At 42.4% G+C, this 72,089-nt stretch overlaps 1 protein-coding gene and 1 pseudogene across 4 annotated transcripts in view; one reads left to right on the top strand and one right to left on the bottom strand.

Annotated features, from left to right (window-relative positions):
* LOC147026096 (double C2-like domain-containing protein beta) overlaps nt 1–1,588 on the bottom strand; it is an 88,226-nt gene extending 86,638 nt beyond the window's left edge. For 2 of the 3 annotated variants that reach the window (XM_085881150.1, XM_085881151.1), the window contains exon 1: nt 204–1,588. In XM_085881150.1, coding sequence (XP_085737276.1) covers nt 204–675 — 472 coding nt within the window. In that variant the 5' untranslated portion in view covers nt 676–1,588. The remainder of the gene's footprint in view (nt 1–203) is intronic. The other variant, XM_085881149.1, reaches the window with a different exon arrangement.
* Nucleotides 1,589–25,670: 24,082 nt separating this feature from the next.
* LOC147026095 (uncharacterized) lies at nt 25,671–60,601 on the top strand (annotated as a pseudogene). The gene is made up of 5 exons (XR_015058784.1): nt 25,671–25,772; nt 58,037–58,567; nt 58,691–58,863; nt 58,972–59,125; nt 59,225–60,601. The product of XR_015058784.1 is annotated as an uncharacterized LOC147026095 (transcript).
* The last annotated feature ends 11,488 nt before the right edge of the window (nt 60,602–72,089 follow it).

The raw sequence follows: 72,089 nt of genomic DNA, 5'->3' as shown, positions 1-72,089 counted from the left end.
TTCCTTTTAGCTCAACCTGTCATTCAAACACAACATTGTAATCACAACAAAACTGTCAAACAACAATAAAATACACAAAATAAGATACTTCACAAAGTACACATCATTAGACCAATTAACATTTTGAGTTCATCAACGTGGAAGATAATTTAATTTTTGTCAGATACCTGGAAAGTTTGAGATGTGATTAGGTGTGCACTTACATGTGTCATCTGAATCATCTGGGTCTCCAGGGTCCATGAGTAGAGAATGATGGGAGGCCTGTGTGGCACGGGGTGAAAGCAAAGGATTGTTCCAAGATGTTGACCCGACAGAGGTCTTCTTTTCCATTCTTGGAGTCATGGCCTTTGTTGCTTCTGCATATGCTCCAAAAACCTCGTCCACATCCTCATGCTCTTCTTCGTCCTCATCGTCGTCCTCTTCACCGCTATCCTCAATATGGTCTCGAATGTCGTCTCCATTCTCTTCGTCTTTGGTGGACGTTCGTCGTTCCAGGCCTTGTGATCCGCCACCCGGTGCCTGGGGACCGAGCCCACCAGAGCATTGGGTCCAGATGTCTGGTCGCCTTGGGAAATAGTCGGAGATGCGGCGGATTGGGCGAATGGGCCCTGGGCACACGTCAATGGCCATGTGCTCCTGTATGCTCACGGGTGGGCGAGCACGCGCACCTCTCATTCATGCCCCTCACGCCTCAGCTCACCAGCTCACTCCTGGTCTCACCGGCTTACTTACTGTGGATTCAGAAATTAAAAATCGGTTCTTTTTCTCTCTTAATGCTCAGTTGACCAATAACTTTCAAGCTGAACAACTCTGAGATACCTGGTTCTTCAGGTGGATCCTGTTAGTCCAACCTGCAGCCTCTGTTGTATTTTCACAATGTTCGTTTTACACCCACAGTTGCTTGGCTCCACCGATTCCCTCACCTTACACCTGCAACCTCCCTAGCTCCCAGTCTCCAAGATCTATCGAAAACTTTTTTCCCCTTCACTCATCACTGATTAATCCATCAGGTCCTGCCTACCGAACCATCAGCCTGTCCCTATCTCACAATCTGTAAATCTTCTCTATCTACCACTAGCTAAGACAATGAGACAAAATTAATCAAATGGAAACGGATATTACAACCACAAAGGATGTTCAACAATAGCAGGTTAAAACACAAGCCAGGGGAAGGCAAACAGAAAGACAACGAGATAAAGGTTTGGACAAATTTGGAAGAAAAACAAAAAGGAAGAAAAAGGTACGACGTCAGAGATGTGAATGGAAATCAACAGGTTGCAATATTGCAAGTAGAAAAGAAACGCATAGCAACAGAGAAAGCGAATAGACGAGTCGTTATCATTCAGACAACTTGTACAAATGGAACCGATTAAAGGATGAGAGACAAATGGCAACAGATGGATGGATGGAAGGACAGACAGAAAGAAAGAACGACGCAGACACGACTTGAAATACAGAGAGTGAAAGACAAAGCCGCAGTGGAATAAACGGCAGGACAAAAAGATCAATGTAAGGAACAGAGACCCTCAGTAGATTATGGTGGAGAGACGGTGAGGCAGAGAAGAGCGAGGAAAGCAGAATTTATTTAGCCACCGGGTGGGCCGGTCACAGGCTGGGTGGGGATAACTGTGGATGGAGGGAGGGAGAGAGGGAGAGAGGGAGAGAGGGAGAGGGGAGGAAGCGAAAGTGAGAGAGACGGAGAGGTAGGGTGAATGGGTGGGGTGGCCTGAGGAAGGCAGGCAGAGAAGAAACACGGAGAAGACAAATTTGAAGAGAGAGCGGAGGTTAAGGAAATAAATAAATAAATGAGGAACAGGGAAGGTCATCCTGCTTGCCATCAACAAGGTATATCCAGCCTGTTCACATCCCTACAGGTTGAAATTCAAGGTAATCTGTTGCCCCCCAATTCATCACGCCTTACCTACTGCTCGTGCACCTCTCGAATCCCATTCCTGTCCTTCATGTTACGTCTTTGAAACGCACGTCTTGTTCTTTGTGCTGTAATATATGCAACCGAGAGGCCCACAAGGTTACAGAGCAAATAAAACGGTGAACAGGGAGTGTGAACAAACTCACGTCGCACGTTTCGAATACGAAACGGTGACATCGGGGATTTTTGGCCAACAGGTATACCCATGTCTTTACAGCATACACTTGCAGTAGAGCGAGACACAAGTTTATTTATCCTTCAATATTCAGCTAATTCCAATGTGCATTTGTTTAAAAACACTGTGGCTTTGTTCGGAGGGCTGCAAATCATTGATGTGTGGGAGAGGTGAGGGTAGGATCGGGGAGGGCGGGAAGCAAGACGAGGAATAGGACAAGGAGAAAGTAGTCATACTGTGATCCTGGCAAAAGGGAGAGGTTAAAAAAATCGTTTAGGATTCAAAACAATTTCATCATTCATGTCCTCACTTTCACAGCTCCTCCGGGGTCCTATTATTTATGACTTCCAATACATGATGGCTTTCTATTTCACAAATGACACAAGGAATGAACAACGAATTGATATCTGGAATTCCTTTGTAACTCACCATCTGGACACGAAGCGAGAATCGTGAGAAGAATGGGACCACGACCGGCAATGCCAAGCCAGTGGGTGATATGGTGGTTTACATGAGAATACGAGGTGATCACAAGCTCTGCTGATGCCACCTTTCATTCTCATCAACCATGTACCTTATTGCTAAATAAAATGTGACTGTCAAGCATATATACACATACACACACACACACGCACACGCACACGCACACGCACACGCACACGCACACGCACACACACACACGCACCCATATATGTATATACATACATATATAGTTGCAGTTCTGCAAAACTGCATGCCTCTAAGGCAATGGCACCCAACATACAGTGATCCCCAGGCAGTTATTTCGTTAGTCTTCGTGCAGTCAGATCTTCCCCTCATGTCTAGTGGGTTAACGGGATGAAGTGCGTTGCGTGGGTATTATAGTTCAGTCTAATTATATCTCTATCTTCCATTCAATCTTGATTTCCATTCCAACCCTTTCCTTTTATCCATCGTATAATTCAAATCAAGCAAGCAAGCAAGCAAGCAAGCAAACACACACGGTATAAATAACAGCACCCGCGCAGCCACCCGTGAAAGAATCACAACAAGAACAAAGACGCTGCCAAGAGCGCGCATGGCGCACCCTTTCATTCAAATCTCCGTGCCAATTTACAATGGCGTCCCACCTTGCTCACCCCCCACTCACCAAAAACTCATCATCTCGACCACCAACATCTCCTGCACACGGGAAAAATTATACCACGCCTCCTAGTACCTTTTTGTAGATGCAATTCGTCACTAAACAGAGGCATGCTGCACGGCTCAGGTTACTCGGACCACGTGATACAGGGACAAGCGATGGACGTTAACAGCACCAACTGCATCTCACTGGGGATGCCCCGAATGGGCACGCGGGATTGATACGACCCTCATCCAGTCGCCAGAACACGACAGGATGAGCGGTGAGGAGGGGGGGGGGTCACTTGAAGAGCAGTCCGGGAGTTTGGTGTGAAGCTCCGGGCCGTGTTGCGCCGGATGTGCAAATGAGACCACTTCCAGCCCCAGGAACCTGACAGGGCGTGTCTAGGACCACCTTGGCCCAATAGGGAAGTGCGACTCGGGTCATGGTGCATCGCTTCAGGTCGTCACCCCACCCTTTGCCTGAGGCTTATAAAGGTCTTATAAACCCTTCGCCCTCTTATTCACTGGCCTGCCTTGCCCTCTTCTTCGCCTGTTTGCCTCGCCCTCTCCTTCGCCTCTCTGCTCCGCCCTCTTCTTCACTGCTCCTCGTTGTCTATCTGTCGCTGGATCTACACGTGGTTGGTGTGCGACAGACATTCTTCTGGCACCAGTGCAGAGCCCAGGTTTGCAGGAGTCCCAGCAAAGTGACCAAGCAGGAGATAACGTACCGACTCTTGAGGTGGGAATGCTCAAGCGGAGTGTCCCACGGAGGTACACGATACACTCACAGACCTATGCACGACTAGGCAAGGAATTACCAGGCAAGGAATGTTTATGGAACCAGGGTTAAAGCCCCTGACTATCTAGGACCCATAGGACAACCCAGGGCTGGTTTTCCAGTGAGTATAATGCCTTCCACCCAAACTGCTTCTTGGGGAGATGGTAGGTTGAGATGCGGTGCACCCTCGGCTCCACGAATTCCTGATGTTTGGCAAACTAGACGTATCGCTAAATGGAATGTATTATCATTAGCCCAATTGTGACATCCGGAAGCTATGGTGTGTGAAATGACAAGGCTCCGAATATCAGTAGCAGGCCTGTTTGAAGCAAGAATACCTGGCAGTGGATAGCGGCAAGTCAGTAACAGCACCCTGATCCATTCACGAGAGTCACAGCACAACTATGGGGGAGCCCTACTATTGGCAAATGATATGAGCTGCTCACTGATGTCATGGCTCCCTGTCACAGGCCGTCTACTTATGGCTCGCCTAAAGCATCGACATGACGCCCTTTCTCTGATTGTGGCATACGTCCCTACCAAGGTCTGCAAGTTCAGAGAAAGACATATTCGAAGAGCAATTGGAGTCTCTTGTCACATCGGTCTCCCCTCATGACCAACTTTTGATTCTTGGCGACCTGAATGCATCCTCTGGCACTGATCGTACAGGGTTCGAAAGTGTTATCGGGAACTACGGATCAGGCTATATGAATGAAATCTCTCTTCACATAATCTCCCTCTGCTCCTCTCATAACCTATCCATTATTGATTATTGGTTCAGAAGGAGAGACACACGCACACAGATTGATCTGGATCTCTCATGATGCTTACACCCGTAAATAACTGGATCACATTTTATCTCAAGATCATTCAATTTTCAAATCGTATGGAGTTTTCAGAGGTGCCAAAGCTTCGGCAAACACTCTCTCTCTCTCTATTGAGTGCAGCCTGTGGCTGCTGGTTGCATCATTGGTTGGGATGCGGCTCTGCCGCTGATGCTGTGTCCCCCTTACCAGTACACTGGTGCTCATTTTGCCGACCTCGGAAGGATGACAGGCTGAGTCAACCTCCTGGTGTATTTTAATTCAGCGACCAACGGGGCTTGAACTCAGGACCCTAGGATCCCAAGCCGCCACCCTAACCACAAAGCCAACACCAGGCTCCTCGGAAAACACGGACCACAGACTAGTTGTGGCTGATTTACGTATGGCATATATCGACATCAAGGCCGCATTTGACTCTGTTGACTGAACATCCCTATGGAGGTGCGAAGAGGCAAGGGAGGTCCATCATCACTTCTCAACCTGATCCGGAACCTCCATGAACATACAACAGCTCACATCAGAGTGGACACCGACTTAGCATCACCTTTCCCCACAATTTCTGGAGTTTGTCAGGGTTGCGTTCTTGCTCCCTCCCTCTTCTGCTGCGCCATGGAATGGATAATGTCAAGGTGTACAGATCAGCTTGGAATCAATATTGCTGGAGAAACCATCACTGATCTACTCTATGCAGATGATGCTGCAATATTTGTGAGAGGCCCTGTTTACTGGCTGGCTGTGTTCAACCGCTTTGAATTTGTTGCTAAAAGCCTAGGCCTTAAGCTCTCATGGCAAAAAATCTAAGTACAGAATGTTGCCATTGGTCCTTCTCCCCTGCCAGTACCTATCTCTGGTGAAGTTGTGGACCATTTCACCTACCTAGGCTCCAATATTCATTCATCTGGATACTGTAGCCTTGATGTGCGTAGAAGAATAGGCATGGCCAGCTCTGTCATGGGGCAATTGGACACTCTCTGGAAACAGCACCGGCTTAGTTTACCATCAAAGCTCTGCATTAACAGAACTTGCATCCTACCTGTTCTCCTCTATAGTTGTGAGACATGGACTCTATTGAAAAAGGACCAAGACACTTTACAAGCTTTTCACATGTGATGTCAATGTCACATCCTTGGGGTACGATGGTATGACCGAGTTTCAAACGGGACAATTTGTGAGATCACTAGACTAGGCCCCATCACACTCAATATTGCAAGGAGAAGCTATTCTCTGTTTGGACGCATCCACCATTTAAATGAACACTGTACTGGCTCATATTTCCCTGGAATTTGCCGCGAATCTTTACCATGTTCACCGACTCGATCAAACCTGGCGCTGTCCACGAGGACGCCAAATACTTTATTGGTTGCACCAGTGTGCCAACGAGTTTGCCCTTAGCCCATGTGAATGTGGACGGAACCCCGACAGTCATGGGGTCGCGACAGCCCCAAGTTTGGCATGCGCATTAGTAGTAGTAGTAGTAGTAGTAGTAGTAGTAGTAGTAGTAGTAGTAGTAGTAATGGTAGTTCTCGGTCTCATCCATCCTTGATCCCATCCTTTTCTTGACAGCATAGAGCCGGCAAAACCTAATAAGCTGGAAGGCAAGGCCAGGGTGCCAAGTCATGTCTCAAGGTCAGGGTGCCAAGTCATGTCTCAAATGCATGTCGATTGGCACAACTCCAGGTGCCCTCCACGCAGCCCTCCACCCCATCAAAGCTGAAGTCCTCAGCTCGATCCTCGCTCCCATCAAAGTCGTATTCGGTGCAGCACACCGAAAACAATGATCAAATACAACGAATACAACGTTGTATTCGTTGTATTTGATCGGACACCTGACCCTAACCCAAGACGTTTATTATTATTCAAATGAATTTACAATGGAATTAAAATAAATTAAATTCAAATCAAATGGAAGATCAGACAGGAACAGTTCTGCATTGGAGTAATCCGAGAACCCAGAAAAAAGAACCCAGATCATAAAATTAAATAATCTTGGCTGCGCGACCATGTGTCCGATCAGGTTGAAATTTATAACATATATTCCTCATCATTAGTAGGTCATATTTTGAAGTTTCACGTTGACTGATCAAGCGGTTCAAGGGAAATAATTTTTTTAAGATTTTCGCTCGACCCAATATGGCTGTCAGACCATGTGTCATATCAATTATTCATGAATACCCTGGTATCCCCAAGGCTTGGGGATATATGTGTGAAGTTTCCTCTCGATCTGTCCAACGGTTCTGGAGAAGAGGATTTTTATAGGTTTTATGGTAAATACAATATGGCTGCCAAACCAGGTGACCTATGATGTCATGTGTGTGAACCTTTTGTTCCTCATGGATAGGCGGTCATACTTGTAAAGGTTTTCCTCGATCTGTTCAGCCACTTCAGAGGAGGAGGTTTTTGAAGGTTTAAAGAAAAAAACAAAGAAACAATATGGCTGTTGAATCACATGACTGATGACGTCATCAATTTTTTTTCAGTTGACCATTTTATCCATAGATGACCCTCAAAATTGTTCATACTGATCAGATGTAGCGTTATACATATGCAATTATCACGTCATAACAAAGGCGCCTATGACGTCTTCAAAAATCACACTTATTCCCCATGAGGAGTACTTGCCGTGTGCCAAGTTTCAATTTTTCCTTGGTGCGGTTTCAGAGATAGAGGTCCAAAGTTTTTTCCATTTTTCCTACATGGCTGCCACACCACGTGACCTATGGTATCATAATTATCATTAAAACATTCTACATGTGCAGTCGCTTTGATGGTGAAAATTTTGGTTCAATCCGACAAGCGGTTGTGGAGAAAAAAAACTATAGTTCTGTGTGGACAAACAGACAGACAGACAGAGAGATAGACAGACAGACAAACAAACAAATGAAAAAAATCACTCAACACGAGGCAAAACAGCATAAAGTAGAATGGCACTCAGTAGGGTGCATACCTCTGCCAGGTTGAACAGTTCACGTTTTGTATCCCACTGACAGATGATGGATCTGAACCAAAATCTAATCTCCTTGTTCTTGTCACCTGTCCAACTCATCCACCTCATTCTATCATAACTCATCCACAACTTTTTGAGATATAATGATATACAGGTACATATTGTTATGGTTCTCGGAACCGTATACATACAACATACAGGTGTCCTAGGTCAGTGATTCCATTAGTTTTCGTGTAGATAGATCCCTTCCTTGTGTGAAGTGGGAAAACATGGGGTGCGTTGCGATGGGCTTTCAGTTCGGTTAAGAAATCATTTTCTCCCCTTTTATTTTATTTCCCCTTTTATTTGAACCACGGTACCTTCATCTCGCTTGCCTCGCACCCTCGCCTCGCTTACCACAGCGTGACGAGCGCTGACCCACAGACTCGTTTTCCGAGTCGGAATCCTGACATTCGCTGTGGCAGTTCCTTCTTGGCTTCCACCTTCCCAAACCCAGACAGGTGGTGTCTGGTGTGGGCGGGCCTTGCAGACCTCTGGCGAGACCCTGCCCAAGAAGATGGACTGCATGAAGGCCCGGTCCAATCAGGATGAACGATGACGTGGGCTTCACCATGGCTCCACCCCCGAGCAATCCTCAGAGCAATGATATATAAAATACGAAGCAATCCTCAGAGTAGGGTGGTGTGGGATGAAAAGGGGTTCGTTGGAGTGGGAGAAGGATTGCAAGGTTGCAGTTGTTATTGACGGAGTCGTTGTGAAGGTGTTCCGCTGCTTGGCCCGACTGGTGGTCCACGCACACCCGACCTCGACCGGGTCTCTTGCCTGGTCCTGTCGACTGCTCCATTTCTCGCCTCGGACTCCGTTCTCTCCACTCAAGCTCCTTGACGGACGCGATCTTCACACGTGCGGCTGTGGACCAACTACACAACCTTTGTTGGGTGCCGCACCATGGAGCACCCCTTTCCCCAGAATGCTCAGGTACCCTACACTGTGACCTCAACTCCCTTCCTCCCTGGCTGCAGAAGACCTTTTTCTTTTCATTGGGTTTATTTTGTCTGAGTGTGTGGCTCCTGCCCGTGAGATAAGCCTGTTTAAGATCTTTATTGTTGTGATTGTTGCTTGTATTAATCTTGCGTCAAGTCTGCACTGTCTGCTTTTATAAGTTGCTTGCATAATTGTCGCACCACACCTCTCTCATCTTCCCCTGTGTAAGGCCTAAGTCACTTTTGCTCTACGGCGAGGATACGGCGGCCGTACGCCCTCTAAATTGACAGAAACGTGCGGCGGCCACAGAGTTTCTGTGGTGGCCTCAGGGTGGCCCTACGCCGTTTGGCTATCTTTTACAGGCCGTAAGGTTGCCATGGAATTATAACGTGGAGTTATAACTTTTTTCATTTCTACGTTCACCGTAGCATTTCGACAAGCCGAAACAAAAGAAATGGTAAAAAAAAATAAAAAAATTAACCCATTCGTTACCGTCTGTCTGGCCGCACGTTCGCCTTTGGGCCTCCTGCGGTCGCCTTGCGGGCACCTTGAGGCTACCTTGTGTCTACCTTGAAAATTATATGGCCGCCGCAGGGCCCCCTTAAGGTCACCGTGCGACATCAAATCAAAGACCGTACGGCAACCCCACGTTTTCGGTCTCCACAATTTCTAAGACCTAAGGCCTGTCACATTTGCTATACGGCGGCCGTGCGCCCTCTGAATTGACAGAAACCTGCCGCGGCCGCAGAGTTTCTGAGGTGGCCTCAGGGTGGCCCCACGCCGTATGGCTATATTTCACAGGCCGTAAGGTCGTCGTGGAATTATAACACGGAGTTATAACTTTTTTCATTTCTACGTTCGCTGTAGCAATTCGACAAGCCGAAACAAAAGAACTGGTCAAAAAAATAAAAAAAATTAACCCATTCATAACCGTCCGTCTGGCCACACGTTCGCCTTAGGGCCCCCTGCGGTCCCCCTGCGGTCGTCTTGCGGGCACCTTGCGTCTGCCTTGAAAATTCTATGGCCACCGCAGGAACGGCTTCAGGTCACCGTGTGACATCAAATCAAAGACCGTACGGCAACCCCACGTTTTCGGTCTCCACAATTTATAAATACACCGTGCAGCTCCCCGAAAAATAAAAACATATGTGACTGCTACATTGTGTGACCGTGGAAATACTGCGGCCGCCGTATAATTGCTAGTGGCTGTACATTTTGGAGACCCCATGCCCGCCGTGGCAAATGTGACCTAGGCCTAACACACCCAATAAACCTTTTCCCTGTGCCACATGCTTTTCCTCGCTTTATTGTAAATAAATAATTGTAGAAATGTTCCCAGCTCGTCTTTGTCTTTTCCTCCATTGGTCCAGCATGGTTCGGATCTGAGTTTAGCCGGGTCTTTATTCCCGATAATCCGTTCCTTTTAGCCGGTACGTCCTTCGCAGTTCCGCTCAGCTGGATCTAATTCGGAAAGGTAGTTGGTACTCTACTGTAGTCTGTAGAGTGATCCGATTCGGGCAAGGCGTACCAAGGACGTGGTTCCCCAGTAGTTGAAACCGCATGGTTAATTAGGTAACTTGATTCTAGTAAGGAGGACCCTACGCCATGCGGTTGGGGTATTGGCGTCCACGGTCGGTTAAGTGACCCGCCGCATCACGGAATTATCCGTGAGCAACGACCTACAATCCGGGGAGTCTGGTGGGAATCGACGTAAATTCCCCCACCCAGTGGTCGTTCTCTGCCAGACCCCGGCCCACAACAATTTGGTGTCAGGAGTGGGATACGGACCCCCACCCCCCCCATAGAGAAATTTATGGGATTCGGACCAGGGGTGTGCCCCTGAGCCTCGTCCTGGTGGAGGTGTTGCTCTCTTCATCAAAGACTCTATTCCTCACTCTCCATGCACTGCTCTCATTCCGCCACACCCCCAGGAATACCTCTGGCTTCGGCTTCCCCTCCACTCCCACCTCATGTTTATATGTGTACTGTACCGTCCACCGAACAGTGATGACTCCATCTACACCTCACTATCCGAAAACATGGACCATCTTCTATCTTCTCATCCAAACTCTTTCTTCCTCTTATGTGGTGACTTCAATTGTCATCACGCCAGTTGGCTAGGTGTGGGTACCTCTCTCACCTGCCATGGCACCTCAGCAAAAGCTTTCTGCGACTCATTGGGACTGACTCAATCGGTCAACTTTCCGACCCGGATCTCAACCAATGGTACTCCATCTCTTCTGGATCTGGTTTTGACAAATTTCCCTGACAATATCTGCTGCTCTTCCTTCGCTCCAATTGGTTCTTCTGACCACGTCCTTGTCAAAGTGGACATCTCTCTGGCTGTTATCAGAGAACCACCTCATCGCTGTCGAGTCTGGCATTTCACTCAAGCCGACTGGCAGGGTCTCCGAGCAGCCATCAAACTTACAGACTGGTCTCCTATCACTACTTTCTCAAACATCAACTCATCCTGGGAATTCTTTCAAATAAACTTGCTCTCCCTCATGCACAGATTTATCCCCTCTCGTGTTCAGTTGTCTTACCCTTCCTCCCGCCATTGGTTTACTGAAGCTTGTGGCGAGGCAGTTGTCCTGAAACAACTTGCCTTTGCCTCATGGAAAGCAAACCCAACTGAGGGCAATCTCAGTTCTTTCCACAAAGCTCGGAACAAGTGTGTAGCTACCCTCAGGAGAGCCAGAAAACAACATCTTTCTCATCTCAAGTGTGAACTCTCAAACCTCTCTCCCTCCTCAAAATCCTGGTGGCGTTTAATCAAATCTGTTTCTGGTGTATGTTCCCCCTCCATCCCCTCCCTTACCTCAAATGGCCGCACTGCTGATTCCACACGTGATAAAGCTGAATGTCTAAACTCGGTGTTTGCAGCTAAATCTTGTGTCCCAAACCCATCACTATCTCTACCCACTTTACCCAGTCGCACCCAACTGTCCCTGGACTCTGTATCCTTTTCTCCTGACAAGGTGGAGAGCTTGCTTTCAAACCTCGAGTCAGATTCTGCAACCGGTCCAGACGGCATCAGCCCACGTGTCCTCAAAGCCTGCTCTTCTGCTCTTGCTCACCCTCTCTCTGTTCTATTCACCCTCTCATTTGCCCAAGGTCATCTGCCATCTGCTTGGAAATCTGCTAACATCACTGCCCTGCATAAAAAGGTGCAAAAACAGATCCCTATAACTACAGACCAATCAGCCTTCTCCCAATCATCAGCAAGGTGATGGAATCCATCATCGCTTCAGATATGAAATCCTTCCTCTTCTCCAATGGCTTGATTTCCAATCATCAATTTGGTTTCAGACCAGGTCACTCTACCCTGGATATGCTGCTTCTGCTCTCCCATCAATGGATGGAGGTCCTCAATGCCAGACAGGAAATCCGAGCCGTATCCCTGGACATATCACGTGCTTTTGACACAGTCTGGCACCCTGCCCTGCTCACCAAACTCTCTTCCCATGGTATTCAAGGCCATCTCCACTCATGGCTCGCAGATTTCCTCTCCTGTCGCAGTCAACGTGTGGCCCTAAATGGAGTTCTTTCATCCCCTCTTCCTGTGCAGGCTGGAGTTCCTCAAGGTAGCGTTCTGGGCCCTGTTCTTTTCTGGTTTTCATCAATGATCTCTCGGACTCTCTGGAAAATCCTCTATTTCTCTTTGCCGACGACTCCACCCTCTGCCGTACCATCTGTCATCCCTCAGACCGGCAAGCAGCAGCTTCTTCGCTCACTGCAGATCTGGATAAAATCACAAACTGGTCCAACACGTGGAACATGTCTTTCAATCCAGACAAATCTCACACTCTCACTATGTCTCTTTGAAAGGACCGTTTACAAAACCCCCCCATCCACTTTCTCAACAATCCTCTGGAAGAAGTCTTTTCTTTCAAGTTTCTAGGTCTCACTATCTGCCATGACCTTTCCTGGGAAAGTCACATTTCCAACCTCGCCTCAAAAGCCAGTCGCCGACTGGGAATCCTCCGTCGTGCTAAGTCCTTCCTCGGCCCTCTTGAGCTCCTGACCACTTACAAAGCTTTTGTCCGTAGCCTGATGGAGTACTGCTCTCCCCTCTGGGCTGGTGCTCCTGCCTCCCACCTTTCTCGGCTTAACGCTGTCGAAACCAGGGCATTTAAGATCATCGGCATCTCCCGCAATGAAGCTGAGTCTTTGGGCCTCTCACTCAATCACCGCAGGTTGGTCGGTGGTCTTTCTGTCTTCTACCGACTCCTCTCCAGCCTTGCCCGCCCTGCTCTCTCTGCGATTTGTCCCCACCACATTTCCACAGGGCGCTCAAGGTCCGCCATCAAGCCCCTTCTGGTAAAACTACCAAAATCACGAATCACTGCTCATCTTCACTCTTTCATTCCTCTTTTTTCCCGCCTTTGGAATAAACTTCCTCACTCTATTCTTTCCCATTCTTCCCTCCAGGCTTTCAAAACAGCTGTTCACCACCACCTCTTATCTTCCCCCATCCAAATCCTCGATCTTTTCTACCCCCGATAATCCACCCAAGCCCACTTCCTTCATTTCTCCTGCTTTCCTTCCTGAAAGTCCCTGAAATGTCCATCTTCTCTTCGCCATGTTCCCCGTCCCATCCCCATCCCTCTCCCTTCCACAGTTCACCTAATGTGTCTGTTCCCCACTGTTTTGTCCCTTCCACTCCCGCCCCTCTTGTCTCATGCCTCCTTGCTGTGAGTTGTGTGTTTGCTCTCATACGAGCCTCGACCAAGGTATACAAAAAAAAAAAAAACCCCCCTCCCTTTCCCTCCAAAATTAAGAGCAAGATCCAATTTTTATTTAATTATCGGTACGAACCATGGCGGACCAAAAGGAGCTGGTACAGGTGGGTTCTGAGATAATGTTAGAAGAATCCGTGGCTTCGGACGACAGTTGTGAGGGAGATCTTTCCCTGCAGCCAAACTCAGAGGTAATTGAATTAAATGAAAATTGAGTATTTTAGAAAATGTGGCCCAATTTGACCCAAAATTGGCCTTTTGGTCCATGTTTGTCTGAAAAATAATTGGTGTTTGAATTCCGTAAGCTGATATGCAAAGGGTGTTCAAATTTCAAGTCAATCATATGTAATTGGAGGATTTTAGAAAATTTGCCCCAAATTGGCCTTTTGGTCCATTTTTATCTGAAAAATAATTGGTGCTTGAATTCTGTAAGCTGATATGCAAAGCGTGTTCAAATTTCAAGTCAATCGTATGAAAATTGAGGATTTTAGAAAATTTGGCCCAAATTGGCCTTTTGGCCTATTTTTACCTTTTGGTCTATGGTGACCTCAGAATTAATCAGCAGGAATTCAGCAACCTGATGTGCAAATGCTCTTCAAATTTCAAGTCAATCAGATGAAAATTGAGTATTTTAGAAAATTTGGCCCAATTTGGCCTTTTGGCCAAAGTTGATCTCAAAAAGAATTGGTGCTTGAATTCAGAGACCTGATTTCCAAACGATCTTCAAATTTCAAGTCAATTGGATAAAAATGACGTTTTTAGAAATCTGACCTCTGACTTCAAAATCACTCGGCTTCTCAGTTGAGACTACCTCTCCAACTTGGTAAAGTTTCATGACGGTCAGTTTAGAATTGTGACCTGTTGGCAATTGACAAATAAACAGACAGAATAACAAGAATAAGACAGAATAACATGCAGAGCACGATTGTTGCAAAATCCATAAAACAAATTTGACCTCAAAAATAATTGGGGGTTGAATTCAATGACACAATGTGCAACTACTCTTCAAATTTCAACTCAATCGGATGAAAATTGACAATTTTAGAAAGGATTTTAAAATTTTGCCTATGTTGGGTTGACCTCATGGCCTATGTTGACCTTTGAACCTTAAGTTAATCTCAAAAGTAATAGGTGGTTGAATTCCTTGACCTGACATGCAAATCCTGTTCAAATTTCAAGTCAATCAGATGAAAGTTGAGGATTTTAGAAAATTTGGCTCCAATTGGCCTTTTGACCTATGTAGACCTTTTTAGTCCACCAGATTTTACATAACTTCAATGCACGACCGTCGCAGGGTAAGTGACATTAATCTTCGAAAATTTCAGAACGATCGGTTGAGTAGTTTGGGCTGGAGGCAAGCAGACAGACAAACAAACAAGCAATCATAGACTGGTACTTACGAAATCGTCAACTTGACCTCTGACCTTGTCTAATAAAAGCTGTCTCTAGAGAAGGTAGCGACGCAAACCAGAAGTTTCTACGATGATTCTGTACCAAACCATCAAAAATCGTAACGTCGACCGAAGCAAAAATCTCCATTTCTCCATGCAATTATTTAATATTATTTTATCAAAGTCACAAAACCGTAATATTCGGCCATCCACCAACAATCTTTACATAATCCGACGGCTTAGCGAGTCAGGCATGCGACGATAACCTTTATTGGGATAAAAAATGACTTTTAAACACCATCTTTATCGAAAACACCGTCAGCACGCACACGCAAAACCTTTACGTGACTCAATGACGCGTCTGCTTGAGCGCGCTACACCACGTGACGAGCTGTGATGCGGCGAGTGAAATATTTTTATACAATCTTAAAACGTCTCCAAAACATCCGATTTTTACCAGAATTTCGACAACCGAATGTTTAGCGTCCTGAGCGATCGCAAAAACCGAAGACAAAATTAAAATCGAAGCTAAAACGAACTCGTAACGTCGACCGAAACAAAAATACTCCATTTCTCCACATGAATTTACGGAATTATGTTTGACCTCACTGTGACCTTGACCTTTGACCGATTTTGACCAAAATCTAATCATTGCTAGCCATCACGTGGTGTAATTTGACATTGGTAGCTTCTTCCGTTCTCGAGTTATCGTGCCTACACACAAACACACAAACACACAAACACACACAAACACACACAAACAAACACAAACAGAGGATGGAAGTCATCAATATACCTACGAAATCTTTAGATCTTTAGATTTCGTAAGTAAAAATTGCCAAGTAACAAACGGACCCAAATGCAACACCGTCTCTTCCGCGAGGGTAAACGTACTAGATGACACAAGCCCTCCACACGACACCGCGGGCCCCGTAATTTGTACTTTGATCCATCGACGAGTCATGACAAAGGAGAACCGGATACATTTTTAGCTCACCTGGATTTTAGTACGGTGAGCTTATGTGATGGAGCAGTGTCTGTAGGTAAGTCAGTCAGTGAGTCAGTGAGTGAGTCTGCAAACACTTCAGGCATTATCAATTGAACCAAACACACAATTTTTATGAAACTTGGCTGCAAGCTCCATACCTGATGCCAAACGAAGGCTGATTGTCCGCATGACCGTAGAATATATTTACATGACCTCGGTTGATAGGATGACCGCGAGGTATGCACACTCACCTCTTAGCTGTCGAGCCTGAGTTTGACTCTCATCCCAGCTATAAAATGTCATGCTGGTGTTTCACAGACTGGGTGAATCATCAATGTGTGTGTGTCATCTCTCTTATGGACGCAAAACTGGGTGTCCTGTCTTCTGACATTAGTGGATGGATATTAAATATCTCCATGGTGTCCTTCACAAAGAGTGGGCGAGCCATCACCGGCACCGTGTTTAGCCAAAGGTATCACTGTAATAAGCATTGAGAGGGCTTCCATTCAAATAATCATGTGACCAGATTCTGCACAAGACCAAAATTTTGATATTGTATGACGTCATTGACTGTTGCTCCTGATCCAGGTGAACTTCATATCAGGACCTGTGGTCTTATTTTTTTTTGTTGTGTTCAGCAGAGCGACAATGCGTGCAGAGTGAACTGTGTACTGTTGCACGGGGTAGTGCAGGTGACCAAACACACACACACACACACACACACACACACACACACACACACACACACACACACACACACACACACACACACACACACACACACACACACACACACACACACACACACACACACACACACACCTGATCGTACATATGAATATACAAGGGAAGGTATTACATTGTGAAAAAAAATGATTACAGTAAAAACGTAAGAGTATATGGGTACTTACCAACGAAGTGTGTTGAACCAAGTGTTGGTTTACATCGCAGATGAAGGAAGTTCATGTTGCCCTTCCTTGGGATATTTGAATAAATTCCGGATATCCGCTTGCTTTGCTGACTCCTGCCTTTTAACATAAAAGTGGAGTACAAAATGTGCAGCTGAATAACTTCCTGTGCTGAATAACAAGACTGCCTCTGCGAATCGAATTGAAGTATTGAATGCTGAAGCAGCATTATTAGCTCATGTTATTTTTCCCTCTTCACAATCATCAACGTTTTTTGATTCCTTGTCACTTTCTTTTGGTTTCTGTGGATGAGGTACACTGTCGATAAGTTGGAAATTACTTAAAATATGTGTCACCCCAGCTTGTATGTCCACTTCAACCTCATCTTGTATGTCATTCACGCACACACATACACACACACACACACACACACACACACACACACACACACACACACACACACACACACACATATGATTGTAGCATGACTGATCAATTCTTGCTTTTATAGCTAGAGAGAGAGGGGCGACTGGTTTTAGTGTGTCAAAGAGTTGACAATGATCAATACAACACACACACCCAACACAACAACTGATGTACAGTATAATCAGAGGGTTTTTTTATTTTTATTTTACTGCAGCTTTTACCACTTTATCACGCAATGTAAATGTGTGAATACCTCGTTTATTGTGGTGAGTCTTTCCAACAGTCTGTTGTAATTCAAACCAAATGATCGAGAGAGAATCCAAACCCTTCACTTTGTTGTGATGGCTACAGCACACTTTTTATTTCACATCAGGTTACACGATCGATCGCACGAGACTTGTTTAACCTCACAATAAGGAATGAGCAGATTTGTAGAACCTATACACAATGACAGCAGAGAAGCACTGACAGCCCAATAATGGTAATTGTATCTTGCTGTGGATATGCCAAACAAACTGTTTATATCCCTTAATTTGTTCAAGGAATGTCTTTCACCACACTTCAAAAGGAGGTTTCACAAATGTAAATTACATGCCGTAACTTGAACAAATTGCATGAAATAAGCATTTATGGTTGAGTTTATTGACTGTTTTTATATATATTTTTAAATTTATTCATGTGGCATGCACCAACTGTTAAACATTGTAATTGCCAGACGTGTTATTTGACGTTCAAGGGTTTCTGATACTGAGCCAGCGAGACGTGTCCATTCAATTAGTTTGACCCAACAAAGAATAGAAAAGCGAGTGAACAAAATGAGATGAAAGGCTTTTTTATGTTAAAAAAAAATTAATAAATCATGTTACGAGTATGAGTGCAACATGAGTGGGAGCCAAATAATTGTGCGATGGAATGGAAACCCAAGTCAGCACGCTGTACATTCATTTCCCATTGATGGTTCACATGAGTTAATCAGTTAAGAAAGGAAGAAATAAAAATTGCATGGTGGGGATTTTAAAATTACATCATGGCACGTGCACATGCAATATAGTGTCCCAGTCAACGCCAGAAATATTTTGTGTTTACCTGTAAGTGCAAATGATTTATATTGCTATCTATGGAGGAGCTCGTACGTACATCACATCCACAAGGACGTTAGGAGATATCAGTGGACTGCAAAGACATTAAATGAAAATAAATACGAGTTCTTTTACATTACAAGGAACTTCAACGCAGGAGGAGGCTGTGGAAGAAAATAATTATATTAATGTACTCTAATTTGTAATCGTTGCTGGTGTTTTATAAATTTAATTTTATGCTGTAAGTCAAATTCGATGTCAGTGATGCTTCCCTTTAGCCAAGAGTCTTTTGCCATAAATGTTGATAAAAGGAATGTCTTGCTATGGAACAAAGTGACCTGGTTGATAACAATAACTTTTGTTATGATTACTTGCTTTTCACCTAGAAGACACGTATTGCAGTTGGAGTTCTTTGTTTAAGGTTTAACAGCCCCTTCCACTCTCCCATGAAAGCATTATAAATACCAGAAATTGTAATCTTGTTTTAGTGCAAATCATTAAAGATGTCTCACCATCTCGGTGGCTTGTGCTCCCTGGTACTAGCCAAGTACCAAGCATAATAAAACTCTCTGATGTGATTTACTTTCACGTTGTGGCAAGTGAATTAATCGGTGTCTTTCATTTGAATAACAGGATTTACATCGAGTCGGTTAAACGGTTAATCAAAAGTAATAAAACAAATAAAACGTTAGGAAATAAATTCCACAACAAGGCCATGTTGTATGTGCTCTATCCTCCAAATGCTGAGTGTCAAGCAAGGAAGCAGCATGTACCATTTTTATAGTCTTTGGTATGACTCAGCTGGGGTTTTTACCACCGACCTTCCAGACTCAGGACAGACGCTCCAACCATTACACCATCAAGTCTGGACATCAGCAGACAATGGACGAACATACATGCTACATACAGGATTTGAATGTTGGTTCACTAACATCAATATCAACATCAGCCAAGAGTTCAGATGGGAACACTAACAAGCCAAGCCCAAAACCCGGGTAACGTTGACGACACAACAAACATTACTCTGAGATGCTATCCCTCAGTGTGTGCAATAGAGAAGCAACTGTTTCAGACTTTCCAGTGGTATGAAGATTGGTCCTCAAGAAGAACAACAAAACCTCCTGAAAAAGTTCTAACTTCCAAATCACATCTAGCTAAATTACTCTTCACACATTCGGAAATGGATTGTGAACCACTTCCCCAAATACACAGCAGGTTCTTCTTTTTTGTGGTTATTTTCATAGGAGGAAAAAGATGCAAAGAAACAAGACCCTAAAACAGATGACTATGCTTATACACAGTGAGTAAGATATTAGACCACAACAGGAATAGTGAACAATGGTGTGTAGACAGGAGGGACATTTTTGCATGCAGTTGGCTTGCTGCGATCACAACAAGCATTTTAAGGTCATTTTCCCTGCGAAAGCGGGTGTTAGCCTTGCGGACCAAATGACAATCTTCTCCACTTTACCCTATTTTCTGCATCTCCCTTCTTCGTCCCCTTGCCCACATTTATTCTTCCAACAGCTTTAGCCAAGTTTTTCTCGGTCTTCCCCGTCCTCTACTTCCTACTGCTCTCATTTCCAACACTCCTCTCACCCAGTCACTTCCATCCTTCCTCAACACATGACCCAACCATCTCAACCTGTTTCTCTTCACAACCTCCATCACAGACTCTATTCCCATCATCTTCCGCAAGTCATCATTTGTCTTCCTCTCTCTCAATGATACTCCGCACATCCACCGAACCATTCGCATTTCGACCCTTTCAAGGCTTTGTTGCTGCTCTATGTTCAGTACCCATGTCTCACTCCCATAAAGCATTGTACTCCTCACACATGTAGCATACACCTTTCCCTCCAGCTTCCACGACACTCTCCTCTTCGTCAGCACGCCACTCAGTTCCCGAAACTTCTTCCATGCACATCTCACTCGAGCAACCGTCGAAGAGTCTGATCCACCTTCTCCATTCAGCATGTCTCCGAGATAGCAAAATGTTTTCACCCCTTCCAGCTTCACACCATCTCCAAGATCCAACTCAACAATTCTTTCATCTGCAGCTCCCTCTATGCACACCTTGCACTTGAATGTAGCTGCCACACTGGTTAATGACCCTCTCACCCCACTACATTTTCAATGAACCCATTCAGCACACATTGTACACTGAATGGAGTTCACTCCGACACCCTTCCTGCACACAGCACACGGCCACTTCCCAGTCCTTTCCACCTCACCACATGCTTTGCCACTTGCCATCACCTTCGTCTTTCCACTATTCACCTTCAAACCTTTTGCCTCCATACATTCCTTCCACTTGTTCATCTTCTCCTTCAGTCCATCCATACTCTCTGCAATCAACACCAGATCATCTGCGTACAGCAGCTCCCACGGTAAACCCTCCTTTACCCTCCAAGCCAGCACCTCCATCACAACTACAAATAGAAGTGGACTTCGTACGGACCCCTGGTGCACTCCTACCCTCACCTCAAACTCACCACTGTTCCCGTCCTTCATCCTTACAGCTGTGCGTGCTCTCTCGTACATGGCCATCACTACTCTGATCAACCATTCCTCCACTCCTAACTTCCTCAATGCCCATGTCATAACTTCACGTGGAACCCTATCAAATGCTTTCTCCAGATCAACAAACCCAAAAAACAACTTCTTCCTCTTCTCCATGTACTTCTCCTGCAACTGCCTTACAATAAAAATTGCATCTGTTGTTCCTCTTCCTGGCATAAATCCAAACTGCATTTCGTCAATCTTTCCCTTCTTCCTTATCCTCTTCTCCAACACCCTTTCCAATACCTTCATTCCATGCTCCAATAACTTTATTGCTCTATAGGAGCCACAGTCCAGAGGGTCACCTTTCCCCTTGTGGAGAGGGACGAGGGTACTCAGTTCCCAATCCACTGGAATGCGGCCTTCTTTCACCACCAGATTACAGATCTCTGTCATTCTCTTCACACCCCAACTTCCCGCTGCCTTCAACATATCTCCCACAACTCCCGTCGGCCCTCCTGCTTTTCTACTCTTCATTGCTCTTATAGCTTCCTCAACTTCCTTGTCAGTTATCTTCTCTGCTGGTCCTAAAACCGGGTTACTCTGGATGTTGCTCGCCCATTCATTTTCTACATTCAACAGCCTTTCCATATATCTATTCCATCTGAGTCCACAATGATTTGTCCCACTTCGTCCTTCAAGCAACTCACCCCCGTCACATCAAATCTCTCTCTTGCTATCTGCTTTGCAATCCTGAATACCGCTCTCTTACCCTCCTCTGAATCCAAGCGTTCTCCAAACATTTTCCTATGGGCCTCCTGCGCCTTTGCTACCTCTTTCTTTGCAGCCTTCTTGGCTTCCTTATAACTTTCATGTTCAGCCTCTTCTTCCACCGTACCCGTCGCCTTTTGCCATTCCTTGAACTTCTTCCTCTTCTCTTCAATCGTCTTTCCAACTTCATCACCCCACCACCATGTTTCCGAGTGCCTCGGTGGTCCTTTTGTCCATCCACGTACCTCACCAACGGCTCCCAATAGACTATCTTTCATTGACATCCAACCACTTTCAAGCTCAACCACATCATCTTCAACCATACTCAGCCTCTCTCTTAATGCTTCCTTCACTGTCACCTCTTTCAACCTCCACACCTTCATCCTCGGTTGGTACTTCACCCGCTGAATTCTCCACACACCTTTCACCCTTATATCGCAGACAACCAGGTGGTGCTGTGAAACAGTCTCCTCCCCTGGGATCACCTTTGTGTACCGGAGGTTTCCCCTATCTCTCCGACGCACCATCAGGTAGTCAATGGTTGTCATCGACCCACCTGACGTGTATGTCATAAGCTTATTATCCACTTTCTGGAATTGAGTATTACAAATCAACAAATCAGCTCCATCAGAAAACTCCAAGATCCTTTCACCTTCTCAATTTCTCACACCATATCCATAACCCCCATGGACTCCCCCAAAACCGTCTGGACTCCTTCCCACATGTCCATTGAAGTCTCCTCCTACCACAACAACTTCCTCATCTTTCACATTCTCCATCAACTTCTCTCTCACACACCAGAACATGTTCTTCTCTTCCTCGCTTCGACCGACCTGCCGGGCATATCCCGAGATGACGTTCACCAAGAGCTTTCCGATCACGATTCTCACCATCATCAACCTTTCACTCACTCAAGTCACACTCACTACACTGTCTACAAACTCCTCAGAAAACATGACACCAACACCATGCACGCCTTCCGGGCACCCTTGCCACATAAACTTATACTTCTGTCCCTGCCTACCCTTCACCATTCTCACACCACTTCCCTTCCATCATGTCTCCTGCACACAACATATGTCCACCCTTCTTCTGACCAGCATCTATATATGGTATACAATATGCTAAGCCATCTGTCTGTCTGTCAGTCCCACCTTGAAACAAGAAAACGCATCCTATCCCTCTCTCTCTGAGAACATTGTTCGATGTTTCTAAAGGGTGGTTCTAAATGGTGATTCTGAAGGTTACTTTCAAAGGCTTCAAAATGGTAATTCTAATGGGTTGTAAAGGGTCAATCTAAAGGGTTCTAAAGGTTCTATTCTATTGGATTCTTTGAAATTCTATTAGATTAGATCATGACAGGTTTTATTGGAGAACCACCTCAGTACCAACGAGTCTGGCATTTCACTCAGGCTGACTGGCAGGGACTTCAAGCAGCCATCAAACTTCTAAAATGGTCAATCATTTCTACTCCCACCAACATCAACTCATCCTGGGAATTCTTTCAAAGAAACTTACTCTCTCTCGTGCACAGATTTATCCCATCTTTTCTTCAGTTGTCCTACCGTTCCTCCCACCCATGATTCACTGAAGCTTGTGGCGAGGCAGTTGGCCTGAAACAACTTGCCTTCACTTCATGGAAGGCAAATGCAACTGAATGCAATCTCAGTTCATTCCACAAAGCTCAGAACAAGTGTGTATCTACCCTCAGGAGAGACAGAAAACAACATCTTTCTAATGTCAAGCCTGAACTCTCAAACCTGTTTCCCTTCTCCAAATCCTGGTGGCGTCTAGTTAAGTCAGTTTCTGGTGGATGTTCCCCCACCATCTCCTGCCATACCTCAAAGGGCCGAACAGCTGACACTGCAAGTGAAAAAGCTGAATGCCTAAACTCGGTGTTTGCTTCTAAATCTTGCGTCCCAAACCCATCGCTTTCTGTGCCCACCTTACCCAGTCACACCCAACTGCTCCTAGACTCTGTGTCCTTTTCCCCTGACAATGTGGAGAGCTTGCTGTCAAACCTCAACTCAGAGTCTACAACCAGTCCAGACAACATCAGCCCACGTGTCCTAAAAACCTGCTCTGCTACTCTTGCTCACCCTCTCTCTGTTCTTATCACCCTCTCATTTGCTCAAGGTCATCTGCCATCTGATTGGAGATCATCAAACATTCCCGCTCTGCATAAAAAAAAATGTGCAAAAACAGACCCCTGTAACTACAGACCAATCAGCCTTCTCCCAATCATCAGCAAGGTTATGGAATCCATCATCGGTTCCAACAATAAATCCTTCCTCTTCTCCAATGGCTTTATTTCCGATCATCAATTTGGTTTTAGACCAGATCACTCTACCCTGGATATGCTGTTTCTGCTTTCCCAACAATGGATGGAAGCCCTCAATGCCAGACATTAAATCAAAGCCATCTCCCCAGACATATCACAAGCTTTTGCACCCTGAACTGCTCACCAAACTCTTTTCTTCTGATATCCAAGGCGATCTCTACTCATGGCTCACAGACGTCCTCTCCTGTCAGTCAATACGTGGCTCGAAATGGAATTCTCTCATCTCTCATTATAAAGGGTAATTCTCAAGGGTAATTCTAAAGAGTAATTTTAAAGAGTAATTATATAGGGTAATAAACGGTAATTCTAAAGGGTAATTCTAAAGAGTAATTTTAAAGAGTAATTATATAGGGTAATAAACGGTAATTCTAAAGGGTAATTCTAAAGAGTAATTTTAAAGAGTAATTATATAGGGTAATAAACGGTAATTCTAAAGGGTAATTCTAAAGAGTAATTTTAAAGAGTAATTATATAGGGTAATAAACGGTAATTCTAAAGGGTAATTCTAAAGAGTAATTTTAAAGAGTAATTATATAGGGTAATAAACGGTAATTCTAAAGGGTAATTCTAAAGAGTAATTTTAAAGAGTAATTATATAGGGTAATAAAGAGTAATTCTAAAGGGTAATTCCAAAGAGTAATTCTTTTGGAGAATCAAGGGAATTCTGAAGGGTAATTTTAAAGGGTAATTCTCTCGGGTAATAAAGTGTAAATCTAAAGTGGAATTAAAAATTGTAATTCTATAGGTTAATAAGGTGTAATTCAAAGTGTAATTGGAAAGAGTAATTGTATCGGGTTATTAGGCATAATTCTAAATAGTGTGGTCTGGAAGGATATTACCGTGCACTTCCGGAAGAAAGCATGAAACTTGGTATGAAATTAATTTAATAAACCTGGAACAGTTTTAGCCCTGGAGGCTATGCACATTCATTGACCCTTCAGTCACTGAGAAAGTAAATTTCCCACGCTAAATTTTACATCCCCTAACTCTCTTGACCCAGGTCTGGCATCTCATGAATTTTATTGGCCCTGATAATTTTCTGGATCTGTCTTTCAATGACATGCTTTATTAATATTTAGTTTTTTTTCTTCCAGATCACTGATGCAGGCATTGATGTCTGTACAGGCATTGACTGGCAACGATGCGTCATTTGCCAGGTAGCTACAAGTGAGTTGGTCAGGTGTCCGGGAAATCTTCCATCTGTTGCCGAGTCCATCGAAACGTACAGGAGCTTCCTGAAAAATGTCGATGAATTCCGCCAGATTAGATTCATGCCCATCCCCTTTCAGTTTGGAGAAAGTGACACTGAACTGTTGAGGGGGGAAACGTGCTTGCTGGCATAAGATGTGCAAATTGAAGTTCAACAACACCATGCTGTCTCGAGCGAAAAAACGTCGCAATGCCGCTGAGTATGATGAAGTTCCATTGCCAACTCCGCCCTCTAAAAGACAGAGTCGCAGGTGCTTCGATGTCAGCCTTTGTTTCTTCTGCCAAGAGGACACAGATCCAGATCACATCTGTTTCTCTACGCTAGAGGTCAACGAGAAAATTCACGTCATGGCCACTGACCTTGAAGATGAAGTCCTGCTTGCCCGCCTTCCATGCTCTGGCTGGATGTGACACGACATCAGCCTTCGCCTACAAAGGAAAGAAGACGGCATGGCTCGCATGGGTTTTGTGCCCTGAGCTGACACGGGCGTTGTTATACATTTCCCACAATTCGTTCACCATCCCAGACCAGGACTCAGTGCACTTCAAAACCGTTGAGAAGTTTGTCTGTACAATGTATGACAGTTCACTCGAGTGTCCCACCGTGAACGAAGCATGGAAGAATCTGTTTTGCTGGAAATCCATCAAGAGCCTTGATCAACTGCCACCGACACAGGTAATAATCGAGAGCCTTTAATTTTTTTTGTTGTTATTAGCAATTTTGCAGCAATATACACCATTGAGGATGACTTGGTTAGTAGATGTATGGAAATACAGAGCTCACTCCAGGGACCATATAACTCCCAGGATCCCGTCAATATTCAGGCCGATGTTGTGGACTAAGATAGTTTAAATACCCTTCCGCTCTAATGTTAAATGACTTGTGTATTGCAAGATGCCTTACACCAGCACTTCAAACGTGCCACCTATCAATGTGGAATTTGGATGACCAGTCCTGACCGATGTCACCCACAAGTTACACCATCTGATTATGGTTGGAGAAAGGTCGACGATGGCAAATGGGAGCCCCTGTGGATGACAAAACCGCTCATTTAAAAAGCATGTCAACAGCTCATTAGATGCAGGTGTAATAATGCGTGTCGTGTCTGCAAATGCGCTCGCGCAGACTTGAAGTGCACTCACCTATGTAAATATGACTGTGCGAAATAGACTTGCGAGTCGTGACTGCGAGGAAGACTGTACCCGTTGAGCAGGTCAGACGTAACAGTTGATCCTGTGGACTGGAGAGTGACGTATGATCTTTTTGTGAATTGATTTGTTTGCGTGAGTGGTTGTTTTGTGCTCTACCGCTCCTTTGTCGGACGTGGGATCTTTCATATTATAGCAGTTTGTGTTTCAAGTTGTAGGATATGGTCGGTGGAATCAAATGAACTTCTGGCCAATATTTGAATTGAATTGACCATGATGATATAGCATAAAGATGGTCAACAAGTGATCTGAGCTTATTTTAAATATCATTTTTGGGATCCTTGGGGTCGATTTAGGGGGTACAGGCTTCTCGAAAATTCATTATTCGTTCATCATCAGTGTATTTTATATGCTTCTGAAGTCCACCTGACGTCTATCAGTCCGCCATATTGGAAAATGGCCGCCATGTTGGAAAATGGCCACCAGGGGCTTTTCCCAGCATGCCGCCAGGGTCAAATCCCTTTGTTACTATCTTCTCCTTCTTCTTCTTCTTCTTTCGGCTGCTCCCGTTAGGGGTCGCCACAGTGGATCATTTGCTATGATCCGCATTATGATTTGGCACAGGTTTTACGCCGGATGCCCTTCCTGACGCAACCCTGGTCACCTCTTATGACACTGGGATATGGTACACCTATTCTAACCGGGGTATACACCGGGCCCAGTACTCTGGTCCTCACTTCGCTGACCTCGGAAGGATGACAGGCTGAGTCAACCTCCTGGTGTGTATTAATTCAAGTGGCCAATGGTGTTTGAACTCAGGACCTTTTGGATCCCAAGCCACTTCCCGAACCACTACGCCAACGCCAGGCTCCCTTTGTTACTGTCATGACTACGTTAATACCAAATTTGATGCTCTCTTCCGGAAGTGCACGGTATGGTTGAATATTCGTTCTAACAGACCACACGAAAAGGGTAATTCTCAATTGTAATTCTAAAGAGTAATTGTATAAGGTAATAAAGTGTAATTCTAAAGAGTAATTCTAAAGAGTAATTGTATAAGGTAATAAAGTGTAATTCGAAAGAGTAATTCTAAAGAGTAATTCTTTAGCGTAATCAAGGGTAATTCTAAAGAGTAATTTTGATGGTTAATTCTAAAGTGTAATTCTATAGGGTAACTCTAAAGGGTTCTAAAGGTTAATTCTAAAGGGTGTTGTTCTTTCTCCACTCCAATCGGTTCTTCTGACCACATGCTTGTCAAAGTAGACATCTCTCTGGCTATTATGAGAGAACCACCCCAGCGCTGTCGAGTCTGGCATTTCACTCAGGCTGACTCACAGGGTCTCCAAGCAGCCATCAAACTTCTAGACTGGTCAATCATTTCTACTCCCACCGACATCAACTCATCCTGGGAATTCTTTCAAAGAAACTTACTCTCTCTCATGCACAGATTTATCCCATCTTGTCTTCAGTTGTCCTACCGTTCCTCCCACCCATGATTCACTGAAGCTTGTGGTGAGGCAGTTGTCCTGAAGCAACTTGCCTTTGCCTCATGGAAAGCAAATCCAACTGAGGGTAATGTCAGTTCCTTCCATAAAGCTTGGAACAAGTGTGTGTCTACCCTCAGGAGAGCCCAAGAACAACATCTTTCTAATCTCAAGTCTGAACTCTCAATCCTCTCTCCCTCCTCCAAATCCTGGTGGCATCTAATCAAATCTGTTTCTGGTGTATGTTCCACCTCCATCCCCTCCCTCACCTCAAATGGCCACACTGCTGATACCGCACGTGAAAAGGCTGATTGCCTAAACTCGGTGTTTGCATCAAAATCTTGTCTGAAACCCATCACTTGCTGTACACTCCATATCCAGTTGCACCGAACTGTCCCTGGACTCTGTGTCCTTTTCTTCTGACAAGGTGGAGAGCTTGCTGTTGTGGTGAAAAAGAATTCAATTTCCACAAGTTGGATCAGCATACCAAAGGAGAATCTTTAATTTCGTATATACGGAGGAAGAACATTGAATGCTTGACTGAAATATTCAAATGGACTTCACTGAAACAAAAGCCCGAAGCAATTCTTCTTATACAAAACTTGACATTCCAAAGAATGGGAGGGGAGAACTACAGGGTTAGCTGATAATCATTAGGCAAAATAACTCAAACTGCAATACGTGTCCACTGGGTGAAAGGGAATGACAATCATGGCAAAAGTTGTCGTGTTATCAACCAGGTCACCTTGTATCATAGTAAGACATTCCTTTTATCAATATTTCGGTCAGAAGACTCTTGGGTAAAGGGAAACATCACTGACAGCCAATTCGACTATGGCATAAAAATTACATTTATAAAGCACCAGCAACAATTATAATTGAGAGAACATGAATATAATTATTTTTCTTCCACACTGTCAAACCTCGACTCAGATTCTGTAACCGGTCCAGACGGCATCAGCCCACATGTCGTAAAAATCGGCTCCTCTGCTCTTGCTCACCCTCTCTGTTCTATTCACTCTCTCATTTGCTCAAGGTCATCGGCCATCTGCTTGGAAATCAGCAAACATTACCACTCTGCATAAAAAGGAGCAAAAAACAGATCCCTGCAACTCCAGACCAATCAGCCTTCTCCCAATCATCAGCAAGGTTATGGAATCCATCATCGCTTCAGACTTCAAATCATTTTTCTTCCCCAATGGCTTTATTTCCGAGCATCAATTTGGTTTCAGACCAGGTCACTCTACCCTGTATTTGCTTCTTCTGCTCTCCCAACAATGTATGGAGGTACTCAATGCCAGACATTAAATCAGAGCCGTCTCCCTAGATATATTGCGTGTAATTCTAAATGGTAATTCTAAAGAGTAATTCTACAGGGTAATAAAAGGTAATTCTAAAGGGTAATTATATGGGTAACCAGACCGTGGTGTGGCTCTCTGCCCTGCTCACCAAACTCTCTTCCTGTGGTATCCAAGGCCATCTCCACTCATGGCTCGCAAACTTCCTCTCCTGTCGCAGTCAACGTGTGGCCCTAAATGGACTTCTTTCATCCTCTTCCTGTCCTGGCTGGAGTTCCTCAAGGCAGCGTTCTGGGCCCTGTTCTTTTTATCGTTTTCATCAATGATCTCTCTGACTCTCTGAAAAATCCTCTTTATCTCTTTGCTGATAACTCCACCCTCTGCCGTACCATGTGTCATCCCTCAGACTGCCAAGCAGCAGCTTCTTCGCTCTCTACATATCCAGGTAAAATCACAAACTGGTCCAACACGTGGAACATGTCTTTCAATCCTGACAAATCTCACACTCTCACTATGTCTCTCCGAAAGGACCATTTGGAACCCCCCCCCCCCTCCCATCTACTTTCTCAACAATCCTCTGGAAGAAGTCCTTTCATTCAAGTTTGTGCACTTCACTATCAGCAATGATCTTTCCTGGGAAAGCCACATTTCCAACCTGGCCTTCAAAGCTAATTGCTGACTGGGTATCCTCCGTCATGCAAAGTCCTTTTTGGCCCACCTGAGCTCCTGACCACAGTCAAAGCTTTTGGCCGCAGCCTGATAGAGTACTGCTCTCCCCTATGGACTGGTGCTCCTGCCTCTCACCTTTCTTGGCTTCATGCTGTGGAAACTAAGGCATTGAGGCTCATTGGTATATCCCGTATTGAGGCTGAGTCTTTGGGCCTCTCACTTTCTCACCGCAGGCAGGTGGGTGGTCTTTCTGTCTTCTACCATCTCCTCTCTGATCTGCCCCCCCTGCTCTGTCTGCGATATGTCCCCCCCCCCCATATTTCCGCAAGGCGCTCAAGGTCCGCTAGCAACCCCCTTCTGGTAAAACTAACAAAATCACAAATCACTGCTCACCTTCACTTTTTCATTCCTCTTTCTTCCCACCTTTGGAATAAACTCTCACACTCTCTTCAATCCCACTCTTCCCTCCAGCTCTTCAAAACAGCTGTTCACCACCATCTCTTATCTTCCCCAATCCAAAACCACGGTCTTTTCTACCCCTGTTAATCCAACCCAAACCCACCACCTTCAAATTCCCTGCCTTCCTTTCTGAAAGTCCCTGTGCTGTCCATCTTTTATACCACATGTTCCCTGCCTCATCCCTCTCCCTTCCACAGATCTCCTAATGTCTCTGTTCCCCACTGTTGTGTCCTTCGCACTCCTGCCCCTCTTGTCTCCTGCCCCCCTTGTTGTGCATTGTGTGTTAGTTCTCATACGAGCCTCGACAAAGTATAAAAAAAAAAAACAGAGGTAATTCTGAGGGATTCTGAAGGCTAATTCATAAGTGTTTTACAGGGTATTTCTACAGGGTAATTATTATAAGGGTTCTTAAGGATAATTCCAAGGGGTTCCAAAGGGTAATTCCAAGGGGTTATAAAGTGTAATTGTAAGGGTTCTAAAGTGTAATTCTAAAGAGTAATTCTTAAGGGTAATTATATATAATAGGGAAATTCTATCGGGTGATTCTATGGGGTTATTTTCGAGGGTTCTTAAGGGTAATTGTACATGGTTTTAAAGGCTAATTGTACATGGTTTTAAAGGCTAATTGTAAATGGTTATAAAGGGTATTTCTAAAGAGCTCTAAAGAGTTCAAAAAGGTAAATATAAGCACATATAAAATGTAATTTTAAAGAGTTCCAAATGGTAATTCTAAAGGGTAATTCTAAAGTGTAATTCTAAAGTATAATTATGTAGGGTAATTCCAAAGGGTAATTTTAAATGGTAATTCTATAGGGTATTCTCGAGGGAAATTCTCGAGGGTTCTGAAGGGTAATTGTAAATGGTATTAAAGGATAATTCTAAAGGGTTCTAAAGGCTAATTCTAATGGATTCTAAAAGGGTGTTCTGAAAGGGTAATTCTGAAGTGTAATTTTAAAGGGTAATCCTAAATGGGAATTCTAAAGGGTTTTAAAGGTTAATTCGAAAGGGTAATTCTGAGGGGTTCAAAAAGGTAATTCTAATGGCTTTTAAAGGGTAATTCTAAAGGGTAATAATTATAAGGGGTTCTAAAGGATAATTCTAAAGGGTAATTCAAAAGTGTAATTGTTTGGGGTTATAAAGAGTCATTGTGATGGTTGTAAAAGGTATTTCTAAAGGGTTCTGAAGGTTAAATCTAAAGGGGAATTGTAAGGGGTTATAAGGGGTGATTGTGAGGGTTCTAAAGGGTAATTCTAATGGATTCTAAAATGTGGTTCTGAAAGGGTAATTCTGAAGTGTAATTTTAAAGAGTAATTCTCAATGGGATTTCTAAAGGGTTTTAAAGCTTAATTCTAAAGGGTTCTAAAGGGTAATTCTGAGGGGTTCAAAAAGGTATTTCAAAAGGGTTCTAAAGGGTAATTCTAATGGGGGTTAAAGGGTAATTCTAGAGGGTAATTATAAGGGGTTCTAAAGGGTAATTCAAAAGTGTAATTGTTAGGGATTATAAAGGGTGATTGTGAGGGTTCTAAAGGGTATTTTTAAAGGGTTCTGAAGGATAATTCTAAAGGGGGATTGTAAGGGGTTATAGAGGGTGATTGTGAGGGTTCTAAAGGGTATTTTTAAAGGGTTCTGAAGGATAATTCTCAAGGGTTCTAAAGGGTAATTATAAATGATTCTGAAGGGTAATTATAATGTGTTTTGTTCGTTTCTCGACTTTGCCTATTTCATGTTAAAAATGCCAAACTGAACCGTTTCCTTCGGACACATGTGATTGTTTTTCTCTCGTGACATTTTTACCACGGGCTTCCGCTCGCTCGTATTACTATAATTCCTTTGTCAAAATGAGCTTCAAATTCTAGATGGGATGCCAGAGCATTTATCAAAAGGCTGGAAATGATGCAAGTGAGATAGCCGTCCACCGTGAGCTGCCTCGATGAACAGATGGACGGTCAGAAGAGGAGCATGCACATGTTTTGTCCGTACGGCACGGGTTGTGGCTAAAGCTCTGGTCGAACATCGAGCCCATCACGGTCCATCACCGTGCTGCGCAATGCCAGGATGGTTTTATGACAATCCCATTAAAACCTACCGTCATTTTGCTGACACCAACAGGCCGTTTGGTTTCTCATCTTCCATTCTCCCCACCCATATCCCTCTCCCCCTTACCTTACAATTCCCTGGTTTGTGCCTTTCCATAACCCTCACTCCACTCTTCAATCCATCGTATTCTCTCCACTGCCATCCAACTTGCTCCCTCCTTTCCCTCTCTCTCTCTGAGAATATTTTTCGACGCCATTTTAGATGATGCTCCACAATACTAGGTCTAATTCTAGTTCTACTCACATATTACATTTACCAGTACATGTATTAAAGGTTTTGAGGTTTGAGCACCTTTGCGTTCATGGGTGTCCTTCACCTCTAAGCATTTTGCACTTTCGTAATAAGCTTCATTTTGTCATGCTGATGAAGCCTTAAGGCAGAAACAGTGCTGCTGCCCAAAACTAGTGTCAATATATCAATATAAAGTGGTGATCACGACACAATGCCCCTTTTGAGTGATGGTTGATTGTGATGCCCTGGGCAGATCTCTTCCCGTCTCACGTCCCTACCTTCCTCGAGTAGAGGTATGCATACATAGGTATGCAAGGCATGGACAGCTTGGTTGTGAGCTCGTGACCGAGCACGAATTAGCAGTTAAGTTATGCTGAAAGGAGAGTCGATAATTTAATATTTCACCACATGGCTGCAATTGCATCGACTTCATCTTAAATAACTGCTTACATGATTTGCTTTCATTCTGTCATACGTCATGTAATTTGTGTTATAACGCTGATAATTCTGTGCTAAGTGACTAATGATATGTATATTAATCAGAGGCACTAGTCTTTTGGGGGGAATGCTGCAAGAGAGTGTATGAGCGTGTGTGTATATATATATATATATATATATATATATATATATATATATATATATATATATATATATATATATATATATATATATATATATATATATATATATATATATATATATATATATATATATATATATATATATATATATATATATATATGTATATATATATATATATATATATATATATATATATATATATATATATATATATATATATATACTGATTTTGATTAAACCTTCCTACATCAACGGGCATTGTGTTTCACCTGGGTATGCGAAAGGCCAGCATCGCGATCAAGAGGTCATTGTGTTTAGATGAAATACAAACATGGCTGCGCTGTGATTGGGGTCGTGAGTACAACCTGTTGCTGTTCAAGCGCATTTGTGAGTAGCAATGGTGCACAGAAATCAGTTATTTATTTTAACGCTGAACTCAGTTTGCAGGACTAGCAATAATGTAAGAAAATGATGAAATAGTATTTTGGTCTTTAATACAGGTATTAACACCCGTTCCCTATAGGGGCAGCTGGAGGAGGTAGGGGCTGGCCCGGGGGGGGGGGGGGTTGGGTTATGTGTATGTTTTGTATGGAGGTGTGCACACCATTCTACATCGTTGAGTTCCATTTGTATTCAAAGCCATTTTCGCCTTTATTATACATTTTCACACTCGCTTAAGCCATGATGCTTTATACTCAGCGAAAAGAATGGAGTGGCATCTTCATCTTTAACACAATGTGTGATAATTCAATGCATGATGCCGGATGGAAAGAGCAAATGGCTTTTTAAAATTTAAATTATTCTGATCACGAGTGTACGAGACTTGGTCCAAGTACTCTTGACTGACAGATGTGGTTGTGGAATGGTGGGGAGAGGGGAGTGGGGGTGGGTGCGTTTTGCCTGGTTACAAGTACCCGTCCCATACCCTATTCTTCCCCCCAATCAGCTTTAGGACCTGTGGATTTCAGGTATCCTTGGATCTAGAAACTACATGCCCACCTGAGTATGTTTGTCAGGCTCTTCTTTGTGTGTTTGAGCCTTTAAATGCCCTCGTGAAAATGAGTGTGCATATGGCCATTGGGTGGGAGGATGTAGAAGGAAAGCTGCAACTGATTCTGAGACTCCATTTGTTTATTTATGGCTGTGCTGCAAGGCATTGTGCACCCAGACCAGGACTCAAACCCAGGTCCTCTGGTGAACTGTACCAGTGCTGTGCCACCTGAGCTATCTGGGTGACCCACCAGCTAAGCACGCAATTCTCTCACATATATATGCCACTCTCTTTCCCCTTCTGCTTCCAGGACACTCACTGCCAACCATAGGAGCAGCAACAACCTGTACATGAGAGAGTTCCCCTCCCCCCTCCCCCCCCCCCCCCCCGTGGGAGGACAATTCCATGACTGCTATTATTAACCACAGGGGGTGTAGTAATACAATTAAAAATGAAAAGGCAAACAAACATGTGTATATTTGTTTATTTATTTGTTTTTAACTATCTTTACCGAAAACTTTTTTTTTCACCATGTTTTCATACTTTAAATTATCTTATGTTCATTTTTTTTCCTTTCCTTTTCCAACTCATTGCTGTTCATAAACTGATTATTTACTTCCTGGATTTCACTTGATTATCATGGTGCCAGCTGTTCAGAAATCCTTAGTACGAGGGTGTGTTGAAAAGTAAAGCCTCCCATTCTTTTTGTCCAAAACGGGTAAAGATATTTGAATGAAACAAAGACCGATAAACATCAATATTTATTCAACCAATGGTACATATTTATTTCTCAACATAATCATCATTGCGGCCTTGACATCAAACTCGAAGGTTTTCCGAAACACGGGGCTGGTGATGATTTGTGGTGGTACTCCATTGACACTCTCTTACTCTCAGGATCGTAATGGTGCACTCAACTCTCATCTCCAGTCATCTCATCTCTAGTTAGTCATCTCATCTCGAGTTAGTCATCCCAATTCTCATCTCATCTCCCGTCAGTCATCCCAACTCTCATCTCATCATCCACAGTTAGTCATCTCAATTCTCATTTCATCTCCATTCCGTCATCCCAATTTTCATCTCATCTCCAGTCAGTCATCCCAACTCTCATCCCCAATTATCTGCAGTCAGTCATCCCAATTCTCATCTCCAATCATCTCCAGTCAGTCATCCCAACTCTCATCTCATCTCCAATCATCTCCAATCAGTCATCCCAATTCTCATCTCATCTCCAGTCAATCATCCCAACTCTACTCTTATCCCATCTCATCTCCAGTCAATTATCCCAATTGTCATCTCATGTCATAGCTAGTCAGTCATCCCAACTCTCATCCCCAATCATCTGCAGTCAGTCATCCCAACTCTCATCTCCAATCATCTCCAGTCAGTCATTCCAACTCACATCTCATCCCCAGTCAGTCATCCCAACTCTCATCTCCAGTGTTTCACACATCACCACACTGATCCAGTTGTTCTGCCCTCTACCATCTTGACTACTGTCACACTGAAACATCTAATGTCAGAATCACGAAACTTCACACCCAGTGGTGGGAAGAACTAATGTGCAGACTGCTTTGTTTCACTCGAATATCTTTACCTGTTTTGGAAAAAAAATACGAGGAATTGCTTTTCAATACACCCCTGTATATTTGAATACGCCTTATTTGTTCTCTACATATGTATACTCATACCAGACTCAATGGTGTAATGGTTATAGTGTCCACTCTGAGTCAGGCTCTGAACCTGGGAGGTTGGTGGTTCAAACCAAGGCTGAGTCGTACTAAAGACATTTTAAATGGTATGTGCTGCTTCGTTGCTTAATGCTGAGCATTGAAAAGGATAGAGCATGAATAAACAACGTTGGGAAGGCAATGACAAACCACCCTGTACAACCCTTGCTGATAAACTGCTTCAGCAGCACCAATGCTCTGAAAAAGGTTTGGTTCATCAAAATCAAATCATATACGCAAATATATATATATATTTATATATATATATATATATATATATATATATATATATATATATATATATACATGTATATATATATATATATATATATATATATATATATATATATATATATATATATATATATATATATCCATCCATTGAGACCACACTCGATGCAGAGGCGTTGGTGCTGCCTAAGCAGTTTCCTTGGCTATTGGGCACAATCCTGGATGGGTCGCCATTCTAACACAGGTATATTCAGAAAATTCACAAATATATATATATATATATATATATATATATATATATATATATATATATATATATATATATATATATATATATATATATATATATATACATATGTATACCACAACAAGCATTTTAAGGCTATTTCCCCTGATAAAGCGGGGGAGAGCATATATGTATATATATATATATATATATATATATATATATATATATATATATATATATATCAGTCATATACTCGTGGGGTATACTTACACATTGTAAGCAATAACAAACTGTGCTTCCCCATTGTCTCAGGTTGCTCACCTGCATTTTAAATTATTTTCATTTATTTTTTTATATTTTCATTTATGGATGCTTTCTGATGGTTCTGTGATTTTTCCCTGTCTATCAGTTTTGATGTTCATCGGCCCACAAAATTTCAGCATTCTACGTCACCTGTAAGATACCGATCTTTAATACCAGTCAGTGGTTAGAAAGAGCTTTATATATTGACTAGCGAGGTGTGCTTACACATTGTGTAAATTACTGAAATTACACATTGTGTAAGCATATGAACCGTGCTACCCCATTGTCTTTGATCGCTCATCTGCATTTTTTATTTTTATTTTGCCAAAACGAAGTTTTTGCAAGATATGTTAGTCAGCTTGTATGCTTTTTTTTGTTTTTTTTGTTTGTTTGTTTGTCTGTAATCACGTATAAAAAATTCTGCAGAGCACAGTTATCATTGGAAATTTTTGTAACTTCGCATATCAGAGGCCTATAGAGGTCCCTTTCAGTGCACAAAATTTTGAAGGTCAAGGTCAAAGGTCAAGGTCACTTTGTCGCAAATCAGGGGAGTCGACAAAACCCTTATTTTTTGAGTAATTTTGATCGGATCGTCTTCAAACTTCATGGGAATATAGTTCCTGGTCTGGCGCTCAGCTGATTAATTTTTGGTGGCGATTGGCCTTGACCTTCATGGTTAGCGCCTCAGGTAAAACATATTTGACCCCAAGGTCAAATTTTCAAGTTTTAGGAACCATATCGTGTAGTACCTCAAATTGAACACCTCGATGAGTGCTTTCTAGATATGTCAAGCTTGAGACATTATGACGTCATTTGGTGACGTTATGAGGCAAAAGCATATTTTTCATGGTTACTTTGTAGAACGATTCTCATCGGAATCTCTCGTAGGCACAAATTCCTCAAGGAGTCGCTCCTGGTGGATAGCAGCTCTGTTCACCTCAGTGTGACCTTAAAGAAGTCACACGTGGTCACCTTTTGGCAAGATACGGGTTACCCTGAGGGTGACATTGGTTTTTTTTTTATTCATCTTTTTTTTTCATTTATTTATATTTTCATTTACGGATGCTTTCCGACGGTTCTGTAATTTTTCCTGGTGTATCGGCTTCGATGTCCGTTGGCACACCAAATTGCCGTGCTACCATTGTCTCGGGTTGCTCATCTGTATTTTTCATTTATTTTTATTAATTTATTTATATTTTCATTTATGGATGTTGTACAACGATTCTGTGACTTTTTCCAGTGTACCAGCTTCGATGTCTGTTGGCATGCAAAATTTCAGCTTTGTACATCACCCAGAAGGGACCGATCTTTAATATGAGTCAGTGTGTCAGTCAGAGTGAGTGGTTGGAACGAACTTTATATATTAGATACTCAGAACGAAAGGGTTTATCTTCTGCAAATATAAGAAGGCAAAGATACCCTAACCAAGCTAAAAATTGAACTGTTAACCTCCTTAAAATATGTCCTCTGTGATATAGTATCTATTCCATGATTGACACTGGAATTCTTGCTTACAGTTATGTTTATTGTAATTTTCTTTACCAAATCGAGGCTCATCGAAGGGCGAGGTGACTAAAGGTAAGTAAGTGCATTGCACTGACGGTGGGGCCACAGTTGGACAGGACATAACAAGCAATGAAATTAACGAACAGGAAAAGAGAAGAGAGAGGAGAGGAGGAAACAAAGCAACCAGCAGGTAAGTGGGTTGGGATTTGGTGGAGTTAATGGTGGTATAAAAGATCACAGGTAGGATATGGATGACATGAGATGGTAATGCACCACTTGCTTGAAGCCCTTGAGGGAAGAGTGAAATTGATCCTATTTTGGGAGTTAAACTCAAGATCAAACAATTTTGGAGAAAGAACATGATAAAGAGAGCTATCATGTTTTCCCTTCAGGGGGCAATTAAATGAGAAGAAAAGTTAAAAAGTATACTCTTACATTTTTGAAACATTGAAATGAAATAAACCTTCAATACCATCTCTTGCGATGATGTCGAAGCACAAGGCTCATTGCTCTCACATCCGAGACAGGTCGGTGACCTCTGATTTTTACTGCCTCTCCTTCCATCCAGCTCCCTCTGCTCTCCAAGACCTCTGACCTTCCCCAGTTCTTTAAGATTGCACACATTCTTTCCAGTAATCCCATCCTTGTTAAACTCCCAACATCCAAATATACTGCACACTCTTTTGCTCCTTTTTTCTTCCATTTGTAGAACTGCCTTCTTGAGACTGTTCAATCACACTCTTCCCTTCAAGGCTTCAAGCTGGCATTACGTCACCATGTCCTGTCATCCCCATCCCTACCCATGACATTTTCTAGCCCCACTAACCCTATGTAACCCAACCCGATGACCTGCAGGTTACTGTATTTCCTCTACTCCTCTCTCGCTCCTCTTTTCTTGTTTGTTAATTCCTCTGCTTGTTGCACCCACATGTGGTCCCACTGATAGTTCCGTTACATTTTTATCCAGTCACCTCTCTGAAAGGATGGCGTAGATGTATACACACTCGCTTCGAAGCTGTATAGTTTAGGTTAGAATCCTGACCCAGCTATAAACTGTCATCCTGATGTTTTACAGGTTGGGTGATTCATCAATGGATGGGCCGTCCCTCGGATGGACATTAAACGGGTGTCTCGTTTACCAGCATTTGTTGGTGGACGTTCTTCTTTCATATGCAGCACGAGGCTGTGGGGTAGCATCATTGGCTAAGGGCACAGCTGTGCCACTGTTGCAGTGCTTCCTGTAGGTCAGGACAGGAATTTGAAATTTGTTCAGGATGCAGGCAATAGCTCGTCGACTCTTTATGAAGGACACGATTGGATCTTTAACGTCCATAAACTAATGCCGACAGATGGGACGCTCAGTTTAACATTCATCAGAGGGACGGCACACACATTGATGAATCCAGTAATCCCATTCTCGTTAAACTGTCTTAAACCCTGTCTGTGAAACCCTGTCGTTAAACCCCCTCGTTAAACCCTGTCTGTGAAACTCCAGGATGACAGTTTATAGCTGGGCTGAGATTCAAACCCAGGCTCAACTGCTTAGAGGTGAGTGTGCATATCTCTCGGTCATCCTGCGAGCCCTCTACATACAGTATATCACATGTATGACAAGGATATTAGGATTGATCATTTTACTTTTGTGTGATTTACACGAAACAAACAAATATGGTATGGCGTACAGCATTTGAACTTGAAATTCCAGCATCAAGAACTGTGTGTTCAGCAAGGAATGCCAAATGGGCAAACCGCTGAGCACTCCCGTGCCATTATTTTAAGTGGATGCAACACTTTGTCAAAATATGACTTTCAAGTCTAGTCAGAGGTAAAACCACCAATAAATTCCACCTATTTGGAAATATGAATGAACGTTCAGACCTCATGAGATGACATCCTAATAATGCTCTTCCGTGGCACCTTTTTGGATCCGTATGGATGTCCAGATGGAGAAATCTCTCTGACACACAACGTTGAACTTTGGAAGAGAAGAATCTTCTGCCAGAAGAATTTCTGCAATCTGTTGACATCTACACCAACGAGAGTACTTACTCGCACCACTTGTCATGCTGAACACTGTCAAACGCAGCAATTTTATGGAAGCATTTTCATACGAAGTATGACTTGATTAACTTTTTTAAAACTAGGTTTCCTCTCTGACATTAACCACTAACTTACGAGGTATATCTCTGCTGCAACATCTTCTTCCTGTGAGCATCTTTGTGACTGTCAGGTCTTTAAATGACTTGTTTGTGCTGGAAGGAAGGAGTGGTAACATGCCGTCACAAGTCCTCTTAATGACAAGTTATTTTGACAGATCCAGGCCGAGTCATTCCAAAATTTGCCAAATTTCAAGTCATTACAGACATCCAATCAGCATGAGCTCAGGTATTCAACCACCGATGAGCCCGGTCAAATTATTCTTTGTGGTTTCTGACTTATGTCCAATCTCCAGATGCCCGATCCTGATTCTCAGAAAATTTAGATATGCTTACATGGCAAGTGACCCGTATTTTGCGGGTTTGACCCGTTTTCTTTCTTTAAACCGGCAGACCCGTTTTAATATCGTAAAAACCCGAATTGGATGGAAAGTAGGAACAATTTCAAAAACGCAATGTTTACCTTCCATGTTTAGAGTGACAGATCTGTAGCGATCTTTATCCGATACGCAAGGTACCACTCCAGTCTAACTATATTGGCTGGGTGACGTCATGGGCTTTACCCAACCGACCAATTTCTACAATCCTCATCCATACACATCATCACTTCCTCTGGTCTTCCATTTGTCATCACTCCAAATCAATCGGTAAGCCTAGTTGTTTTTCAATTCGCTGTTCAACTTCTTACTGTGATATTTATTGGTAGGATTGGTAGTATTTTGAATGGTAGGATTCGATTCGGATTGTTTTCATTCGTATACAGGGTGTCCATAAATTACTGTTCCAAATTCAAACTGAAGTTCAAAAATGAATGAAATGAGATAGAATGATGTGGTTTGAATGATGTGCTATTTGCAGTAAATGTGATGGCACGCATCACAGGGAACAGCTGGAAACGAAAAAAGTAAATAGAACTTTGAGAAATGTTCTTTGTTTGAGAAATGTTATGTATGTATGTATGTATGTATGTACAGTATGTATGTGGGTTGTCTTACTTGGAACCTCCTTATCATGACTGATGAGTCAAAATCTTGAATGGTGTTTTTAACCACGTTTGGTTAATCCCTTGCAAGCTGCATTGTTTATGGCCACATGGTTCCCTGTTGCGAAATTAATTTTTTCATCGGCTGTGAATTTCAAGTGGTATTTACAAAAAGCACAACTTGGGTTAGACAAATAACCAAAAAAAATTGTTTCAATTTATTTATCTCGTCACAAATTTGTGACAGCAGCACACAAAGGGTTAAAAGAGAAACCCGCTTTCAATTCCTACCAACCCGTTATTTGTCGCCTTCAACTTGCCATGTATGAATATGTATTGCATGAAATGCAGATACAAAACTGGAAGTTCTGTCCACTGTGCTGCAGATTTTAACTGGACATATCTGGTGAGAATTGTCAAATCACAGGTTCTCCTTGCAGAGACAGTCAGCTGTTCAGAACATCAATGTGGAAATCAGTGATTATGTTAAGCCTGGTGTTGGCTTAGTGGTTATGGTGGCTGGTTTAGGATCTTAGGGTCCTTAGTTTGAACCCCGTTGGCTGCTGAATTAACACGAAGTGGGGTTGACTCAGCCTGTCATCCTTCTGAGGTTTGTGAAATGAGTGCCAGTGTACTGGGAGAGGGGCACAGCATCAGTGGCACAGCTGTGCTTTCCAGAAATAATAGTTGGCATGGCAGCTACGCTGCGATATGCAAGAACAGAACAGTGATTGTGCTCAGTTTTCATCCCTGTGATGTAAGAGAGTGTAGATGCAAGCTTTGTGTGTATCTGCATGCTTTGGGAGATCAAAGGTCTGAAAACTGAGCACAATCACTGTTCAATTACACTCTTCCCTCCAGGACTTCAAGCTGGCACTGCATCACCATATCATGTCATCCCCATCCCTACCCATGATATTTTCTAGCCACAATAAGCCTACCTAACCCAACCCTATTGCAGGTTACTGTGTTTCCTCCACTCCTCTCTCACTCCTCTTTTCTTGTTTCTTAATTCCTCTGCTTGTTGCACCCACCTGTGGCCCCACTATCAGTTCGTTACCCTTTTATCCAGTCACCTCGCTCTTCTGTGAGCCTAGAATTTGCACACAATTTTTTTTTTTCAAGCGATCGAAAAAGTGAGATATTGGTTCGATGTGTATTTCTGAATTTGTTTCAAGTGCAGGTGAAACACCTATGGAACCCTGCTTCTGTGAACGAGCAAAGACCATTAAATTTTCACCTGAATGCCCATACACTTGTGTCATTACAAATGGACCTTGTAATCCAGCGTTGGTAAAGTGTCAGTTACAACATATTAAATTATCCCAAACCTTGGTCACTGTCTGGACCAAAAACAAAAAGAATGGTTCTTTTTCAACAACTATCTGAGGTTCATGGAGGAGCTTGTACGTATGGTCTTCTCCTCCTTACGAAGCTGGTTCTTCCATAAGAAGTGCTTTCATTATTTTTGTGCCATAAGTTGTTGAGGTCAGGTGAAAATTCCCACTGAAGGAACTCCACAAAGTCCTCAAATTCCTACATAAGCAATCCTTTGTCATTTCCCTCACTTGTGTCCAACTGTAGCCTAGTAAAACGGCAATGGACTAACATACCATTTGTCACCTTACTCTTCCATGAGCCTCGATGTTGCACACTGCACTGTATAAAAATACATTTTTTTATTTTAGTGCCAGGAGATTCGGTTCGCTTTTTAGCATTCCTGCAGAGAGGGGTACAATGTATGTCTTGTTGTATCTGCAAAATAATAAATTGAACAATAAGAAAAGAAACAGTAAACAGTTGTGCTTGTTTCTGTTGGGGCAAGCCAACTGTTTCTTGAGAACTGCTGCATTTGCCATCCTGCTGCACTCACCATTAAATATTTCACATGTTGCTGTGGATAAACTACATACCATAAAATGGTGGTTCAGAGATCCACAGAGCATTACACTTCAATAAAAAACACACACATAAACACACATACACATACACATATAAACACACAAACACACACACACACACACACACACACACACACACACACACACAAACAGAAACACATACACATACACACACATATAAACACACAAACACACAAACAGCCACACACAACACACAAACACATACACACACATAAACATAAACAGCACACACACAAACACACAAACAGCCACACACACACACACACACACACACACACACACACACACACACACACACACACACACACACACACACACACACACACACACACACACACACACACACACACACACACACACACACATAAGTGGAGGATAAATGGGGCTTCTGAGGCAGCCATTCAAATGAATGGGGAAAAAGGGAAAAACTCTCTGACTTAAGCCCCAAAAGCCAAAAATAGGAGACTGATTTCCTCCCCCTCCCAGAAAAGCAAATGTAAAATTGAGACTTACTGATTAAAGCACTTCTTTACTTTCATATTTTCATTCCACTCAGAGCGAACCAATGAATATTTGTCCATGTTCTCCTTTCGGGAATAAATTAATTTTTCTATTACATTCATCACCATCGGATATATTCACAAAGATTACTTTGGAACTTAGTTCTTGGTTTAAGCATCTTTGTTGAGCAGAGATGAAATGATAAACTTCTCTTAATGCTCTGATTTGACCACCTCCTGAACCACATATCATTTTGAGATTGTAGTAAATTGTTTTTCCATCGTTCAATTGATAACCATCAAAGTTTTCAGTCCATTCAAGGATTTTAATTTTTTTTCTTTACATCCTCCAACTTATTTGTAATTAAATTTATCCGCTTATTTGTTTTATCTACTTTTACCCCGGTTATTTCTTCAATAAGACATATGTGATATTTCTCACATTCTTTATGTTTCCCATTTAAATACCAAGGCTGATTACATCTCCACTCTTTGGTTTGGTTATTGCTTGGTTATATCATTTATAAATCAATAAAAAGATGGCCAGAGCCTCTTAAAATAACCAACCCAATATCTTAACACTTAAACTTATAATCATAAGGGAGACTATTGATTCCATTCTCTAAAATATATCTTTTATCATCAAAAGCTCCTAATGCTTTCTTATTTATCTCTTCTGTATATAATCGATGTTTATAACGTCTTATTGTATTAATTTTTCTGTACTCTTCCTTCTTTAAGCTTAAACAGTTGTAATAATGTTAAAAGTTTCCTTTAAAATAATGTTTCCTTGATTATATTTTTCTTTATTCCCTTTTGCTTCTTATCACACCTTTCAATGTTATTATTATCAATATACGTAAAACCATAAGACTTTGATCTCAATCCTATAAATTCACTCATGACCTTCCCACCCAATTTATCTTTAAACTTACCAATAACCTTTATATTCTTTGATGAAAACTGCACATCACCTGACTTATTATTACTTGTATCATATATATCAATATTATCAATCATATCCTCATATACATCACTTGTCTTAATTTCTAAAATAAAACTATCTGTATCCATACATAACAATGACACATTATCCTTACACTTTCTCTGAAAACACCTCTGCTCATTCAGAACTTGGTCTATTAATTAACTTTGAAGCCTGTTTCCAAGATGTAGCAAGTCTTATGTTTTGTCAATTCCTAACATTTTCCATCGTCTTTCCAAATACAGCATTATTCATTCATTTATAAAAGTCCTTCTCAAAATCTGTTTTTGCTTCTGTTCTCCTTTTTGTATTAAAATCAATATACTTCTTTAACAAATGCCTTTGCTTAAATTTCAAAATCCAATGAATTTTCCTCACTCTCAACCCAGCAGATAAATATTGTCTCAAGTTCCTTTGATGTAAAACATAACTTTCTTTATCATTTAATGTAGTAAGTAGTTTTTCTGGAGATTTACATTTTATATTAAATGACTGTTGGTAATCACTTAACCATTCTTTTCTTGGACTTACTTTATCAGGGGCATAAGGTAGGTCTTTATGTTTGTGATGAAGTTCTTCTGGATATTTTAAATCAACCTCAAAATAATATCCAACTTCAGCTTCATCCAATTCTTTTTGAGAGGAGACAACAATGTCTTGTAAAACTTTTTCATAATGTTTTTCTTTAACCCATTTAATTTTTCCATAAGGTAAAGATTGGGACATAGCCCACCCATACAAATTGTTAGCATCATCATACATCAGGTAAGAGTTGTCCTCATTGTTATTATAATCAGGAAGATATTTGTTATTTGCTTTAGCGTATCTCTTGGAACATACTTGAGATATTCCTCCTCTTTTAGCCTTCTCTATCATTAAAAGCATATCTTTATCACTGATTAATTCCAAATTTTGTTTTGTCATTTTTAACATAGCACTCTCGCCTGGTGTTAGCTTAGTGGTTAGGGTGGCGGCTTGGGATCCTAGGGTCCTGAGTTCAAGCCCCGTTGGCCGCTGAATTAATACACACCGGAGGTTGACTCAGCTTGTCATCCTTCGGAGGTTGGCAAAATGAGTAACAGTGTACTGGTAAGGGGGACACTGCATCAGCGGCAAAAGCCGCGTCCCAACCAATGATGCAACTAGCAGCCACAGGCTGCACTCGATAGGAAGGGAACACAGCACTCCAAGCCAAACCCTGGGCTGTGTAATAGTGAACGGGGTCTAATCTATAAGAATTTTTATTCTGACAGACTCTTCTAAATGTTTCAAATACATCAGCCAATAACAATACATCAGTCTTAAGATACAAATCATGATATTCTCCAAGATTCTTGAAATAAAAACTTCTCCCAAACCTTTTTAGCTTGTGTATGATCTCTATTGGAAATATGAGTTTTATTCAACTTGCCATATAAACTTTCCCTTGAAGGAAGTTGTGTTTCTTTAAACTTCTCAAATGAATCCAAATAGTCATATTGATATATTCCCTTTTGTGATAAGAGATCAATCTCTTCTTGATTTGAGAAATGTGATTTAAGATTCAGTAAGTTTTTAATATTTGATGCTAAGTTAGATAATGGACTTTCCATAAACTTGTATGTGTCAAGAAATCCGATATGGGTTATGGGGGATGTATGAATTGTTTTTTTGAATAAGATGTATTTTTGATCTGTGTTAGGAATGGCAGAAATATCTCCAGATGTCTTTGAAAGTTCATTTATAAATAGATGTGTGTCATAGTGAGCGTTGTTGTGAAGAAAGACAAGAATAAAGTTTGGGGCTTGTAATTAAGATTACAACGGCAATGAGCTGGTCCTCTATATTTACCAGTAACCTGACAGTGATCCCTAACCTTGACCTCTCCCTCAATTTTATCCTCACAAATATGACAGATACTGTTCTTTCTAAATTCCTTTTTCTCTCCCTTTGTTAATGACATTGGTTTATAGGTTTTAACCATTATTTCTCTTAGTCTTATACAACTTTTTCCAATTGTCTTTCAAACTCCTCCGAGGCATCTTCTCCTCGATAAAGTTCTAACTTCTTGCATTCATCACCAACAGATGATTTAATATAATAACAAAAACCACAAGGAGTATGTTTTTGATATTTATTTGTGTATGATTTATTTGGATTTGGAGAAACAGTATCTATCTTTTCAAGGATACTTTCAAAATCAGCTTATATCACAAACAGATGTTTTATCGATTTGTTAAAATCTTTGAATGATATGTTTGAACCTGCTTTTGATAAATTGATAACGGTTGATTTATGATTACTACAATATTTCGAATGTTGATTTCATCGTTCTTTTGTGTGAGAGGAGTTGAGGCATCTCTTACAAGGATACGTTTTACATTTTCTCTTATATAGTTGTTATTTGGTTAATCTTGATAAATTTTTGATGAAAGCATAATGTGATTTTTCCTTTGAAGTGAAGTAGAGAAGGTCAATGTGTGTTTCATCAATTTTATAGTTGTTTGACATTTTTAATATCTGAACTTTGTTTGTATCCATTAATCCATATACATTAACAGATAGATTATTCATTTTCTCAAATTTAGGAAGATCTCTCAATGACATTGGAAACTTTAAATCTTTAACATTTAATGTATTCTCGTATTTCTTATAATGTTCAACCCTTTCAGGTTTCCATTGTGGAGGATGTAAGTGAGCAAGAACAGACCATAGAAAACATTTATTATCTTTGTTTTGAAAATTAACAACCGCTTTCTTAAGTTTTATCTCTTTTGGTAAATCAATATAAGAAAAAGCTTGAAGAGGATCTGTTTTTAAGATGTGTATACTGTATCTAAAAAGATTATTTTTGTAATAGCAAATCAACTACCTACTACAGTGTTATCAACATCTTGTTCTTGTCTCTGGAGTTCATGGTAAACATCACATCTTGCAAAATCTTGAAATTATGAGATAAAGTTAAGGTTTGTCCTCATATAGGGAGTAGTTTCATCACCTTTTATTACCATATTCAATTTTACTCCCATATAAAACTTAAAAGTTTTCATTTCACTTAATGTGTTTCTAATTATCGTTTCAATACTTTGTTTAACCATATCAACAGCTTCAATGATTGAAGATGGTCCAGAGTCTTGAAAGCGAAACAATCTTATTTTTATATGTCCTTTAAGGCCCGGTCACACCTTGACGTTTTAGCCAGCGATGGCAACGTATTAAAATGTATGCAAAACGCTGGCTTACGTTGAACTTTTGATGTTTTTTTTTTAAAGATTCGGACGTATTCATCGTGACTTGGTCTTATGTATAACGCATTGGTAACGGACACAGAACGTTTCGTTGTGTTATAGATAACTTAAACCAACGAATGCTGAACCTGTTGTCGGCCTACACAACCGATGCCCAACGATAGTCTAACTTAGGCATAGTGCGTTGCACGCATCGCCGACGATGTCGTGACGTAGCCTATTAAAAGGCTGACGCACAACGATTTGAATCATAACTGCCATAGAAATGGAAGTGTCAACATCGCGGTCACACCTTGGCGATCTTGCCAGCGTATGCCGACCTAAGAAAAATGTGTCTAAAACGTTGGGGCACGTCAAATACGGTATGAGTAAGTTTGGTATACGTGAGTACAACGCTAAAGTACGCTATCATACGTCGTAGTAAGTAGAGTACGTCAAGAAATTTTAAACATGTTCAAAATTTTACGACGTACTCGGCGTATGACACACGTTCTGCATGCGATGGGGATAAGTTTTACACACGATATGCGGACGCTTACACACGTCCACAAACGCTACTTATAAGCTACTCATAAGTCGAAACACGTCGCGGTAATGTCTTTTTTACGCGAAACTTATTTCTAACTTATGTTTGACGTGCTTTGAACCAATTCTTTACGTAGTCCCAACACACATCGACGTATGTAGACGTATTCCAATGACGTCTTCCGGTCGACAAAAAAAAATAAATGAACGTGTTTCTAGCTTACAACTGCCATATAAAGACGTGTTCCCAGTGATTTTGGGAATTGGTATATAAAAATGCTGCTCATAAAAGGGGAACCCAACAGTGTTTTCGAGTCCTTTTTGAGTCGATGTCCATGTCAGCAGTAACAGTATCAGTATCAGTATCAGTATTAGTATTAGTATTAGTAGTAGTTTGTTCATGTTGGCAGTAGTAGGTGAGTGTGAGGGGGAGGGTGTGGGTCATGATGGATCGTCCTTGCATTTAACGATTTAACGATTTAAATGATAAACTCAACGATTTAAATGGCTGCATCTCCACTATTGAAAGTAGACGCTTGCGCTCAACAATTGGATTTTTTTTACACTCAACGACTTTTAAACGGTACCACTCAACTATTTTCATTGTTTACAATGAACGATTTAAATTGCTGTCACTTGCCTTTGTTTTTTGACGCTGGCGCTCGGAAATTTTAATCGTTTCTATTGAACGTGCTAAATCGCTCAAACCCCACTATTGAAAGTAGACGCTTGCGCTCAACAATTGGATATTTTTTACACTCAACGACTTTTAAACGGTACCACTCAACTATTTTCATTGTTTACAATGAACGATTTAAATTGCTGTCACTCGCCATTGTTTTTTGACGCTGGGGTTTTGAAATTTGAAGCGTTTCTTCTGAACGTGTTAAAACACTCAAACTCGACTATTTTAAATAGACGCTGCCGATGGACAATTGGAATCATAGCCAAGCTAGACATCGAAGTGTGAACATCCTCGTCATGCCGAAGAAAAGTTTGAAGAATGCTGCAAATAAGTGTCCTGGCCGTGGCCGTGGACGCTGACGCAAGGACGATCCATTATACCGACGTCTTTCAGCCTATGAGTAACTTAAAAGTAACGTCTGTCGATGTGTGGCAACGATCGCGTAACGTGCCAACAACACGTTAATCATAGGTTAGAAATAAGTTTCGGGTACGCTAAACATTACCTCGGCGTGTCTCAACTTATGATTAACTTACAAGTAGCATGTGTTGACGTCTGTCAACGATCGCAGACCATGCATACAACTTGTGGCCAGTGTAGCGGAACGTGTGAGTCATACGCCGGCATACGTCGTGAAATTTCAAGCATGAAAAAATTTGAGGACAACCAAAAAGTACAACGTTTAAAGCCAACGTACAATGACGTATGGCAGTGTTTTTCAGCGTGCTCTCAATGTTATCAAAACTTACCCATAACGTATTCAACGTGTGCCAGCGTTTTAGAAAAAAAATTAAAAAATCGGCATACGTTGGCTAAAACGTCAAGGTGTGACCGGGCCTTTAAATGCCCCATCAGTGTTTTCAATGGAGAATTTAGTGGCACCTTCCCTTTCTTCATTCTTCTTGTGTTTGCGTGATTGAAGGTGTTTATTATAATTGTTTTTTTAAGAATATCATTATCACAACTATCACATCTATCACGAATGACTTAGTGAGATTAAGTGATTTATCACAATATATATCCTTAAATAAAACGGCTGTATATTTCAAATATGCAGAAGTGTTGATTTTATCTCCAGGTCAAACAGAATTCACAGTTCCAATTAAAACAAAATTTTATAAAGAAGGGTGTATTGTTTGTATGAGAATAGAACAATGGGGATATGATATGATTGATTTTAGTCATTTAAAATTAACCTAGAATACCTGGAACAATTAAATCAGTCTCGTAAGGAAGAATATTATCCACTTGGTGCTGAGAATGAGTTTTGTGGAAGCACGATTCGCAAACAACAAATAAAATAATTTAATAATGGTAAAATCAATAATGGTTTTGCCATAGTTTATATCATGAAAACACAAAGAACAGGATTATATATAATAAGTAAGGAAATACAAAATGATTTAACTATGGGAAGATGGAGAGGTGTTTCGTGCCATAATATTATTCTAACATATATTTCTAATACATAAATGACAGCAAGAAGGCTTCAATAAAATTATCATTTCTGTGTCCAAGCATACCTTCAAGAAAAGAGTATTTGGTATTTTAATAAATATGTTCTACAACATAAGAATGAGTTATTTTCAATAAAAGATTGTCTTTATACTGATGCGAATAAACCAACAACTTTGGATTTAATTAAAATGTTAAATAATGAAAGAAATTAAAGTTAAGAAAACGCAAGGCTCTTTTAGAAATTCAGAAGAAATTTTATTGGTTTCTTGTTGTAAAAAAAAAATTTGGATCCAGGAATAACAAGAATTCCTGATTAATATATGTATGATATTCTATGGGGTGAAAGTGATTCAACGATAGTAAGGGATGAGGAAGGAGTTGAAGAAACTGAGACAAAGGAGGAGAAGGAGAAGAGAGAGAAGGAGGCAAGGGAGAAGAGAGAGGAGGAGAGGGAGAGGGAGGAAAGAGAGAGAATAAATAAATATAAAAATATAGAAACCAGTGAGATTAGAAAAAGATTGGGGGTATTACAGAAAATAAATAAATCTCAACGCACCGAGGAGGAAAACAAAGAATTGACAAGTCCATTATAAATATTTGCATCAAGACTATTAACATCGTTTTCCTTGGTGTGATTGATTTTAATTAAAGTTTTGCATTTTTTTTCTTAAGTAAATGGAGGGGAGAGTGAAGACATTTCTTCGGATTCTTTATATTTTAAAAATTAAGATTAAAATGTGCATGTTGGAAACTAAAAATGTTTTCACACTCTGTTGGAATTTTTCTCATAAATAAATGAGTTATTGTCTCAAATGTAAAAAGAAAACTAATACGAAAATAAAAAAAACCAAAAGGTGACCACGTGTGCCTTCTTTAAGGTCACACTGAGGTGAACAGAGCTGCTATCCACCAGGAGCGACTCCTTGAGGAATATCTGCCTACGAGAGATTCCGATGAGAATCATTCTACAGAGTAACCATGAAAAATATGCTTTTGCCTCATAACGTCACCAAATGACAGCATAATGTCTCAAGCTTGACATATCGAGAAAGCACTCATCGAGGTGTTCAATTTGAGGTACTACATGATATGGTTCCTAAAACTTGAAAATTTGACCTTGGGGTCAAATATGTTTGACCTGAGGCGCTAACCATGAAGGTCAAGGCCAATCGCCACCAAAAATTAATCAGCTGAGCGCCAGACCATGATCTATATTCCCATGAAGTTTGAAGACGATCCGATCAAAATTACTCAAAAAATAATGGTTTCGTCGACTGCCCTGATTTGTGACAAAGTGACCTTGACCTTTGACCTTGACCTTCAAAATTTTATGCGCTGAAAGGGACCTCTATAGGCCTTTGATATGCGAAGTTACAAAAATTTCCAATGATAACTGTGCTCTGCAGAGTGATTTATACGTGATTACAGACAAAAAAAACATATGAAGGTCAAGGCCAATCGCCACCAAAAATTAATCAGCTGAGCGCCAGACCAGGAACTATATTCCCATGAAGTTTGAAGACGATCTGATCAAAATTACTCAAAAACTAAGGGTTTCGTCGACTCCCCTGATTTGCGACAAAGTGACCTTGACCTTTGACCTTGACCTTCAAAATTTTGTGCACTGAAAGGGACCTCTATTGGCCTCTGATATGCGAAGTTACAAAAATTTCCAATGATAACTGTGCTCTGCAGAATTTTTTATACGTGATTACAGACAAAAAAAAAAACATACAAGCTGACTAACATATCTTGCAAAAACTTTGTTTTGGCAAGATAAATATCTCATATTTTAAAAGTAAAAATAATAGGGTTATACAAAAAGGTACATGTTTGGTGTGTGGCTCTAAAAAGAGTAAATTAATCTCCAAACACAAACGTGGGGGAGATATACAAAAGTATTTATCAGGAAGTAAATTTACAACTACTGGAATACCAGGGGGATTGCATCTACCTGGGTATTCTTTCTTTGGTCCGGGAACAAACTTGAATAAATGATTAGATGAGGCTGACAATCCTAAACCGTAGGCAAACCTATCAATAGAGTTGATGAAGTGTGCATGAGGCACGATATTGATTATGCAAATAGCACAACGTTGGAATAAAAACATGAAGTTGATTGAGAAATGTTGTATAATTTGTCTCTGATACAAAATCCAACCTTGAGAGGAAAAGTTGATAGGTTCATCATGAAGAAGATGATCAGTGCTAAATTGAAACTTGGGCTTGGAAATTCATACCCTAATTTAACCTGACCTGACCATACCCTAATTTAACCAACTCATGAAACTAAAAGTCGTCATATGGAGTGACCTCTAAATCACCTCCGATCAACTTAAAAAATTTATGCGCGTTATTGAATCATAGTGGAATAATTTAAGGCTTGTGGAGACAACATCTGAATTTTTTTTTTTTTTTGCTGTTTTTGGACCACCCTGGGGGGGGGGTGTGAGGGTGATGACGCTGAAGACTTTGACTGCCTTATCAATATTTGACATCACAATGCCAAATCATTTATAACTTGCCGCCCTTAATAAAGGGTTATATTACACTATTTATTGTTGATACCTCATGGAAAAAGAGAAAGATCTTTGTGCAGTTTATGGTTTAAAGTAGGATTCTCTGCTTATGATTTGTGATTTTGGAGTTTCAAATAGATCAAAAAGGGTTTTGTACTTTATGATTGAAAACTTGAATTGGTCTAGTTTGTATTTATACTTTGCATCACACATCCTCTCAATCAATGCTATGAGAATGAAGCCAATTTGCCTGTTATATAATGTTCAATCGACTCCACTTGACTTCGTCTTCTTCTTCTTTTCTTTCTTGCATATGGCAGCTTGGCTGCTGGGTAGCTATAATTTTGTTGGGTCACAGCTGTGCTGCTGATGCTGTGCCCAATACCAGTACACTGGAAGTCATTTCGCTGACCTCAGAAGGATGACAGGCTGAGTCAACAACACCTGGTGTTAATTCAGCAACCAACGGGGCTCAAACTCAGGACCTCAAGATCCCAAGCCAGCCACCCCAGACACAGAGCCAACACCAAAGTTGACTTGACTCGAAGAGCCCATTTCAATACTGGTGTAAGATGAAGACCTTCCTTAACATAGTCCACAATTTTCTGTTAACTGAAATTCGAAGCCATTGTAATCCAGTGGATTTGTGTTTTCCCATTTTTTCTCTCTCAGATCCTGAGATTTACTTGTAGGTCCTGACTTCTCCAAGTTGCCAGTTGGTCATTCTTGTTGCCCATTGATTGCCTGTTCTTCTTACTATGTGTCCAGCCCTAATTCGTCCCATTTCCATTTTTTTACTGTGATATGCAATGTGTCGATTAATTTAGTTTGCTGTCTGATGGAATAGTTTGTCTTATTGATTTGCCAAGACAACATCAATTTCCGTGCTTCTTTGTATGGTGATAAATTTTTTGCTCCATCGTCTTTGTAACAGACCATGATTCAGTGCTCTCCACATCCTGGCATGATGGTGCAGAAGTAGTATTGTTAGCTATGAGTCAGGGTTCCATTCTCAGCACAGGTATGACCTGTCGGATTGGTGCTTTGCAGACAGGGCGTCGTAATACAAAGTGCGTCGTCTCTCAGTTGGATATCAACCTGGTCACCGGTCTGCTCACATTGAGATATCCCATGGTGTCTTTCAACAAAGAGGATGCAATTTATCACTGGCATCCTGAACAGCATTCCAAATTCCTGAATTACCCTACAGTAGTACTGAATCAGCAGCATAGTTTAATCATGACCCACTGGAATGATGGATACAACCTATGGACCAAACTTGCAATTGATTCCTGGTCCAGTAAACATTCATCCATCCATTGGGACCATACTCTGTGCAGAGTGTTTGTCCTGCCTAAGCAGTCTCCTTGGCTAATGGGCACAATCCTGGACGGGTTGCCACTCTGACACAGGATACCAGCAACCTGGTACTCATTTTGCCGACCTCAGGTTGACAGGCAGAGTCAACCCCACCTGGTATTAATTCAACAGCCAAGCGGGATCCCAAGCCCACCACCCTTACAATTAAACCAACACCAAGCATGGTATGTATACAATACTGCCAAACACCATTGAGGGTATTACACGATGATTGTAAACTTTCCTTTTCAGACAAAACGCTAACTCCACACATGGATGACTGACTTCCTCCACTCACATGCCAACATGCGGCTCTCAACGGAATCCTTTCATCTCCTCTCCCTGTCAAGGCTGGAATGCCCCAAGGCTGTGTTCTGGTCCCAGTCCTATTCCTGATCTTCATCAATTATCTCTCTGACTCTCTGAAAAAAAAAATCACCTTTATTTATTTGCTGATGACTCCACCCTCTGCCTTGACACCCTTCATCCTTCATACAGGCAGGCTGCAGCCTCTTCCTTCTCTTGAGACCTTGACAAAATCACAAGTTGGTCACACACTTGGAATTTGTCTTTTAATCCTGACAAATCTCATACTCTCACTATCTCTCTGAAAGGATCATATGGCAAACCCTCCCATGTACTTTCTTAACAATCCACTCAAAGAAGTTCAGTCACTCAAGCGTCTCACTCCCAGTCATGATCTTTCTTGAACAAACCACATTTCAAAGTTGGCCTCCAAAGCCAGTCGCTGACTTGGCATCCTCTGATATGCAAAGTCCTTCCTTGGCACACCTGAACTTCAATCCACCTACAAGACCTTCATCTGCAGCTTGATGGAGTACTGCTCTCCTCTCTGGGCTGGCTCCCCTGCCTCACAACTTGCTTAGCTTGATGCTGTGAAAACCAAGGCCTTTAATATTATTGGAATCTCCTGTGATTAAGCTGAGTCTATTGGTCTATCACTTCGCCATTGTGGACAGGTCAGTGGTATCTCCGTATTATACACCTCCTTTCTGGTCTTGCAACCTCTGCTCTTTCTGTGCTTTGTCCCCCCCTTCCCCTTCTCAGGTTTCTATAGGGCACACACAGTCGACCACAATCCCCCTTCTGGTGAAACTACCAAAATCCAGAATCATTACTCACCTCCACTCTCCCACACGCTCTTCAATCCCACTCTTCCCTCCAGGTCTTCAAAACAGCTGTTCACCACCATCTCAAATCATCCCCTTTCCAAAACCATGATCTTTTCTAAACTGTTAACCTCCTCCCCAACTTTTTCTTCTGTATCCATCTTAACCACCTCTTGCATTCTCCCCTCCCCCTCATCCTTACCCACATAACATCCCTTATTTGTCTATCTCCCTGTTTTCTCCCTCCCAGTGCCTGCTATTGGCATTTCCCCCTTCTCTTTATGCTGTTCCTTTTGTTATGCTGCGTCCTGATCCATTCTGTGTTCTCGCCCTTCAACGAGCCTTGACTCTGTATACCATGAAAGAAAATAAAAAATAATTGCATCATTACTGAGGCATGGCCGTACTGTTTACTGGTGCTGTTGATGTGGTTGCCCTCTTTTACTTAAATGTAGAAATTTGAAATTTATCCAAGGTACTGACATGTAATTGCCTACTCTTTAAGAAAGGCACTGTGGGATCTTCTTTAACGTCCACCAGAGGATGCTAGCAGATGTGACATCTGATTTACCATCCCTCCAGAGGACTGTGTTTAATGCAACGTCCTGCCTGTGAAGCGCCAAGATTACAGTTTATAGTCGGAAATCAAATTCAGTTAGGCATCTCAAAGGTGAATACTCCACCTCTGAGCTTCCCTGGCAACGCACCATGTTTTGTTGCTGCGTGGACCGTACTCACCCGCTGATGGAATTCTGGAAGTTTTTACCTGTTGCTGTGTTTGAACCTTTGGGAGTAACTGCTGAAATATATATATATATATATATATATATATATATATATATATATATATATATATATATATATATATATATATATATATATATATATATATATATATATGTCCAGGTTCTTCTGGAGCTCTGATCCTTGTTCCTTTCACACTTCTTTCCACCTTTTCACATTTCTCTTTATTCATTCAAATTCTTGCTTTTTCTTCTTTTTGTTCATTTTCCTCTCTTTTTTTTTTCTTTTACTTCCTCTCTTTCTTTATCTATCTGTCTTGGGAGAAGTGTATTCTTACAATGTTTTTTTTTTTTGTAAGACTCAATTGGCTGCTCTTGGAAGCCAATCCAGGTTCCTCCTGACAACTCTTTCCTTATTCGGTTTCCTTCTGATGACCTCCAATGCAGTATTTGATCTTTCATTTGGTCATAATCAAGCAGAACAGATGTATAGTTAGAACGGAGAAGAGAATGGAAATGTCGGGAGGGGCAGGGGGGGGGTGTGAGCAGAAAGGAGGTTATTTTGGGAGTGGCAGGACAGCTCAATTGGTGGTAAACTCGTTGTCACTTGGTTTCAGTCACAGCCATTTTGCTGAATTTATCTTGAACTGCTTGTTCGGTTTTGCAACCAGAAAGGAAGAATGCTTTGTACAACTCTCACTTTTTGGAAAGCATGTTCTTAAAGTCACCTGTCATGTCTATAATCATGTAGACCTAAATGTCCCATTGCATTCATGTCTCTAATCATGTAGACCGAACTGTCCCATTGCATTCTCTGCAAGAGTAAACTCTTTAGTGGAAATATTGATGATCCTTTCAAAAGGTAAGATGGAATATGGATTTTTCTGACTTTAACAAGTGAAGCAGAATGGGATAAAATGGCAGATTGTTATATAATTTTTTGAATGTGATATAAATGTTAAATACTAATGGAATATATTTGGTGATCATTAAGTGGATAATTAAATATGAATATGACACAGACATGGGGGAAGGTGGGCAATTGTAAACTTTACTGTAGAGTAGTCGTGTTCTTGGACTGTACATTCTTCATACTGCACTTTGCCTTCAAACTTCCAAGTCTAGAGCTTGTGTGTATATATATATATATATATATATATATATATATATATATATATATATATATATATATATATATATATATATATATATATATATATATATGGTTGAGAGGATAAAATTGGGGAGAGATAAGAGGAGGTATTTCATAATATGTGTAGCTCAAGTGTGGTGTATTCCCATAATGGTAAAATGTGTCCAGCATTTAGAAATGCCAAGACCCTGCCTCGATCAGACCATCCATCCAAATTCGTCTCTCCGCCCAGCCTCAGTGTCTGTGTGTAAGTTCTGCCTTCCCCCCCCATCCCTGAGTTATTGAATTTCAACTGTCATTTATCTGTACTTTTATGGCAATTCCCCTCGCGACAGCAATAGGCCCTGGGCTGTCCGCCGCTATCGTTCCGTTTCGTTCTGTGAAAAGGGTGCGACTTATTTTCACTCACAATATGGTCTAAATGATATTTGGTGTAACGTGTAAAAAGTTCTCCATGTGAACAACGCCCAAGTCTGAGCATTAATTAGAAGTTACACGCACTATTTTTCAAAGTGTAATCGGCGATTAACTGCGTACGTTGGCCGAGAAGTCGGCCAGCTGGCGTAGCAATATCAGCTGCAACCAATCAGCAGGCGTATTTTTGTAAACACAGGTACTACTTGTACTGTCATGGCAGAGCTTCCACGTCGGCCTTAACTAAGTGATGTCCCAAACAAAATCCCAGGCGAAGTCGCCTTCATGGTGTGTTTTGCATCTGTCATCGGTACAAGAACAGAATGTATGTCTATTTACTGAGATTAGAAGGGGTAAATATCGCGAGTACTTGGGAGAATGGCTTGATTTACCCAGGGAAAGTGGTTTACCCATGCTGGCATTGGCTTCACCAATATTCCACCGAGCGCTGGTTTCCATCCGACGTGCTACAGACGGTTCACCGATAAAAAGAGACGGCTTGCGAGTAAGAAACGATGCTTGCACGCTTTTGAGGGAGCTCCTGAAGTATCTGCAGTAGATGCTTGTGTTCAAAAGCCTGGTGTGCTGTCATCACCAAAGAAGAGTCTGCGATCAACATCGGCATTGCCAATCTCTTCACAAGGCCATATCCTCCCACGTATTTCCATTGTTTGCAAGAAAGAGTCACGTTATCTTAACCGAGCCCACGGGCCAAAGCGTGATAAACTAGTTAAAGCTGAAACACTCACAGCAGGTTACGTACCGAGCTATTTGTTATGAGCGAAATCAAATTTGATCATTTTGATTTGCCATTCTGGCTTTGTTTAAGAATAGTTAATATTCTTCCCACATCTTAAGTCCTCAAATTATATTTCAGGACGTCTGATTGAAGCTGCCAAGCTGAAAAAAAGATGAAAGTGTATTGGTCCACACTAGGAGATCTGATTGTGTTGCTGCAGAAGTCAGTTACCATAAATTGTGTTTTGTACAATACACACGATTTCTCAGCAAGGACAGAGGGCCGGCAGTCGGTACGTCTCCAAGTGAAAGGTATGACTACATATCACATCAGTTGTGCGAAATAATTCCTTCTCATTTCTTCCTGTGGGACCTTATTTATTCAAACTGATGGATGAATCACTTTTACTTTTCTCACAGCACCTTATATGAAGAAGCTTACAGAATGTTGTGCCAACATGTGATACAGACAAGAATCATCAACAATGGAGAAGTATTCAGACTGACAAAACTTGTGGATACATTCACAAAAATGGTGAAAAAAACATCACGGTGTCATATTGTCAAATATGAGGTGAGTGTCGTTTGAGTCTGGATGCTTGCTCATGCTGCCATTTTACTGCAAAGTGTAAAGTTGTAAGTCATGATGTGAATTTATATTTATCCTTTCCAGGAATGATCGCATGAAATCCCTACTGATACAGACATTCCCACAACTGGTTTTTCATCAACCACCACGACGGAATATATCACTGCTGGTGTTTACAGACACTTTTACAGCAAAAACAGTGGCCAGTCAGTGTGCATCAGGATCATCACACAGTTGTGAATCTGAGACAAGTGCTGCTGAAGTGAGTGACTGTGACATTGGCACTGATGCAGGTCCTTCATCTGCAGGTCCTTCATCTGCAGGTCCTTCATCCAGCCGACCAACCCGTCAGAGCAATGCAGTGCCCATATCAGGTCGGGAGATTGATGCTGATATTGTCTGCATTATTTATAATGCAGGTATGTTTCTCAAGGCAGAAGTGAATGAATCTCCTGGACTGTTGTGCCCTTGGCCACCTTTAGCATCTGATCTTGGTCTATCTGCTGTCAAGGGCTTGGTCCTAGTAGCTTTATACAACTTCTTAGCTTGGGTTGTTGGGGCTAGTGATGAACCAGCCATTGAAGATTTTGTCCGCTTACACGAGGATGTAGAGCTGAAAATATTTTCACTCGGCCAGGACATTATCCTGCTTGCATCCAAAGGTAAAAACCAAACACCCAACTCTCTGTGTTGGGGTATGACCATTCGTCATTTGATAGGGTCATCCCAGTTACTGAAAGTGATGAACAAATTTGGTCATTGTGCATCACGGGAATCTGTTGTCCGTTATGAGACTAGCATAGCTGAACCACAGATCCAGCAGTCTGCTAATTCCATTCCCGCAGGTTTCTCCAGGCATGTGCCAACAACTATTGTTTCGGAATTGTGAGATTAGTTCGAAAACACCGACCGAAGAATTATTCGAAGGGGGGAATGAACAGGACGACGACGCCGATGATGATGCTGATGACGGTTAGATGAAAATAACTAATGCACGGATTCAGTATAACTAATGTCACATACCACAGCTTTTCGTCGACATCCATCTTCCTAGTCCTTCCAGTAATAATCTAGTCGTGGCATGGCATTTCAGGAACGCATTGCCTTGATGCAGCAGCTATTGTCTCCATGACAAATAAGGTTCATTATATAAGGTTCATTATCCATTCAGTTAAGGCTCAGTAAACAAATCCCAAGGACCAATAAGGTTCCACCTTGCCATTGCGAGATATTGATAATTTTTGATTTGGTTTCCCACCAATGTATGAATTTCCATTCGTGTTTCAGTGAGATTGACAGATTGTGATACATGGCTTAATCAGTCATAGGAAGATAATTAAGAATTAATTAGTAATTTTGTGAAGATGATTCTGTGTCGTCTTTCCTTAGCAGAATGTGGTGTAGGTTAGTTAACAGCTTCGCTGTTCACATTTCCATTTCTGTTTGCACAGAAAGTTTTAAGATGAGAATGTTATCCGTCTTTTAATGACGAAGTGCCTAATTACTCTTGAAGTGCCTAATTACTGTCAGAGTATGATGGCGATAATCCATTAATGTTAAGTAAGCAGGTGGTTGTATCCGTACGCGCAGTTTCAAATCTCTAGGTCAGTCGATGTGGAAGATGAAGCCTTGTCAATATCGAGATAATTAGTGATAATAAAAAGATTTGATCGCGCTCGGGCTAAAGTAACGATTTGCATTGTTTATATTTTCCACATTGGCCACCCCAGGACCACGATATTTTCTAAAGTGGAAGATAGTAGAACGTTCTGTGGCCTTCAGTCATTTCAGACATGTCAGTCGGTAGTAGAGGTAGATACAGGCTCGTAAAAATGAAGGAATTCCTCAAAAAATCGCTTTTTTTCTGAATGATGCACCTTGTTGCAGTTTTCATTATCTTGACAATAAAGTGTTTACATGGTCGATACTTCTGATTCGTGAGCTATGTTGTTGTGTCTGACGCCCCCGCAGAGTTAAGGCTTGGGAGACGTATATTCGCCGGGATATACGATCGGCAAAATGGGGAAAAAAACGCTAAAATGCCACTTTTCGCACCCTGGCGACCAACTTCGACAGCTCAATGTGCCTTATTGGGCTAAGATCTCGTGGAGAACTTTAGTCCTAATGTCCACCATACACGTGTCTACAAGCAGCCCAAAGTTCACCTCGCACCCCTTCCTCAGGACGAAAAGTGTTTTTAGGGCCTTTTCATAGGAACTGCCCACGGCCTACAACCAATGAGAGCTGCCAATGGCACAATTTCAGAGACACCATAAGGCCACCAAGCAAGCTAAAAACAGGCCCTCGTATGGAGATCCAGCTGAATGTGACAGCCAATGAGTGCAGGCCACAGCACGATTCAGGGTGAGCATGAGACCACCAAGTGGGCTAACAAACATGCCCATATATGGAGATCTGTCTGACTGAATCATCCAATGAGTGCACCCCATGGTACGCTTCAAAGGGTACTTTAGAAAAGTATGGACATCGTGCACATGACATACTCGGGTGCTGCGCACCTGCTGTCATCTTTGATTGGCCGCTTCTGGTGGTCCGTGTCTGCTGTTGTCTTTGGTTGGCCATCTTTGGTTGGCGTGAGCCTTTGGATGGTGGTTGCTTCATGCGCTGATGCTTGGTCTTCAGTTGCTAAATCTTCACTTGAGTGGTTTCATGTTTGCAGCGGGCTGACACAAGATCTGTGGTTGAGTTCCAGCGGATCCTCGGGAGAGTTCACGAGTGCTCGAGGGAGGCACAAGAGGTGCTGCGAGACCGAGATCTGCACTGAACTGCTGCATGCCAAAGCGAGTCGAATGCCAGGACAGAGTGGAAAGTGAGCGAATAACAGACCCACACCACATACACGAGCTGTGCCACGTAGAACAAGTTTCTTGGTCTCATCATTCCCATCTGAGTCTTGTGTCCCTGAATGAGTGAGTTAAGGTATAATTGTTAAAGTCGTAGTAGTTGTGTGGTGCGTTGTTTGTGGTTTATTTATTTGATTGGAGTGGCTGTGTTCTTCCCTTCCACCTCCTCCTTTTTCTCGATAATAAATCTCCCTTTTGATGAAAACTTGTGCATTTCTCGGGAGTGGGATCCATAGTGCTTCGGAGATTGTGTTATTAACCCATTAATTGAGAAAATTGGATCGGCATGGTCCCTGCATTCAGAGATGCCAAATTAACCCGGCAGACGTGGTAATCTTATCATCCCCCATTCGTCAGAGGGCATTCAGTCGTTGAAGACCAAGCGACCGTAATAATCTCTATCGTACTAAAATACGCAATTTGATGTCTGTCTGATAGATACATTCGGTTGTTACTTATCCAATCTCAACCAAACTTTACAGGCGGACAAAGAGTAACACAATGGAGGTTATAGCAACTTAATTTGTGCCTCTCTCGAAAGGGGTTTTCCGCCTTGGGTGAAATCCGTGTTAAAGTCTATAGATAGCTTATCATGGCCTTTTTTCAAGGCTGCTTCTCATAACAAAAGTAATAACAACATGAAAGACAATATAATATTTATGTTATTATGAACCAATATTAATAGTAATAAGATCCTCCTCCCCAAGGACCAATGGGGTGATGGCAGTCCATTCATACATCCAGTGCCTATAGAAAGTCCACACCACCTTTCCAAATTTTCACCTTTTGTTGCCTTATAGCTTGGAATGAAATTGCATTAAATCAGACTTTTTCCACCTTTATTTCCACACCGTACCCCACAACTTCCAAGTGAAAAACAAATTCCACAAATTTCAGTAAATTAATTAAAAATACAAAACGAGAATACAGTTTCTTGGTTGGATAAGTGTCCACCCTCCTTATAATAGCAATTGTTAATTAGCTCAGGTGTAACCAATCACCTTCAAAATCACACACCAAGTTAATTAGCCTCCACCTATGTTAAATTGAAGTGATTCTGATCATTTCAAAATAAAATCAGCTTTTCCTGTAGGTTTCCTCTGCTGGGTAGTGAATTTCACTAGGGTGAATCAAAAATTCAAAAAAAAAAACTAGTGAATGACTCAAAAAAGCCCACGTTGAGCCCGATTTTGAGGAATGCAAAAAACCACTCCACTCCAAAAAAAAAAAGATTCTGAAGCCATGTGGCAAAAAGTTTTTTGGTCTGTCGAAACCAAGAAGGAACAACTTTTTGGCCGAAATGCAAAACGTTATGTTTGGCACAAACCCAACAAACACTATCTCCACTATGAAACATGGTGGTGGCAGCAACATATTATGGGGATGTTTCTCATCGGCAGGGACTGGGGCACTTGTGTCGGGATAGAAAGGAAAATCCATCCATTCATCCATCGGGGCCATACTCTGTGCAGAGCGTTGGTGTTGCCTAAGCAGTCTTCTGGGCTATTGGGCACAATCCTGGATGGGTCACCACTCCGACATAGGATACCAGTAAGCTGGTACTCATTTTGCTGACCTCAGAAGGATGACAGGCTGTCAACCCCACCTGGTATTAATTCAACAACCAAGCAGGAACTGAACTCAGGACCCCTAGATTCCAAGCCCACCACTCTAGCCATTAAGTGAACACCAGGCATAAAGGAAAATGGATGGAGCAAAATACAGAATCCTAGAGGAAAACCTGTTGTCCTCTGCAAGAAAGCTGAAATTTGGACGGTAGTTCACCTTTCAGCATAGCAATGACCCGAAGCACACAGCCAAAGCTACACAGGAGTGGCTAAGGAACAAAAAGATAAATGTCGTTGAGTGGTCCAGTCAGAGCCCCGACCTAAATCCAATCGAAAATCTGTGGCATGACTTGAAGATTGCTGTCCATCAACACTCTCTATACAACTTAACTGAGCTTGAACAGTTTTGTGCAGAAGAATGGGCAAATATTACCCAATCAAGGTGTGCAAAGTTAGTAGAGACCTATCCTAACAGACTCACAGCTGTAATTGCTGCCAAAGGTGCTTCCACCAAGTATTAACTCAGGGGGGTGGACACTTATCCAACCAAGATATTCTAGTTTTGTATTTTTAATTAATTTTCTGAAATTTGGAGAAATTTTCACTTGGAAGTTATGGGTTACGATATATAAATAAAGGTGGAAAAGTCTGATTTAATGCAACTTAAACAAATTAATTATGAAGTGAAATGGTAGGATGGTATCTTGAGACGAAGTCTTTCATGAAGACTCAGTGGCTATATTGCAAGCATTTCAAAATGAGAGACCCACCCAGTAAGAACTGTGTTCTTCACAATTTCAAGAAGTTCCAGGAAGAAAGTACTGTTCACAATCTTAAGAAAACTGGGCACTCTCCCAATGAAGCTGAGTCGATGGGCCTAACACTTTGCCATCGCTGATAGGTCGGTGGTCTCTCTGTCTTCTTCCACCTCATTTCTGGTATTGCACCCTCTGCCATCTCCATGCTCTGTCCCCCAACCCCCCTCCCCCCTCTACACATACACACACCCCCCGATTACCTGTAGGATGCACGTGGTCCACCAGCAACCCCCTCCTCATGAAACTGCCTAAATCCAATACCACTGCACTCACCTCCACTCAATCATTCCACTTTTTTCCTGCATGTAGAACTGCCTTCCACACTCACTCTTTTGGATCTCATTCTTCTCTCCCAGTCTTCAAGACAGCTGTTCACCACCATCTCAGGTGATCTTTCAGGTGATCCCCCATCCAAAGCTACGATCTCTTTTACACCCATTAAAACACCCCCACCCCTCCCAAAATTTTGCTTATATATCCATAATGTCAACCACTTGCATTCTCCCTTACCCCTCATCGTTACCTGCATCCCTTGTTTGTCCGTTTCCATCTACCTTCTCTCTCTTTACCCTGCTATTAGCATTTTCCCTTTCTCCTGCTGTTTGTTCCCTTTGTTATGTTGTGTCCTGGTCTGTTCTGTGTCCTAGCTCTTTCACGAGCCTAGACTATGTATGTATATATATATATATATATATATATATATATATATATATATATATATATATATATATATATATATATATATATTTATATATATATTTAATTTCAGGATATAAGGTGACAAAAGGTTAAAATTTTGAAAGGGGATGCAGACTTTCTCTTGGCACTGTATGTAGGGAGAGACTGCGATCACCCCCATTGGTTGGACAGCTGGCCCGACTCCACCCACAATTGTAACCTGACAAAAAAGAACAAATGTCGACCATTTGGTGAAGGTGTATCGGCCTCAGCTTTCAGGCCTCTGGTGTCAGCCCATGGGCCAGTGCAATTGGAATTATCAGAGCTATATAACCATGATGTATTATATAATACCAATTACCACTCGTCACTTCGCTGATGGGAATATGAGGGGGGGGGAAGAGTGGGGGAGAAAAAGAAGGGGGATAAAGAGAGGGGTGGCAGAGAGAGAGAGGGGGCAGAGTGAGGAGGTGGAAAGGAAAAGAGAGAGGAGTGAGAGGAGCAAGGAGGGGTGTGGGAGTGAGGAGGGAGGGAGAGTGAGGAGAAGTGGGGGAATGAAAGGCAGTGTGAGGTAAGAGGAAGGGAAGGCAGACATGTGGTGGAACATTAATTATGATTCATACTGTCCCATCAAAATAATTCTGCGTAGAATAACAGTGAAGATGGAACCAAAATAATGTCTGACATCCATTTTCTACCAGTCATACGATAAATATCGCCCGGAGATAAACACTGCTTTGACAAATCCGAAGACAAACTCCCGTCCAGAGACAAACTCCCTTCCGGAGACAAACTCCCGTCTGGAGACAAACTCCCATCCGGAGACAAACTCCCGTCCGGACATAAATACCGCCCAGACGCGTCTGAAGCCAAGCCGTCCAGAGATAAACACCGCACGGATGCGTCCAGAGACAAGCACCACCCGGATGCATCTGGAGACAAACAACAGTGCCTGGACATAAATACCGCCTGGACGCATCTGGAATCGAGCTGACAGAGAAAAACTCCCACCCGGACACGTCCGCAGAAAAAATCCCATACATGTCCAGAGACAGACAGAGAGAGAGAGAGAGAGAGAGAGAGAGAGAGAGAGAGAGAGAGAGAGAGAGAGAGAGAGAGAGAGAGAGAGAGAGAGAGAGAGAGAGAGAGAGAGAGAGAGAGAGAGAGAGAGAGAGAGAGAGAGAGAGAGAGAGAGAGAGATGCAGAGAGAGAGAGAGAGAGAGAGAGAGAGAGAGAGAGAGAGAGAGAGAGAGAGAGAGAGAGAGAGAGAGAGAGAGAGAGAGAGAGAGAGAGATGCAGAGAGAGAGAGAGAGAGAGAGAGAGAGAGAGAGAGAGAGAGAGAGAGATGCAGAGAGAGAGAGAGAGAGAGAGAGAGAGAGAGAGAGAGATGCAGAGAGAGAGAGAGAGAGAGAGAGAGAGAGAGAGAGAGAGAGAGAGAGAGAGAGATGCAGAGAGAGAGAGAGAGAGAGAGAGAGAGAGAGAGAGAGAGAGAGAGAGAGAGAGAGAGAGAGAGAGAGAGAGAGAGAGAGAGAGAGAGAGAGAGAGAGAGAGAGAGAGAGAGAGATGCAGAGAGAGAGAGAGAGAGAGAAGGGTGCTGCACTGTAATGGGAGGGGGTAGAGCAAGAATGGGACAAATAGAGACAGGGGTGGGGATCGGGGAGTAAGCAGAGATAATGTTATGCTTTATGAACAAGACACACACACACATTTATTATTTTGGATACATTGATTGCTTTCGATATTTGCTCATGTTACATGCTTGGGAGCCTCATTTGTATCCATTCCTGTGTGTGCTGAAACCGGTCCGGCAGCTGAGGGCGTGTGTAGCATTGGGATTCTCATGTGTGTACTATTTGTGAATGTCTTTGCAACTGTGGAGGAACTCTGGGAAGGGTTTGAAACAGCAAAGGGCTTACCTCGGTAGGCTTTCTTGGTTGCGTTATGCAGCTTCTTCAGCTAGAAGAACATGGGAGAAGTGAATATACATATATGCATATATTTTGTGAGGGGACGAGGACGTCATCTACCTCCTGGGAGAATAAGGGTACACGCACGTAGGATTAGTCAGTTATGCCATAGTATTCTGTTTCGCATTTAAGTTAGATCAAGTAAATGGGGATAGATGTCTGTTGCGAGTGTGAGTGAGCATAAGTTTGTGTTCTTTCATATTCTCTACTTTCTCTATCTTCTACATCTTGCACCAAACACACGACAATTTACTTAAGGATAGCCACATGCCCCCTTCCTTTTGCGGATAAATTAGGGTGAAGCCAGCTCAATCTCTTCGAGCCAGCAATAGTGCTTGGGCTGCGCACAAATTCACCCGAATGGAAGCCATCCATCAAATCTGACTGGTACGTCTGGGCTTCCCCCTTCTTCCGAGCCCCCTTCCAGCCCCATGCCCCTTCCCATGAAAGGCAACCACCATGAAAATCTTCACCAATCAGTTACTGTTGTTGGGTTGGGAGGTGAGACACCATCAGCCATCATCACATTACCTTTTCAATACAGACATTGACATTTCTGTTTCGTCACATTCTGATTTTCATCGTTGATGATCTTCCCACCCTTCTGACTCTTTTCATTTCTTCTTTCCAGATTATTCACAGCTTTTACACACAAAACATATTGTTGCGAATTCGCGCCCGCCGGCGTGCGAACGGCCACGTAACTCGGATCGCGGCACGTCGCCCACCGGATGGACAATTCAGTCGTGACCCTCCGGGAACTATCGCCCGGAGCGAGTCACGGGTGGGCCTTTCGACCTCACCACAGTCGTGCCAATCTGCCACCCGCGTCGTATAGGGTTGTTCGCCAAACTCGACCTACCTAAGTACCCACGCAGATGGTAAACCGGGCGATCGAACCTCGCCGCAGGTCGACGCCAGACATGAGCCGCTTGGGCGGCCCGTTCCGTACTATCGGGATAACTGAGTGGTGTTATCGTCGACCTCGACGGTTCAGATTATTTACCGGGCGTTTTGCACCCATTACGAACCCTTTCCGTGAAGCAGGATGGAGGGTCAATAAAGAAAAGACGAAGCGAAACGGGAAAACAGTTCACACAATGCACATTTATTTCCCGGCACACGGAAAGCACATATATTCAGCCATACAGTCAAAATGCACATATATCAACCAAAACAAAAGCAGCAACGACGCAGAGTTAATACCGACTACGCACACACACGGCAACACTTATACAGCTTTACTTTACAGACGGCGCCAACACACATTTACAACAAAGCAAAGGAAAGAAGCCACCCTCATGTAGGCCAAATGTGCGCGTGACCTGGAGGAGCGGCCAGGTCTGCGAGACCGGGGGGTGGTCCCACCCGGGTCCTCGTGACGTGTTGGCGGGCGAGCCGAAAATGTGGCCGCGCGGCTGTGCCTCGACTCTGTGCTCCTTGGCGGGTTTCGTTGGCACGACGTTTGGAGTGGGGTGGGAACGGGGCCCCCTTTTGCACTATCTCAGCGCGGGGGAAAGGGGGAATTGTTGATGCCCAGGCGGAGGAGAATGGCTGGCTGGCTTGGGTCCTGCGACGAGACGAGCGATTTCCCCACACCGTAACCTCGTCGCCGACCGCCGTCCTTCTCGCCTCCGAGTTCCTTTGCCTCTTCCCGCAACTCTTCTCAGCCGACTCCAGAACCCAACTCACTTCATTCGCCTTGCGCTCGCCTTCTTATAGGCTGGCAGAAGCAGCTAATATGCAAATATTCGGATCAGAATGACCTCGGGGGCGTAGCCACGCTCGCCCATTGGTCGGAGGAAACGGGGGCGTGAATCTCCCCTGATCCTAGAATTTGCATATATCGACTTCACACACACGCCTGGAGGCGGGGCCAAGCCGCCCCTCGCTCGCTAATTGGATGGAGGAAAAGTGGGCGTGTAGCGTTTTTGATCCGAATTTTCCCTCGGAAAGGCCGCTATTTGTGCTCGCGGCTCGGTGCGTTCGGCACCAATCGCCGAACAGGCCCGAGACAGCCCGACGTTCAGTGTTCACAGGTGGTGCGGGAATGGCCGTAGAAGGAGAGAGGTGAAGGTGGTGAAGGGTTTTCGGTGGTGAGGGTTGATGGTTATGGTGCCGTTGGGAATGGCGGTTATGCGATGTTTGCGGGATTGAGTTGTGAAGGTCAAGGTCGTGGCTGTTGGCATTGTTGTTGTTGTCTGAGGGTTGGAGCGTGGTTGTAGTTGGTGACGATGGCTGGCGTGGTGGTTAAGGTGGTTGTTGTGTGATGGTGGTTGAGACGTGGTTGGTTCAAAATAAAGATAGAACAGAAAAACGGCTATCTCAAAGCGTCGCAGCCCGGATGAATCACATAAATTCCCTCTAGACAACGGGTTTGGGCTAACTACACATGTACCTATCGAGATATCTCACCTGAGGGTCCTGAATGGTGGTTTGCGAATTTCCACAGCCGTAACAATATCTCGCCCCCGCATGCTTTCCACGAATCCTGTTTGCCAGTAAGCTGCTCAAGTTACGGCCTTCCCTCGCACCTTGGCATGAGATACCACAACAAAATAGATCATCGCATTCGGTCATAGCTCCGGCGACCCCATTCGATCGAGGCACCATAGGAGCAGTGGAAGCTGACCAGGAAGAGGTGCGTAGGAGGAAAACCTGAACCGCCGAGTCATAAGTTACTTCCAGCCTTAACAGTGGTTGCAAAATGTGCATCAGGGTGCATAGAAAAAGCCACACTATCTCAATGACACTCATTTATTGACCCCTCTTCCCAAACTCAGTGTTCTTCCTTCAGGTATCCTGATTCATTTTAGTGTAAAAGTGATGTCATTGTAATGAGGCATCCGGTGGCAGGAATTATCGTGTAGGAGACAAGGGGAATGTAAGCGTGCTGTAAATTAGTGAATATGCTTTGCTTTGACCTTCTCTGAACTCTACCGCCATTTTTCCCATTTGAATTCTCCACCTGCAATTCTCCCGCACATTTCCCACTCAGTTGCTTGGTGTGTAATAAATAGAATGGAAGTTTTTATATCATGTCTTAACTTGCGCTTCTCGGGTTTGATTTGAGATTGCACTTCTGAGAATAGTAGCTGAACTAACCAATCGACCCGTTAGGTAAAAATATTGCGACGTACGGCGTTGGTTCGCTCAGCTAATTAGTAGCCACGATGCAGCTGTAGACACAGTTCCCCCATCGGCTTCGTTCATCTCACAGGTATGGTAAACTGACTCCGGGCATGAAGATCCAACCAGAAGTCAGGGTTGTAGACTGCATTCGTGTTTTATATATATTTTTATGGACTCGTCGAGTTTGGAGTTATCTGACCCTCGATCATTACAGTGTTGAGGCATGGGATTTGGAGCACTCCACTGGATGACCGTAACAATATATATTTTCAATAAACAGGAATAAACTCAACCCAGGACTCGAACCCAAGGGCCTCATCGCTAACGCAGTGACAGCCGACTGAGTTATTGAGTGTGAGAATGTGGGAATGTGAAAGCGAAGGTGTACAAAGGCGGAAGGTGAAGAAATGAGGAAGAGAGTGAAAGAACGGGGATGGAAGATGCAGGGAAGAATGAATGACAAAGACGAATGTTGTGACGACACATTAATCGGCAAAGCATGAAGGAGAGTGAAAGAAAGAATGCGAGTGAGCAAGCAAAACAGAAGGAATGACAGAAAGAAGGACGTAAAGAGGGAAAGATGAGAGGACACTCGCTTTTGTGTGAATATTAATACAAATCAAGCCTCCAACAGAGTCTGAAAATCTTCTCAAGCTTTGAATCTCCGAGTCTTCGATCCTCCCAGCCTTTCTACACCTTTTCTCTGCAGAGGCTGTATGCGCAGCATTTTATAAATCTTAAAAGCCCCCTGTTCTTGAGCCTGCCCCTCCCCCCCCCTCGTCCATGAGAGGAGCTACTTTTGGCCTGCTTCTTGGTGTGAAATCCTTTTGCAGGTGTTCATGAAACCTGTTTCAAGCGGTTTTCGGGGTGCCCGTGAAGAAAATGGGAATGTGAGCCTCAGGTTTTGGCGCAATATTTTGTCGCAGGCATTCATGAAGTGGTTTGAAATGGTTTTGGGGGCTGCGAGGAAAAATGTGTGGCAAATGGCTTGTAGAAAAGAATGTGGAATGAGAAAATGACATATAGGGGATTTCTAACGACACAATTGCAACACGCATCTATCAACACGGAAATTAGACAGTTAAACTAAGCAATATAACTATGAAATAACTGCTTTAACTATGGGAGTATCTCTTTGGAACTCCTCAAAACCACAACAATATTTTTAGTCTCAAGATTTGAACTAGTGTCCTGAGCTGTGACGGTTTTTGTGTCACCTCCTGTGGTGATGCCAATTGCCAGATTGACACCTTTTCGGCCTTGTGTCACTTTTAAAAGAACATTTAACTTGATGAGATAGCAGAGGAAAAGATTTTTAAACACTTTCCAAAGGATAATCAGGTCCAGATATAAAACAGAATGGAAGGATCACAATTAAATATGTTTAGATAAGTATTTCCCAAACTGTGGTCCACGGACGCACCACTGATACGTGAGCTCCATTGAGGTGATCCGCAGACATTTTGTGGAACAATCGATCGAGGATATCTGTACTTGGCCCTGCAAAATGAACTGGTTATTGATTTAAAATTTTTTTTTAATGACATCAAAGAACATCTTGTTGCTCTCAAGAAACTATTTGAAGATTCCTTTCCAGTCGAAGCTGAACCAATCAACTGGACACACAATTCTTTTGGGATTGAAGTCAGTGAGCATGAGCTGCCCTCTGGTTTCTCCAATAAGACATGAAAGTGCTTGTTGGAGCTTTCTTGTGCCGAAACCTTAAGGTCATAAATTCAAAAACATTCCCGATTTGAGTTTTGGATTCAAACAACTGGAAAGTACCCATAGCTTGCAGACAAAGCAATGCTTTTTCTCATGCCATTTGCTCCTACGTTCATTGCCTTGTGCTGAGTGAGACAGAAGCAGGATGAATGCTGAACCTGACCTGAGGCTATAGTTGACAAACATTAGACCCAACT

Source organism: Eptatretus burgeri, chromosome 5 (assembly GCF_056783735.1).
Source record: "Eptatretus burgeri isolate ZD-2024b chromosome 5, Ebu_testis_v1, whole genome shotgun sequence".
Classification (NCBI taxonomy): Eukaryota; Metazoa; Chordata; class Myxini; order Myxiniformes; family Myxinidae; genus Eptatretus; species Eptatretus burgeri.
The sequence above is the reverse complement of the archived record's forward strand: the minus strand, read 5'-3'. Positions and strand labels throughout refer to the sequence as shown.